Here is a 72,089-nt window from a genome sequence, read left to right on the forward strand (position 1 = left end):
TTTGCAGGGTGAGTTCCCTATGAAAAATGACTCGACCATATTCAGAGATTGACGAGGAGTGATATACACTGGGATGTTGCCAAGACTATCACAGGCACGAAGAGCTGTGGATTGGGTGGCAGAAGAAGCTTTGATCAACAGGGAGACCGACTGCATCTTACTAATAGACTCCACTTTGCGACCCTTCTGCACACATCGAACAAAATGAACGCCACGCCGCTCCAGATTAGCTCTGAGTGCCTTATCAGTTTGCAGGGTGAGTTCCCTATGAAAAATGACTCTACCATATTCAGAGATTGACGAGGAGTGATATACACTGGGATGTTGCCAAGACTATCACAGGCACGAAGAGCTGTGGATTGGGTGGCAGAAGAAGCTTTGATCAACAGGGAGACCGACTGCATCTTACTAATAGACTCCACTTCACCAAACTTGTCCTCGATATTTTCAATGAAAAATAATGGCTTTGTGGCGGTGAATGTGTCCCCATCCATCCTAACACAGACGAGGTAACGGGAAAAAGGTTGCAGCCCAAGACGGCGAGTCTGGCCCTTCCCATGAGGCATCCAGGGAAGGGAAGGCTGCCTGGTCATACAAGACAGCATTTAAGGATCGATCATTCAAAGAGACCGCCGTGTGAGAACAGCCAGATTTTTGTAGCTTGGTACACTTCAAGTGCCAAGCATCTTCTCTGATACCACCCACTCCGACCAGGGGCTCTCCCCATGGGCACAACCCAGCCACAGCAAGTGCCTTCTGGCACAGAGGCCATTGCCAGGAGTTCCAATGCTCCAAGAAGACAAGCAACCACTCCTTGGCACACACAGGGAGGGAACAGCTCAGGTTATCAGTAGTATGATCCCAGTGTTGTCAGGGGGCTCAGCCATATGGGTACGTAACAGCCCCACCACACGGGCTGGCTACACACCCTGGTTACCTAGCAGGGTGGAAGGGGGCTACAGTGGGGAAGGGGGAGGGGAATCCACACCATAGATGCTAGGGACGGAGTTCTTCCCCATATGCCTCACACTAAAAACAGGAAATTTTGAAGTGGAGGTCAAACCTCAAGTGGGGATTGAAACACCAAAAGTGTGAAAGAACCAAAAGTGCAACCAATACAGGAAACCAGGGGTATAGCCAGGTCGACAAAGCAGAACACAGAGAGAGGGGAAGGTGGCCACAGGGAAGGAGTGGGGATAGGGATGGTGGGGGCAGAGAGAAGGAAAAGCAGCTAGGGAATGAAGAGCTGCAAAAGCTTGCGGCCCTGTGTGCGCCACACAAACTCACAAAAGAACCGCGAGCCCCCTAGGAGAGAGAATTAGAATGGGAAGCTTTAATTCAAATGCAACTTCTGAATGTTTGCTACCAAGCAGAATTAGACACTGACAAGGTAATCCAATAATTCTGACAATATCACATTTAATAAACAGCTAATGCACATTTCAGTACATTAGGTCCTGCAATTGAAACCTGACAAGCCTTAGCACCAAGAGACAAGTGACTGTATGTGAACTACGCATGTATTTTTTCCTACAAATGAAGAGTAACTTTCAAATGGTTTATAATCTGTAAGAAATCTTTCAATGTACCCGCCTGCTGATCAATGCCTCCTCTACATGGTTATAATATTGATAGAATTAGGCATCAAACCACAGCTTCTTATATCCTGTATGGGAATGCCTCTCCTCCATAAGAGCCCAAGACCAAGTATAAACTATACCTAATATTTCACAACTACAAACACGCACTTCTGATTTCAAGAACTAGATTCCTCTATGTAAATGAGCAAGCAAATATTACTGCATACAAAAACAATGTGTGTGTTTTAGCCAAGTGGAGTTATATTCTTGCTCTACCTACTGCTTCAGATTTGGTTTTTCTGTGAAAATACCTTTACCATTAACTGCTATCAATGGCAGACACTTCCCCAAAATATGCTACTTCACAAGAGCAACATTCAAAGATATTAATTTACATATTTTCAGGAATGTAGGAAATTTTTCACGTGGCCGATAGATGCGCAATTGGCATGGCAAGTGTGGGTAAAGCGATAGTGTTGGGGGTGCCAGCAGACACTAGAAGAAATGCTGAGCACTGTTCTAAACTGAATCCTATGCTCGCAGTTTTTGTAAGCATTTAGTGCAGCCCCTCCACAACCACACCTGCACGGTACCCATTCAAAAAGATCTAGTCACCTCTGCTTTGTTAGTATACAGAAAGAATTCCACTGAAAATTCAACAATTTATTTTTTCTTGACTTTTTAAATCATTTGTAACTTTCAGAGAAGCAACAGGAGTGGCAAATTTTGAGTAAAATCTACATTTCTTACTGCCATGTTAAAATTTGCTTCTCTTGCCAAAAACACAGCGTAGTTTACACAATGTCGTTTCACTACAACGGGCAAACAGAATTGCAAGATACACCTGAAACAGGTTTCTTAAGTGAGGGACTGAGGAAAAGTTAAGATCAATAGATTATGAAACAGCACATGCTCAGTACAAAAATGTGTAATGTCTTCACACTAACGCTGTTAGAAATACCCACAACATATTTCATTTCACCAGATATCGATGGCCCTCAAAAAATAAATTCCTTCAAGAAAGTTTGTTATTCCATTAACATTGTAGATAATCAAGTTATGCATAATAACTGTAATGCAAATACCTTCCTCTTTGTGTACTATCATTTGCCAAAATCTCATTTCAACATCTCAAAGCCTTTATGAAATATGAGGAATGTTGTGGATATTTCATTTTATCACTGATGCACGTGACTGCAAATGAGCATGCTACATCATATCAACTTTCTAAACTTGTTACCAGTAGGATCTCCAGCCAAGTCTATACTGCACATCAACCCCTGCACCTTGCACAGACTCTACAATGAAGGCCAATGTTTATATTTAGTGCCCCTCCCCCCCAACTGAACTTTAACCTTTGTATGTATTTCCTGCTCAATATGTATGAAATCTAATGGATTTTTATCACATTTGATTACATCTTGCTTGGTTACAATAAAATTGAACATAACAGAAAGATACCATCACAAATTTTCATTTCACACAGCCAAAATGTCTATGCATGTTGTGGCTCCACAACTTTTACAGGCTGAAGTATTCCAGTATAAATAGAATTGTGAACACTGCAGAAAACTAAAAAAACAATTAGGACAAAGAATAACATTTAATTTTGAAGCAGGAAAGTTTAGCATCCATCAAATTTTATATAAAGAGGGAATGAATGAAAGTGCCGGGGACCTTCCAGAAAACTTCAAAGCATCTTCTTTCAGCAATTTAGGAAATCCGCAAATCCAGATAACTGGTGAAGAAATTAATTTGTTATTTATAAGAATACAAGTCCACAATCTTGGTCTTTCACGAAGAGGGAAGTTACTATGTGTGAATGGATATGTTGGTAATAAAAATTCTGATGTATGTCTGATGCAGTGTTTGGTACCTTTTTTTGCACGATCTTTAGCAGTTTTGTACTATTTCCCCTTTGCAGAGAGGATATATTCTCTAATACCAACTGGCAAGTTTTCTGTGTTATCTACACCACATGTTACATTAGTAATTCAGTCCAATGCACCACTTTCATTACAATTTACACAGAGTAAATTCACGTTATCCAATCTGTAGGTTGGCACTTAAAATTTATCAAAGTTTGCTTGGAACAAATATGGGTACAAAATTAAAAGGACAGGCAAATGAAAGAAAAATGCAATTATAGCAGAAAATGTAATTTTATTCCATCACTGACCTGTAAAGGAAAGAAAAATACATGAAAGATACAATGGTACTGAAGAAATAAATATATATATATGGGTGTACATGACAAGTTATTAAAAGGTTAAGTTAATGTGATTTGTTATTGGGGTTGTCTCCCCAATGGCAGTTGGTACCCACATTATGTCTCTCTTAATATGCCAGAACATTTCTAAGAAAGCTCCAAATTATCAGCTTTTCCAACAAGTGTGTGCAGTACGAGAATGCACTCTAAGAACAAATCTTGAAGCTGTTTTCTAATTATTCACTGCTCTACTCAAGTCTGAGTGTCTGAACAGTCACCAGCTGCTACAGACTGTAACAGTAAGCATATTACTTCTTTCTGAAGGAAAATGTAGCTCCATTACTTTAATGTTTTCACATTGGTGTACAGCACAAAAATAAACACAAACTATCAAGAGACAAAGTGGGAGGATGGGATGCCAACCCCGACCTTGTGTTAGCTGCTGAGTACAGAGCTCTGGAAAATATATATGAACTGTAAACTTAAAATATAACAAGACAAAATATAACTATTCAAAACAGATCCATTTTCCAATCATATTTTCACATCCACAATTACATAAGTAACAACACTTTTTTCATGTTTGGTAATTAACTGAAAGGTATAGCAGGAAAAACAATCAAAGTCCATCTTTGGTGAAATTTGAAATTCTTGTACCAATGGATTCTATGTAAATATTACTACATACCAACAGATAAATGGAAAAAAACAGTATGTAGGCCATAAGTAATCAACATAGAGAAAAGTTTCCAGGACAAAAATGCATCTGTATGAAAAAAAAGACCACATTTATTTTAATGAGAGTAATTTTTTACTACTTCAGGAAAATTTATTTTAAATGTGGGTTTGCTTGGGTTTTTTTAAATTTGTGGCAACCAATGCATTGTTTGGGCTTACATTTTTTCAAAATTGTTGAGGCTTTCGTGGCCACTTGTTGACAAACTGCCTATTGGCTTCTGTCTCGGGTTCTTCGGCCGACGTTCATCTAATGATTTTTCTGACGTTTCGCCAGCACGAGTGGCTGGCATTGTCAAAGCTTCACCCTCCATTGCCGGTGGTGAAATGGAGGGTGAAGCTTTGACAATGCCAGCCACTCGTGCTGGCGAAACGTCAGAAAAATCATTAGATGAACGTCGGCCGAAGAACCCGAGACAGAAGCCAATAGGCAGTTTGCCTTACATTTTTTATTGATAGCAAACTGCACTGTTGTTCAATGAAGTTTATTTGACTGATGTGTACTGGAGCAATTTACATTTTGGCATGGAATCAAGTGATGAAAATGTTACATCAGTTCAATAACGTGGAGCAAAGGAAAAACCAAAACATATGACTTCATGATGCAAGTACATGCATAAGAACACAGTCATGTTCCTGGTGAAGACTGGAAATGGAGAAACAGAGCTTCACAAAAATTTCAAAACATGATTTGGTTGTGTTGGGGAAGGAGACCAGACAGCGAGGTCATCGGTCTCATCGGATTAGGGAAGGACAGGGAAGGAAGTCGGCCGTGCCCTTTGAAAGGAACCATCCCGGCATTTGCCTGGAGCGATTTAGGGAAATCACGGAAAACCTAAATCAGGATGGTCGGACGCGGGATTGAACCGTCGTCCTCCCGAATGCGAGTCCAGTGTCTAACTTCAAAACATGAATCCAATTTAATTTACTTGGAAATAATATTCAGAATGCACACTTTTATTCACTAATTTTAGTTTTACCTGTGAAATGAAGACTACAGAAACCAGAGGCTAGTAATCTTCTACTATAGCCTTTATGATGCATCTTAACTATATTTGCCTAAAGAATTAATCATTAAAATACTGCATAAAATGTACAGACATTTCCAAAGTTTCCCAATTTGTATAAATTTTTTGTGAACATATATCCAACTTAATATAATATTGCTTTTGGGTACCGCATATCAGACAACTGTGGGTGCCCCATATCAGACAATTGCTCTGCATGTGATGAATTCAAAGCAAAAAAGCCATCTCTTCTGGCAAGGAAACAATGATAGGTGCAGTGCAGAAGTAGGCAAAGAAATTAAGCAGCTAGAAGTTCTATTATGTAAGAAGAAGGCTGAAGTCTTCTATCAACAAAAATGTGGAGACAAAATTAAAACTAGACAAAGGAAACATGCAGAGATTTCACTGAAAATCTTGCAGTGCTTAATATTAGCCCTAATGATCTGCACTACAAGCAACAACTGTCTTTACACGTTTGATGTTCATGTTCTCACCTCCAGAGAAGTGTAATTTTTTACATATGATGAGAACATACCCAAAATGGGAACCGATGAAAAAAGTTGCATCAATGTTGTTTCACTTGACCCAGCCAGAATGTAAAAAAAGTCATTCACATCATCCATACTATGATTCGTAGAAACAACAATGTGAATCAAAGTGAACAGTGCTAATAAAGGGCACAGTTACATGCAATTTGACAAAGCTTTGGGTTTAATAAATCAAGAAGTTTACTTTGAAACAACCAGAAATTGGAATGGGCGCATCAAAAGGTGCCACACAAAACCTAGGCCTTTTTCAAAGTTAGTGTTCAAGAAAAGTTCAAATTGTGGTCTTCATTTCTTGGTAAAGAAAACAAAGACCAATTGAAACTGTGCAAGTAACTGCAGTTATTGTGCCACATAAATTGGTCCTTGGGAGTCCTATGTTGTTAAAGTGCAGGCAGTGACTGGCCAAAACCTTCATATTAAAGTTTAATTCCACTCTCCATGAGAAAATAAGATGACCTACAATCCTTTAAGAAATTCTTTTCTCAAGAGCTCTAGTCAAGATTACCCACACTGACGAGTAATTTGATGTAGAATTTATATTAACTTCTTGCCTCTCATTGGTATTACTGAATAATATCCCACAAATATTGCTTACATTTTTCTGGGGCAAGCAGTTATTATATATAATACATTCTAGGAAGGTTGTCTATTTTTGTGAACATGTGTACTTTCACTTTCATTGTTAATAAACAAAGACTAACTCGCACTACTAATTTCAAAAGAAGGATCTGTTAAAAAGAACCTTGAGAACTGTTTTAGGAAAAAAAGTGTTTTTGTATGTCTCACACACTTAACCTTCTGTTTTTCTTTAAACTTCAAATTAAATTACTGCAAAATATTAAGAAGTGGACTTTGGATTGTTTTCACTTGTTCTCTTCAACTTTAATACACAATCACCACAATTACACACCAAGATTTTTAGAAGATTCTGTTCGTGATAAATTTTTGAGAGTCGATAATGGCAGGCTACTGAAATATTACTACCAGTTACAATCAATCGTGAAGACATTCATGTACGGTGTTAATGAACTGATCATCACCACACACACACACACACACACACACACACACACACTTTTTCTTTTCAGCTTCTGGCCACATAACCTAGTGCTCCTTGCCTTGATACAAAAATAGACACTACGAAGATTTCACTGCTTAAATGGTAAGTGTACCAAATAATTTGTACAAAAATCTAATTCGTGGAACAGCGACCATGTCCAATAAGTTGCACAATTGAATATGAAGACAAAAAGCTCTATTATCTTCACTAAAGCGTACCACAATGTATATACGCACTAATCTAATAGCCACAGAGGGAACTTCACTTTTCAGAAAATCTGTAATAACTACCTTAACTGCATCAATTACACTTGCCAATGCTACTTAATGAATGACTATGGCTGCTAAGGTGTTAACACTGCAAGTGTATCTCTCAAAATATGCTTAGAAATCACGCTGTCAGTCTATCCAATGACTGGAAAAGGATTCTTGTTTTCTTCCAAAGGATATTTATTGTTCGAAATTTCATCAAACAATACTGATGTATAACTACTGTCCTAGATTAAGTAATGTAGTAAATTTCTACAAGTGCACCCTGTATAATCACGAGAAACTTCGGTGACAGAAGATATTTTATTAACAAAAAACATCTTTTCATTAGCACATATTTCTACTAGTGCTTTTCCAGAACTCTGATCTCAACAGCATACTTACTCATTTCAATCATCTGGAACTTCCAATTCACCAGCATTTATCTGATCAATTAAATCATGTGGTGGTTTCCCTTCAACAGTACATCCCACAGACTGTAACAGAAACAAAGCAATAATAACACACTTGACTTCCAAAGCATCATAATATGAAACAGCCATTAAAAAACTTACCTGGCAAGTCCCAAGGATTTCTTTCACCGTTCCTTCAAGTTTTCTCGACATGGATCTGTCCCTCATTTGTTTGGCAATATTTACAATTTCATCAAATGACAAATTTCCACTGTGTTTTACTGTAAATGAAAGAACACAGGGATGTCACTATTTACTAGCAGATCAACCATATATAAAATAATTGCTAAATTAGGACCAGAATGGAGATTACAGGAAGTACAAGACAATATTTATTCTGTCAACTACACTATAAGACTGTTCCAGGCTGTTACAGCCAGGAACTCAAAGGCAAACAACTTATGCAAGGACAGTCAAGGTTGTAACCTCCGTCAAGTTCCTGTCAGCAAGGGTGACCTAGTGGTTTGCAAATGCACAGAGAACACATTCAACATGACTGCCTGGCAATAACCTTTACTACTTACACCTACGTAGTACGGGCACATGAACTCCATTCAGCACCACCAGAACAGCCTGCACTGCAGAGATTATCACTGTTACTATTGTCTGTGGTTTCACAACAACATTTCAGTAGCCAACCAAATTCCAAGGGCACATCTGTTAATAAAGGCTGAGATCAACAAATACTGGATAATTTTCCCTAGCCTGTAGTTGTAGCCAACACTTCCTTTCACATTTACAATGTACCATTTAGAAAATAAAGGGCTCAATTTCTCAAAGGTACTCACTGAAAGATCAGTTCACATGCTCAAATCAAGCAAATAACCAGGAATTACAAGCATACCCTGAAATTATACTTCACTATTAAATGAATTATCTAGATGAGGCATTCTACACTGTTAAAGCACAATCAAAATAGTTCTATCTAATGTTCTCAGCCTTGTTGTCACACAAAATTAGAGTAAAGACTCATGCTTTTAATGACTGCCTCAAATGCCTGCCAAAGACAGCACTGAATTCTGAAAAGATGAGGCATTATTGTACCAGTTTGATCAACTCTGTAGTGTTTGAACAGTGTGTTGGCTTCCACTACACTATAGCCAATGTCCAAATTCTTGCTGCATTGATCTCTAGGGCCTCTTTCATGATACTCCCAGTATGCTCAGATGATGGACAGTACTAAGGATGCTTAGGTGAGAGGACAGGATACGTATTCCACTGAATGTGATTTTGTAAGTTTTTACTCAGTAATAACAGGTTTTTCCAAATCTCCATTGTTAACTGGCTATGTGACAAATCATTCATTCAGAACTACATGAATGACATACTACTTGCTTCTGCATTCACAAGGACAGTTTGAATTCTAGGGACCCCAAAGCCAACACTGAACTGGGCACAGAATAGCCTTTTTTTTGGGTCTTATGCCTTGCCTGTACAGAAAACTAACCATCTTTGTATGTACAATACTAGAGAGAGGAAACAAAGTGAAAGAATCATTCTCCAATTGTTGAGCAATGTGTCTTTTTGGAAAGCACTAGCTCTGTGTCATGATTTTCGTTCTGTTTTTCCAGAACATGAGTTCGAGGTATTTAATTTCTGAATACAAGAAGTCCTTGTCAGAAATCGTTGCAGCTCTCCAATTAAAGTATGTATGTCTACACGTCATACATACAGTCAAAGAGCTGCTAATCTTATGCCGGCTTTAATAAAACTGTACAAAACAACTTTCCTCCTACCCCTCCCACAACAATGAATGTTAGAGAGTTTGCTATTTGTATGACCAAGAAACTGCTGAACAGCTATGAAAGCAAATGGTCAGTTCATCAAACAAATGTGACAACTTTGATTAGGGTAAATCTACAGTTTGAGGAGAGCGAGCCAGATAAAATTATATTACATCAAAGTGTCATCAAGGAAGGAACAGAAGACAGGATGCACAACTACAGCTTTTACCTGGGCAGCAACTACCATCTTAACAGCAGGACTCTCAACAGGATAAACTAGAGAGAAATTCACCGAGATGTTAATATTCACGTGGTAGGGCTGTTTAAGACCTGAGGGTGACAGTGCCCTACAACTAATCACAGGCCATTTATATACCTGATTAAAGAACATCACAAACCTGTTTTCTCCAGAAATATTAATCCATTGATGCCACCCATCTGCTATGATCCTTGATATCAAGACTGCTGACAACCAAAACACAGAAACCCCATACACTAAAATATACACCATAAGAATTATGGATATTCTCATAACACAATTATTGACTCAGCCAAACACTGGCATTTAAACATAACCTAGACCACCTTGGGACAAAGCTGGGCTGATAAAGCATGTACCATACAGAGAACACGTAAAAGAAAACTGCCAATACATATACTGAAGATTTTTCTGTGATTATCCATGAATGATTAGCACATAACATTTAAATTACATACACAGTGTACATTTGTACAACATATGTAATTTTCTTGAACTATTTTAGAGTGGTAAAGTGTGCTTTACACAGACTGCCACAGTGCTAGTGCAGATCAGGAAGCTACCATCTTTCCATACACTGCAGCTACAAAATTTAACATGATTTCTGAGCTTTGTACAAAAATCTACAGAGGTAATTAAAAAAAACCACAGCAGCACTTAAGTTACTACATGGTCAAATAATTGTATTACTTAATTTGTACCTCTCAGTTCAACAATACAGTACTATTTGATCACAAAATATGCAGTAACCAGTGAGGGGGAACATCTTGTTCAAGGATAACCAGGAAGCAGAACAGTGCGCAGCCTACCTTTTCCTTCCAGTTTCAATGACAGGAGAGAGCAAACTACTGAAATTTTCCCCACTTCTAAATTTTACAGAAATTAACTTACAAATATTGACTACTTACTATTTTTCTGCTTCTTTCTGTCTCGAGGGGGCTCCTTCAAAGCCTTTATAATAAGAGAAGCTGCAGATGGGCAGACTGAAATTGCTGCCTGCCTGTTCTGTATAGTTAACTTCACTGTTATCTTCAAGCCTTTCCAGTCAGCTGTTGCTTTGGCAATGTCATCACCAACCTTTTTAGGTGACTGTAAAAAGCATGTATTCACTTAGTAAATCTTATTTATGAATTCAAACAGTAATACATAAGAAAGCAAGTGCCTGAAATGCATTTCAAAGCAAAAACCATTCAATAACATGTCACAAGGGGAAGACAATACAGCATCTATAAATTATGACTATCACCTAACAGTAAAATGGCGGAACAGAACATTTTGACATGACTAACACATTGATAATGGTTAATACAGTAATGCAAAGTCTCTAAAGGATGTGAAAAAATTAGAAATGAAGTTAGGACCTCACCAAAATAGTGCCGTTGGGTATTTCTACTGTTTAGTGGGCTGTTACCTCCATTCCCAAATTGTGACAATACAGCAATATGCTTTAGATTGGGTTATTACGCCAATATTTCATGTGAAGTTACTTAATACAAACACCCACTAAATGTGATCCTCTTTGAGTCCAAAACTTATGGTAAGTTATGCGAGTGTCAAGTGAAAAAACTGAGTTTGATTTCATGTGATCATGTTTTCAGAATGAACGCTGATTGGCACCGAGGTCATTCTGTTCAAGACACCTTTATGTATGAGCCCAGAATATGTTCTAAGATTCTACAACAAATCAATGTTATGGATACTGAACACTTTTGTGGATCACTTCTCTCCTCCTTGTAGATGAGTGTGACCTGAGTCTTTTTCAAGAACAGGGCAGTTTTTTGTTCAATGTATTTACAAACATTATAGTTTGAACACGGACTAACTCAGCTGCAACATCAGTATAGAATCTGACAGATTACATTGGGCCTTGGAGCTTTGTTCAATTTTAATGATTTCAGCTGTTGACACATACTTATTCATCTTTTCAGTGGTACGAGGACTAAAATGGGGCAATTCTCCTGTGTTTTCCTTTGTAAAGGAACATTTGAAATTTGAGTTAAGCATTTCAGCTATTGCTTTGCTACCCCCAATTTCAGTTCTTGTCTTCTTCACAAGGCAGTGCACACTAACCTTGGTACCACTAATGGCTTTTACATGTGACCCAAATTTCTTTGGGTTCTGTGAAATCACTTGACAATATCCTGCTACAGTAGTCACTGAAGATGACACAAATTGATCTTGACAGCCAAACATTTCATTCAGCACCTCTACAGCCCTATGCTTTGTTTTACACCTATTACACAGTGATCTGTTTCTTTGCAGTGGCTATTAGCCATAAAGGTTCCCGAGCCATAGTTCCCCTACTGTGCTGAAAGTTTCAAGTTCCTTGTTGAGGTATGACACTACTGATTTTTTATCTAGTTTACTGATATATATCTTTCTGGTTGCCTGAGATGTCCTTTGTACTTGGGTAATCACTGTTGCCACAACAACGTCATGGCCACTGCTATCGGTTTCGATGTGGACATCCTTAAAAAGGTCAGATCTATTTGGTGCCATTAAATCCAACATATTTCCACCATGAGTGGCATTCCTGTCTATTCTAGGTAGTTTTCAGATGAGGCATTTAGTAAAGTTTCAAACGATGCCTTATCAAGCCCACCACTAACAAAACTAATTTTCCATATTGATTGTCGGATGGTTAAAGTCTTCACGAATGATTACAGTATGATTGGGGAATTTATGTACAAGTGAACTGAGGTTTATTCTAAAATTTTCAGTTACATCAAGAAATCAGTCCAGTGAGTGATAAAAGGATTCAATTATTTTATGAACACCCCTGTTACTGAATCTTGCCCAATCAATCTCACATGCAGCTTCAATTTCCACCTCTATGGACTAGTTTGTCTACTGTGACAAATACACCACCTCTATTTCCCATTAGCCTATCCTTTTGATATATACTTAAAATTTCCCCAGAAGTCATTTTGGGTGTGCCCCACGTGTTTTGGGACTCTTACAGTTTGTGAATCATATTAATGACCTTGCAGACAATATTAATAGTAAAAATCAGTATTTTTGCAGATGATGCAGTTATCTGTCATTAAGTACTCTTAAAGAAGTTGCATAACTCTTCCATCAAATCTTGGGTAGATTTCAAAGCAGTGCAGAGATTGGAAGATTGGCAACTTGCTTTAAATGTTCAAAAATGTAAAAATGTGCACTTTACAAAACAAAAAACTTAATACTCTATAAATATAATATCAGTCACTGTTGGAACTGGCCAACTAATGCAAATACCTGGGTGTAATACTTTGTCAGAATATGAAATGGAATATCACATAGGTTCAGTCATGGGTAAAGTAGGTGGTACTGTGGTTTATTGGTAGAATACTGGGCAAGTGCAATCCACAAAGGATATTACTTACAAATTCCTTGCACAATTGGTTCAAGATTATTGCCGAAATGTGTTACACCTGTGCCAAATGGAAATAACAAAATACTGAACATATACAGAGGCAAGTGGTATAAATGGTCACAGGTTTGTCTAATCTATGGGAGAATGTCACAGATACTGAACTGGGAGAATCTTTAAGACAGACATAAGCTATCTCGATAAAGTATAACTGGTACATTGGCACGTACCCTCTGCCATGCACCTCAGTGTGGTTTGCAGAGTCTAGAGTAGAAAGGGCTAATAATGTATGCTTTTACGTACCTAGAAATTTCTAATGCCATGATAAATTTCTACTAGCAAAGGGTCACATTTTCTACCGCAACCTGTCTTCCAAGATTGCAATAGGCTATTCTTTAGTTGGAAGCACAGAGAAGGGTTACCAAATAACCATACAGCCAATCAACAATATGCTTAATACAGCCAAGTTGTCAAATCTGCAGCCATTTCCAATCCACACGGGCATCAACTTGTGCGTGCGCACCCAAGACTGACATTTGAGCAATTTTACTCAAGCTTGCAAATTTATGTCCTGACCTTGTGCAAAATTGAAGGCCACAATGTATGATCTGTTTCTGCGAGTTAAGTCTACAGACTGTCTACAGCCAACTGTGGCACAGAAAGCATAATGATGACCCGCCCCATGCAGTGCTATTCATAAAATAATTGTAGCTGTTAGTTTGTACACACCACAGTACCGGCATGTGGATGCTGGCTTTAAACTAAGCCATAGACAGAAGTGATTTACTTTGTTTTTAGTAAACAGAACCATGGATAACAGGGATGCATTCAACAACGCACTCAAGAGAGTAAATTCCATTTGAAGGACCTATTTGATTACCAACACGTCTTGTCAAATTTAAGACTTCTTTATAGATTTAATATTTTCTGTGGAAAGTGGTTAATGTTTCTATGAATTTGCCTGCCTCTTATAAGTACTGCTTCCTCCATTGTGGAAGGGCATAGGTTCAATTCATAGTACCACAGATTATTTTTTTTTTCCTAAGGTATGGAGGTCCGTTAACAGGGTATTCTCAGTCTTGGGGATCAAAATGAGAAGCTGCTTGAAACAAGGAAGCACTGGCATCAGGATTAATCTACTTGCATGACAGCTGGAGGGACTGGCGACACACTGATCCCATGTCCTACAAAGATAAGATCAGTCCTCGTCCTGCCTCGTACGCAGATGCCTGCCAACCGAAACTGCTAATCTTTCAATGGTGTTTTACCAGGCATATCAACACTTTTACTGAGTGGCAAAATACATACAAAAAGAAATCACAGCTGTGCTTATCACTATATGTAGAAATAAATCTTTCTATGCACTGTACCTGTTAGTATTTCCGACTGGTACTATGACAAAAATGCAAATTTTACAACTGGCCAATGGGTGTACGATAGGATTTCATTCGCCGACAGTACGAGTCGTTTTAAATCTATGTCATTATGTACTAACAATTACACGGAGCAAAAACATAAATCGACTAAATTATTTATGCTCTACGGACTCAGATACATGCAGATCGACAAACATTATTTCGACAGGCTCTACATATGGGTGGAATTACAACAGAAAACGCAACATGGCACACACGTGTGCAAATTATTAGTTTTTAAAAAAAGGAAGCTTACCAGACCGAGGGGGCCAATTTTTGGTGCAAGGGATGAGGTAGCACCCACTTCTCCACCAACGCACCTCAAGAACACTGAAATAAATGTGCCAAATCAGTATAATTTCATCAACGACAGGCATGTGCAGTGCAACAATAAATTCTAATTCACTTACCAACTTTAATTTCATTTGGATCAAACTTTGGAGGCATTTTGATACAAATACGTGTAACGATATAAAATACAACGCACTTACTACTTTGATTACAACCGATCACTACACATTCAACATGCACAGCCACACAAGCTTCACACGCTAGCGGAAGCCGAAAGACCACGTTCGTTCAAAGATATTCCGATGTACCCAATACAGAGATGAGAGACGTTTCACTCTGCAAGTTTCACAGGAAAATCCTTGGCGTGTGTCTGCAATATCTCTGAAGCTGTTCCGAATTTTATATGTCGATTGTTAAATTCTAGTGAGTCGAGACTCAAAAGACATGGCTGGGTTAACAGCGCTGCGAAATGTTGCTACGAAGCGTTCAACTGTATTAAATGGGTAAATCAGCGAATATAACTTCCAAATTTGGCGCAGCTCAATTGTCTCCGATGTTTTATAATTGCTTTGAGGGCATATCGTATTAAAGTTAAATTTTGGAACAAAAAAAACAAAACATTGAAATCCGATCTAAAAAATTGGTGTTTGACTGATCATAGACGTATAAATATAGCGATAAAATAAATGTGTTAAATTATTTTAACTTCTGCTTGTGGTATACCATTACAATGAGGTTTTTGAAACCTTCGGACAAGTCACTGTGAAGTTGTAGAAACAGCGACCCAGTAATAACAAAATATTTCATTTAGCCCAAAGTTACAGTGAACTACCAGTAATTGTATCGTAAACCACTCCAATTTTGTTTTTGTGATTGGCGATTTATTGATATTTAACTTAGTCTCTCTCAACTCGTGCCTCCCCTCGTCAGTTGTAATTGACGGCAGGGAATATGATGATTTACGCCTTTGCGAATGAATGAAGGTTGCTACCCTTCATATCTGATTGTTTTGAATATTGAAGATTGCTGCCGTACATATCTAACCATTTTGAATACTAGATATAGTGAATAACACTAATGCCCCATTTTAAGTTTTCTTCCCGAAGTCTATTTGTGAAAAATGTAACATCAGATCCACCGCATTTGCACTGTGTAACAGACCTGTCATGACTGAACATAAGTTTAGATGAGACTTCCACAGTCAACACCTTCTGTACTAACGGTTTTTCATTTGTCCACTTTTGATGGGGCTACTAATGGTAGCTCAAGATTCATTCATTTGTGGTGTTCTGTAGATGCCATCAAGTAGAAGAACATTTAGTGACGTGAAGCTACTCGTGGTATACATTAATGTGATGCCAAGATATCATAGAAACTTAATCTGTCTACTGTAGTAACAATAAGCTGGACATGTCACCGTAAGTTTAATGCTGTAAGAAAAACCATGGGCCTCAATGTGTCCACTTTAGTCATTAAATGTCGTGTGGGTATCACAGTGTACCTTGCTTGTCCCTCTAATCAATGAAGTTACTCATTTCTTAATATGTGGAGTCACCAGTGTGACTCTTTCTGTATCCCTAGCCCGTTGCATAACGAGTAATGTAACATAGTTATGCTTCTCCCTCTGTGAAAGTTGTGTTGTAATGTTTTGCTGGATCAGTGCGTATATGAAATTCCGTCTGACATTTTAGACTAAAAAATGTCAGTTTTTAAAAAATTGAAATAAATTTTATTTAGGCTTATGTCAGTTCCTATGTAGACCGGCCATTCAATTGTGTGGAATTTTGAGAACATTCTCATATTAATATATTTCCGCATAGTTTACTTATTTTCGTTTGTGATTTTGACATTACACATCAAAATTGATTCCAGTAAGCTCATTTACATATGTCCCTATACTTTGAAAGCCACTATACAGTCAGAGCATGCACAGTGAGATTACTGTTTTCCAGTTCATTTTTCTATGTTGTGCAACTAATGATAGATTCGCAGTGGAATTTGTTTTATATTTCATTCCTTAAGACAGTCTTATATCTTCTTGAATATGTTTCTACGTTTCATTTTGAAATATTAATTTTGTATGAGACTTCATTATTTTACCTAGTTTTAAGTAAACAAAAAAAGTATTGTACAGTATGATGATGTGTGCATCAGTGCTGTTGTCAGTGGTAATGTTGGTGACCAATCAATTCTAGCATTAAAAATTTTTGAAAGTACTCCATGTATGATTTGACAAGAGTTTCAAAGTATCAACATTCACAGGGAGACTTTGGCTCACTTGTTATTAATAACCGTCATCCATTCTTGAGATTGTATAGTAGGTAGTGTGTCTGCAAGAATTATGTTTTTGCAACTTAAATTACCATGTGTATGTTAACGCGAAAAGAGCTAATCGGTTGACTTACAAATGAAATAATGTATTCACATTACCTATGTGCCAATAAAAAAACAAAAAAAATGTTTATACCTAATCACTAATGAAATGATAAACACTGAATGTAAAATATGAGTGTTGGAACTCGCAATATATTAAATTGAAAATGTGAATCTTATTTAAACATTTTTCAGTATGGGGATAATTTAAAAAAAAAAAATAATAAACTTTATAAATTTTATGAAGATATATTAAAGCAAGCATGATAAGAATGTCAGTGAACAGTGTACTGAAATTCAGCCACTGTCTATGCCATTGTCGAAGACATGGAATGTAATGTATATGCTCTAGCTAATAGGGCACTTAGTATCATCAGCAACTGATTGTTAGAGAAGAGTGACCAAACACGCTGCAATCAGTTTCTCGCTTGTGACTGTTGTATAAATGAAATTTTGTTACCCCAAAGTAATCAAAAAGTCGGTGAAATCAGCAATTACATTCTAAGGACTGAGGGTAGATGAAAGGCTTTCTTAGAAGTATTACATTCAATGTCTAGAGCAGAAACTGAATGCTGCTATCTTCACTACCAGAATAAACTCCATTGCCCCTGACAATGAATTTCAAAGGCTTGTGTACTGTACTTGCTTTCACTCTTCTTGTGTTTCATATTTTGGGGTAACTGTGCACCACGAAAGAATATTTGGGTCAATGAAAGCATCTGATTGTACCCGTCTGCTTTGACCCGTGACGTAATGGTAGTGGTGTGTGTGATGTCACTATGGCCCGGAGTTTTTGAGTTGGTTGTGTTTGTAGATATAGTGTTATTGTATTTGATGGTCTCCTTTGGTGGTGGATATGGACGTTCTGTGTTTAACACATGCTGTTGAGTTCATTTGAGTTTTGGTTGTCATGCTAATGTAGTTTTCAGTTTAGGTGGGTGGTACAATAACATGGGCTGTGGAATTGTTTTCGGTGAGTTGTTAAAGTTTTTTGTTAGATCTGATTAGTTTGGTGTTTGTTGTGTGGAAAGAAGCCTATTTTTTTAATTGCTTATTTGTTAGGGATGGATATGACATTTACGAGTGTATCATTATGTTTTGAGATGATTGATGATATGATGTCTGTCATACAGTTTCTGCAGATGTTTGGTCTTATTGCTGAATATGTTAGGTGTCACATTTGTGACAACAACAGGACGTTGACAACAGCTATATAGGTCAAGGGAAATGTCCATTTCCCCATTTCTGGCTTGTAGGTGTTGGTTTTTTGATATTGGTAGCTGCAGTTGAGCTACATAGGTTAAGTGAAATGGCAGATTCCTGTGGTTTTGTTCACGTAATAGAATGCTATAATTTAATTTTTTTTGTATTATTTGTTTTGGGAAGATGCATTGTTTTTTTATTGTTGTGTATTTAGCTTGTCCCAGCCCTAAACCCCCAATTTTCTGTGGCTGTCACACAAGTCTCATTTAATTTTTGGAGTGAGACATTATTGTGTCATTTTTATCTTAATTTGTATGTGTATTTCCGCCATTTTGATGACGACATGGGCCAAAGCAGACAGATGGAATCGGACACGTCTGTAATGCTGAAATGGTAATCAGGCAGATCTGCAATGCCAGTTTTCAAACTTCTTGTAGGCCATTGTTAAAGTTTTTTGGAGCTCTGACTTTACCATCCCCGTGTGTATATTCCATCATGGAGATTGTCGAAAATACTGACTCATTCAGAAGAAACTGCAACATTTATTCAGTGATCACTAGACTGAAAAACTATTTTAACTTGCATAAATTTTCTTAAGCATTGTACTGAAAGGTGTGCACTATTCAGCAGGTTTCATTTTTATAAGGAATCCAGGGAAAGTAAACTACAATTGAATGATAAACCCAAGTCTAAAAAATCTAAGACGAAAACTTTTTGTGGTGCCCTCCGATACTGCACAAGAGTTCCTCACTGTAGTTGAAAACTGTTCTCTGTAATGTGTTAATTTGTCATATACACTCTCATGCTTTATTAATTCTTTATATCTACATCTGCATCTACATATACATTCTACTAACCACCAAGTGGTATGTGGCAGAGGGCACTATTCCTGCCAAAGTCATATTCCCCCCCCTCCCCCCCACACCCCACTTCACCCCACCCCACTGCTCCACTTGCGGATTGTGCAAGGGAAAAACACCTCAGTATGAGCTCTAATTTCCCATATCTTTGGATGGTGATCACGGCAAGATTTGAAAGTTGGTGGTAATATATGCTCTACATCCTCGGCGAAGATCGGATTTTGGAATTTAGCGAGCAGCCCTTTCCATTTAGCGCGTCATCTGTCTGCAAGTGTGTCCCACTTTAAACTTTCTATGAGATTAGTAATGCTCTCGCGATGGCTAAATGTACCAGTCACACACCTTGCCGCTCTTCTTTGCACCTTCTCAATCTCTTGAATAGACCCAACTGGTAAGGGTCACATACAGATGAACAATACTCTAAGACTGGATGAACTAAAATATTGTAAGCAATTTTCTTTGTAGAAGGACTCCATTCTACCAATAAACCGCAATCTAGAGTCCGCTGTACTCGTTACTTGTGTAATTTGATCGTTCCATTTGAGATCATTTCGAATAGTCACACCCAGATACTTGATGGATGTTACAGCTTACGAAGTCTGAGCATTTATTTTGTACTTGTACATTAATGGAGATTTTCGCTTTGTTATATGCAGATTACACTTACTAATATTGAGAGGTAACTGCCAGTCCTTACACCACACATTTAATTTTCTGCAAATCCTCATTGATTTGTTCACAACTTTAGTGTGATGCTACTTTCCTGTAGACTACAGCATCATCGGGAAACAGTCTAATGCCACTGTCAGTACCATTAACAAGATTGTTTATGTATCATAAAAAGCAGTGGACCTATCACACTGCCCTTGGGCACACCTAATGTTACGCTTGTTTCTGTTGAAGTCTCCCCATTCAGGACGACATACTGCTCTCTGTCTGTTAGAAAACTTTCAATCCAACAACATATGTCATTGGATAGACTGTAAGTGCGCACGTTTTGGAGCAAGTGACAGTGTGGAACTGAGTCGAACGCCTTTCGAAAGTCAAGGAATATGGCAACAACCTGGGAGTCGGTATGTAGAGCCTGTTGTGTATCATGCACAAAGAGGGCCAGCTGTGTCTCGCATGACCACTGTTTCCTAAAACTGTGCTGGTTTCTGCAGATGAGCTTCTCAGAGTCTAGAAAGATCATTATGTCTGAACACAAAATATGTTCCATGATTCTCCAACAAATTGATGTCAGTGAAATTGGCTGGTAGTTCTGTGCATCCAATTTTCCACCCTTTTTATAGATTGCTATGACCTGGGCCTTCTTTCAGTAGCGTGGAACTTTCCACTGCTCTACTGATCTCTGATAGATTGTGGATAAGAATGACACTATATTTGTAGCATTGTTGTTGTGGTCTTCAGTCCAGAGACTGGTTTGATGCAGCTCTCCAAGCTACTCTATCCTGTGCAAGCTTCATCATCTCCCAGTACCTACTGCAACCTACATCCTTCTGAATCTGTTTAGTGTGTTCATCTCTTGGTCTCTCTCTATGATTTTTACCCTCCGAGCTGCCCTCCAATACTAAATTGGTGATCCCTTGATGTCTCAGAATATGTCCTACCAACCAATCCCTTCTTCTCGTCAAGTTTTGCCACATATTCCTCTTCTCCCCAACTCTATTCAATACCTCCTCATTAGTTATGTGATCTACCCATCTAATCTTCAGCATTCTTCTGTAGCACCACATTTTGAAAGCTTCTATTCTCTTCTTGTCCAAACTATTTATCATCCATGTTTCACTTCCATACGTGGCTATACTCCATACAAATACTTTCAGAAATGACTTCCTGACAGTTAAATCTATACTCAATATTAACAAATTTCTCTTCTTCAGAAATGCTTTCCTTGCCATTGCCGGTCTACATTTTATATCCTCTCTACTTCGACCATCATCAGTTATTTTGCTCCCCAAATAGCAAAACTTATTTACTACTTTAAGCGTCTCATTTCCTAATCTAATTCCCTTAGTATCAACCGACATAATACGACTGCATTGCATTATCCTCATTTTGCTTTTGTTGATGTTCATCTTATATCCTCCTTTCAAGACACTGTCCATTCCGTTCAACTACTCTTCCAAGTCCTTTGCTATCTCTGACAGAATTACAATGTCATCAGCGAACCTGAAAGTTTTTATTTCTTCTTCACGGATTTTAATACCTACGCCGAATTTTTCTTTAGTTTCCTTTACTGCTTGCTCAATATACAGATTGAATAACATCGGGGATAGGCTACACCCCTGTCTCACTCCCTTCCCAACCACTGCTTCTCTTTCATGTCCCTCGACTCTTATAACTGCCATCTGGTTTCCGTAAAAATTGTAAATAGCCTTTCGCCCCTTGTGTTTTACTCCTGCCACCTTCAGAATTTGAAAGAGGGTATTCCAGTCTACATTGTCAAAAGCTTTCTCTAAGTTTACAAATGCTAGAAACGTAGGTTTGCCTTTCCTTAATCTATTTTCTAAGATAAGTCATAGGGTCAGTATTGCCTTACATGTTCCTACATTTCTACGGAATCCAAACTGATCTTCCCCGAGGTCGGCTTCTACCGGTTTTTCTATTCGTCTGTAAAGAATTTGTGTTAGTATTTTGCAGCCATGGCTTATTAAACTGATAATTCGGTAATTTTCACATCTGTCAACACCTGCTTTATTTGGGATTGGAATTATTATATTCTTCTTGACGTCTGAGGGTATTTCGCCTGTCTCATACGTATTGCACACCAGATGGTAGAGTTTTGTCAGGGCTGGCTCTCCCGAGGCTACCAGTAGTTCTAATGGAATGTTGCCTTCTCTCGGGGCCTTGTTTTGACTTAGGTCTTTCAGTGCTCTGTCAAACTCTTCACGCAATATCATGTCTCCCATTTCATCTTCATCTACATCCTCTTCTATTTCCGTAATATTGTTCTCATATACTTCTTCCACCTTTCTGCCTTCCCTTCTTTGCTTAGAACTGGGTTTCCATCTGAGCTCTTGATATTCATGCAAGTGGTTCTCTTTTCTCCAAAGGTCTTCTTAATTTTCCTGTAGGCAGTAACTATCTTACCCCAAGTGATATACGCCTGTACATCCTTACATTTATCCTCTAGCCATCCCTGCTTAGCCATTTTGCACTTCCTCTGGATCTCATTTTTGAAACGTTTGTATTCATTTTCGACTGCTTCATTTACTGCAGTTTTGTATTTTCTCCTTTCATCAATTAAATTCAGTATCTCCTCTGTTACCCAAGGATTTCTATTAGCCCTTGTCTTTTTACCTACTTGATCCTCTGCTGCCTTCACTATTTCATCTCTCAAAGCCCCCCATTCTTCTTCTACTTTATTTCTTTCTCCCATTCGTGTCAATCATTCCCTAATGCACTCCCTGAAACTCTCTACAATCTCTGGTTCTGTCACTTTGTACAGGTCCCATCTCCTTAAATTCTCACCTTTTTGCAGTTTCTTCAGTTTTAATCTACAGTTCATAACCAGTAGATTGTGGTCAGAGTCCACATCTGCCCATGGAAATGTCTTACAATTTCAAACCAATCTCTGTCTCACCATTATATAGTATATCTGAAACCTTTCAGTATCTTCGCGTATACAACCTTCTTTTATGATTCTTGAACCAAGTGTTAGCTATGATTAAGTCATGCTCTGTGTAAAATTCTACCAGGCAGCTTTCTCTTTCATTCCTTACCCCCATTCGATATTCACCTACTACATTTCCTTCTCTTCCTCTTCTTACTATCGAATTCCAGTCACCCATGACTATTAAATTTTCGTCTCCCTTCACAATCTGAATAATTTATTTTATCTCATTATACATGTCATCAATCTCTTCGCCATCTGCGGAGCTTGTTAGCATATAAACTTGTACTACTGTGGTAGGAGTGGGCTTTGTATCTATCTTGGCCATAATAATGCATTCACTATGTTGTTTGTAGTAGCTTAACCACATTCCTATTCATTATTAAACGTTACCCCTATTTGATATTGTATTTATATCCCTGTATTCACCTGACCAGAAGTTTTGTTCCTCCTGCCACCGAACTTCACTAATTCCCACTAACCTATCTATTTCCCTTTTTAAATTTTCTAACTTACCTGTCCAGATAAGGGATCTGACATTCCACAATCCGACCTGTAGAATGCCAGTTTTCTGTCTCCTGATAACGACATCCTCTTGTAGTCCCCGCCCGGAGATCCGAATGGTGGACTATTTTACCTCCGGAATATTTTACCCAAGAGGACACCATCATTTTACCATACAGTAAAGCTGCATGCCCTCTGAAAAAATTACGGCTGTGTTTTCCCCTTGCTTTCAGTTGTTTGCGGTACCAGCACAGCAAGGCCGTTTTGGTTAGTGTTACAAGGCCAGATCAGTCAATGATCCAGACTGTTGCACCTGCCACTACTGAAAAGGCTGCTGCCCCTCTTCAGGTACCACACGCTTGTCTGGCCTCTCAACAGGTACCCCTCTGTTGTGGTTGCACCTATGGTATGGCTATCTGTATCACTGAGGCATAGTCAACATAAAATCGAACGGGGATACTGTTTGGGCCAGATGCCTTCCTGGCGTGTAAGGATCTTAACTGTTTTACAATTCCAGATACACTAAACACGATGTCAGCCATCCTTGTGTTTGTTCAGTAATTGAAAGGGGGAATGGTGCTGCAGTCCTCTACCGTAAATGAGTTTTTGAAAGCTAGGTTTAGAATTTCGGTCTTCTGTTTATCATCTTCCGTTACATTGCCTGTACTGTCTGCAAGAGAAGGTATTGAATCATTTGTTGCATTTGTAGATTTACATACCACCAAATTTTTTGGGGGTTATTTTTAGAATCTGCAGATGAAATATTGCTTTCAAATTTGTTAAAAGGATTTCTCATTGAAATTTAGACAGCTGCTTTCATTTCGCATAATTTCTGTTTGTCAGCAGGGCAGCGACTACGTTTAAAACGACTGTGCAAAATTCTCTGTTTTCTCAGCAACTTCTTAATATATTTGTTGAGCTGAGGTTGATCCTTTCCCTCCCCTAAATTTTTGCTAGGTCCACATGTCTCTAGCACATGGTGGACAATATCTTTAAATTCTGACCAAAGGTGCTCAATATCTGTGTGTCCTGGGGTGAATTCTTGGAGCTGACTATGAAGATATTCATTAATGACACTTTTGTTTTCTCAAACAAGAAAACTCTACACTGTATATATATAAATGTCCATCATTTAAACCTTACGATATTAAAGGAATTAAATAAGACATCAAAATCGGGTTCCAGCAAAACTGACATGCACAGAATAGAAAGACATTAAGTGAACAGCCATGTTACTTATCTTAGTAGAGCTGTGATAACTAGTCATACTGTGGGGTTTAAGATTTTTCAGAAGCTAGTACACTAAATAAAGGATTGCAGTATGGCAAAGCTGCTGAACCTCTGTGCAAAGCAAGAGTGCTTTTGTATGTGGATGCCACTTAAGGAGATGACCTGCTATCTTTAGGTTTCTTAGAATTTTCATGATTGTGTCAGACAAGCAAATGTCAAGATGGTTTCTTGGTGGAAAAATCCTGTGTTATCCCAGAGAGGGAGAGAGAGAGAGAGAGAGAGAGAGAGAGAGAGAGAGAGAGAGAGGGGGGGGGGATGGTTTAGGAAGAGGCTGATGACATCTACTGATTTGATTTTTTTAAATTGATCCCAGAAATCATTGTGTATAATACTGACAAGTGAAGATTAAGATTTTGCTTGTTTTGTTGGTACAAATACTTTCAATATCTCGAGTAATGTTATGCAATGCCAAACTTAACAGGTCTTTTAATAGAAGTGAGGAAATTGACAATGTTAAAGTTTTATTTGTAGAAGTGTTGGTCATTGTAAAAGTTGCAGATGATTGTATACAGGAAAGAACTCATGTAGAGAAAGATATGCTCATGTAAAAAAGTATAGGATAATCTTTAAACACAGTGAAGCTTAGGTCATAGGATATGGAATGTTGTTAATATGGAGCAGTCAGTAACAGTAATGGAAGAGTGTCTTAAGAAATAATTGTGATGATGGAAGCAACTCAGGAAATTGTAGTAGGTAGCTGATAATACAAGTAGTCAAGAAGTGTCAGTTGAAAGAGAGAGAGGTCAGGAATAAACGAACCATGTAATTCATTTGAGCTGTAGGAATTAGTTCACAGTGAAATAACATGCTGATTGACTGTTGATATTATTTAAATGACGGACATTCAAGCCTTAAGAAACAATGAATGGTAGAAATCACTAACGACATGAAAATGTTAGAAAAATAAAATCTGAGAAACTAATGAGACCTCCTTGGCAATAATGTGCTTTTTGCTGGGAATATCAGATCATAGTGATAAAATAGAATGTGTTTTTTTTTTTTTTTAATCAGGGATGTCAATGTAACTATGGAGTGTACGATGTAGGTTGAAGAAAGGTTGTTATTCACTAGCTTTGCCCACTCTCAACAAAACTATCATCTTCCAACGTAACCTGCATGTTAGGCAACACAATAGTGCTGTCACTAATTCCTCATTAAAACACAGTCCAAAATACCATTCCCCTCAGCTGATCCAAATCTCTACTAGACCTATATAGGTCTAAGCCACCACCTACAAATTACATATTATAAACAAAACAAGACTGACATCTGAAATGGAAACATCCCAGACCCCACTAACATGTCATATGACATCAAAATTCAAAGTAAATAATGGAAAGTCTAATATGGAATAACAACAGTATTGCCAAAGGGTAATTGCTATTCACCACAGAGGAGGCGTTAAGTTGCAAACAGGCACAAGGCACAGTGAAAAGACTTGTGAACATTTAACTTTTTGGGCATGAGAGTTGTTCTTTGGAAGTAGGAAACACATTCACACAAGCGCAACTCCACGCACATGGCCACTGTCTCTGGCTACTGTGGCATTTAGGCAACAGCTAGATCTGAAAAAAACTAAAGTAAATCCATTGAAATAACACTGTTTTAACATTAAAAAATGATAACCAAAAGGAAATGTATGCAAAAAGCACAAAAAAGAAAGTATAATGTGAAGCATATTGTATACTGTTGTACAGTTACAGAGTGTGAGTGAGTTGGAGTCCATTTCCAACACTAACAAAAATTTCTTTAGTTTGGGATTCTCCAGAGTATACTGTTGTGAAAGTAACAAACAAACATCATGATATTGGAAGCTGTATGAATTTGGAGGTGGGAGGGGAGATCCCATGAACGGTGGATGTTGTTGAGGTGGGGTGGCTTTTATCCATCAGCTACACGGATTGCAGTGCTGCAGGTGCAACCGCAGTACTCCACTCTCCCAGCTGTTGTCAGGTTTTGTGACTGGTGCCACTATTTCTCAAACGAGTAGCTCCTCATTTGGCCTCAGAAGCTGCCAATAGCACTTGGCAGATCCATATGGTGACCCATCCAAGTTGTAGCCAAGCCCGGCAGTGCTCAACTTCAGTGATCTGACAGAAACCAGTGTTACCTCTGCGGCAAGGCCGTTGACCGAAATGGAATACAGACGTCTAAAATTTGTAAGTAACAGAGAGAACAAAATGGTTAAGCAGGAATGGCTAGAGGAGAAGTGAATGGCTGTAGGGAAAAGAAAGAGCTTGCCCATGGTAAAATTAGAAAGACGTTTGGAGAAAAGAGAAGCAGCTGTATGAATATCAAGAGCTTTGGTGGCAAGCCATTATTAAGCAAGGGAAGGGAAAGAATGTAGAGAGGAGCTTTATTAGGGAAATGAACTTGAGGACGATATTACAGAAAGAGAAGAGAAAGTAAGTGGAGATGAGATGGGAGATATGATATTGTGGTTCTGGAGAAATATAGGAACATGCAACACTGCACTGATCTGATGACTTACCCTACAAATAAATTAAAGAAAGGCAAACCTATGTTATAGCTTTTGTAGATTTGGAGACAGCTGTTGATTGGAATACACATTTTAAAATTTTGAAGTTGTCAGGGAGCAAAAGTTTACTTACAACTCGTACAGAAACCAGAATGCAGTTGTAATTTTAGCCTATTCTAGATGTTATTTAATCTGTATATTGAGCAGACTATGAAGGAAACCAAGGAGAAATTTGAAAAGAGGTTTAAAGTTCAAAAAGAAGAAATAAAAGCTCTCATTTCTGCCAGTGACACTGTAATTCTGTTAGAGTTGCAAAGGACTTGGAAGAGCAGTTGAACAGAATTGAAAGTGTCCTGAACGGTTGTTATAAGATGAATACCATCAAGAAGTAGTTGCATTAAATCAGGCAATGCTTAGGAAATTAGATTAGGAAATGAGACATTAGAAGAAGTGGATGAATTTTGTTATTTGGTCAGCAAAATAACTGATGTTGGCTGAAGTGAAGTGTAGAGCATATAAAATGCAGACAGACAATAGCAAGAAAAACATTTCCAAAAAAGAGCAATCTGTTAACATCTGATATAAATTTAAGTGTTCGGAAGTCTTTTCTCCAGGTATTGTGTGAAACATGGACGATAAAAAGGATTTCAGACAGGAAGAAAATAGAAACTTAAAATAGAAACTTTTGAAATGTTGTGCTGTAGAAGGTTGTTGAAGATGAGATGGGTAGATCAAATAACAAATGAGGAGGTACTGAATCAAATTAGAGGAAAAAAGAAGCTTATCACACAAGTTTATTAAAAGAAGGGATAGGTATCCGTGTACTATCCCATGAAGGTGTTGTCAGTTTGGTAATGTGTGGCGGGTAAAAATTGTAGTGAGACCAAGGCTTGAATAAAGTAAGCAGGCTCAAATGGATGTCATGGAGATGAGATTTGCACATTATAGACTAGCATGGAAAACTGCAAAAAGATTAGCCTATGGACTTAAGAACCCCTATGACAACAATGAGGAAAAGCTGCTTTCCAAATAGATACCTTTGTTGTCTTCTTCTGTGGAGCATAACCAGTTTAGCACTTGTAGTCCTATTGTTAAAGCATCCTTCAGTTTAATGTACTCAGTGGATGTTTGCATATTTTATAATACAGATTTTCTGAATTTACCTTGAAGATCTAGTTACATATAATAAAATGTGTGTGATATATGGCCCAAACGTAGACCTCAGGATACAGATAAACTTGAGATGACATTAATTTTTATTAATATTTTAATAACTCACAACAGATTTTCACTTTCTAGCGTAAACTAGACCTTGGGCTACATTATTGACAAGACTGTTACCACAATGAAGATTTTGAGTGGGGATGCCATCACACTAAAAACTTCACACCATGATTTTCACTATGTGAACAGAACCATCAAAATCTAGTTTGTTCAGCCAGGTGACATGTATTTCTACATAGAATTATATGTTCTTAAACAGGTTATGCTCTAACAGGTGAGACAGTAAGGATACCTGATTAGAAAATAGTTTTTTTCCATATACCCTCACAGAGAGAATAGTGTAAATTGTAGTTGGAACAGTGTAACTTATTGTCTCAAGCACGTGCTGCTAATTATATGTTGTGGCAGTGTTTCAGACAAAACACATTTATATTCATATACGTGCCATCAGATTTGTCCTATAGAAGTTTATAGGTGTTATGGAATTCATGTTATTGCAAATGAGACAGTGCAATTGGAATGTTGTAATTGGAATTCTGACTAAGCAAATTAAAATTATTGATTTAACAAAATTGATTTATTTTTCCCTGCAAGCTCTGTCTTATTTACAACAATTTCAAATTACTTGCGGTTAAACTGTAAAATTGCTACTGCATGTCCTAGACATACTGTGTGTCAGAGTAAGAGGTGAGATGTGTGTTTAAGTTTCTTGTCCAAACAGTGCAAAGACTAACATTAATCAGTTACGAAATAATGAAGAAATCCATATATCAGTGTTCTTGTAATAGAATGAAGTAAAGAAAGAAATGCATTTTTTTTGGTGACTGGATTTCTTTTATCTGAAGATACATTTTTCTTAAACTTTTTTTCCCATTACAGATGTAAATATGCCTTCTCAACATGTTCTGTGCGATATGGTGAGGACATTGATACTGCTTTGAAGATAAAAGAAGCTCCCCAAGTTGACAGTAAACGTGCCTTAATGAAACCAGAAGAAGTAGCGGCCCGAAAACACCTCGAAGGTTACATCACTGTTGACCAACCGGTAAGAGCTGGTGACTGAAGAGTTACTGATATGTAAGTGTTCTCAGTAGCCAATTTCTAATATTTTCAGTACAATCAAATGGGGTGTAGTTGACTGAAAAGGTTAGAAAAAAACATTTTATGTTAAATAACTACATATTAAAGATAATTTGTAGTTATTATATTTACAGTTTGAAGTTTCATAATTTGCGACAGCAACTAAATATACGTCATTCTGAATCTCTGTCTGGGTACTGATTGTTTTCAGGAGGACTGGATTTTATTTTTAAAAATGAGCTAAAACTTTTATTCATGTGACTGGCATAAAACAACTCGTGTGTGTGGGTCTTACGTATGTTGTGCATTGACCCTTCACAGCGACAAGTTAATTTTATACTTAACTATTTATAGACACATGAATAAAACTTTCCAAATTCTGGGTGGAATTGGGGTGAAGCTGACTGTCTTTTCTCAAGCAGTTGTTCAGAATTTCATAAAGCGAATTTATGATCACATATTTTAAAACTTTCTTTGTATGTTTCTCTCAAATAAGTTCTAAAATTTAATTATCGTGCCATATATATTTTTCAACTATTGATGAAGTTTCAGTAAAGTTAAAGTAACCCAAGAGTCATGAACAAGCCACAATTACCACATAACAGATAATCAGTCAACGTCACCCCCCCTGTGCAGTGAAGTTGACCAACACAGGCTATTTTGGGATCTGTTAGAGCAAAAGGTAAAAAAGACCATTTTATTAGTGCAGTTCAGTACCCATGCTCTGAAAGAGAAACCAATATATTAATGTTATTGGTTTCAGAAATACGTAAGTTTAAAGTTCAAAATTGGTCAGTTTCACCTGATTTGACGTATTTTAGAAGTTTATTTGGCATCCTTTACTGAAGATAATATATGTTCACTTTCTTATGACTTAAATTTCATATAGATATTTGCTAGGATTAAAGTTTTATATCAAGCTGGAAAGCATCATATCACAGCTCAAGTGAATGAACTTAAGAGGCCCCATGAAGCAGCCTGAAGAATACATAAATAAATAATTATATCTAAAAACAAAGATGATGTGACTTACCGAACGAAAGCGCTGGCAGGTCGATAGACACACAAACAAACACAAACACACACACAAAATTCAAGCTTTCGCAACAAACTGTTGCCTCATCAGGAAAGAGGGAAGGAGAGGGAAAGACGAAAGGATATGGGTTTTAGGGGAGAGGGTAAGGAGTCATTCCAATCCCGAGAGCGGAAAGACTTACCTTAGGGGGAAAAAAGGACGTGTATACACTCGTACACACACACACATATCCATCCACACATATACAGACACAAGCAGACATCTCACAAGCAGACATATTTAAATATGTCTGCTTGTGAGATGTCTGCTTGTGTCTGTATATGTGTGGATGGATATGTGTGTGTGTGCGAGTGTATACCCGTCCTTTTTTCCCCCTAAGGTAAGTCTTTCCGCTCCCGGGATTGGAATGACTCCTTACCCTCTCCCCTAAAACCCATATCCTTTCGTCTTTCCCTCTCCTTCCCTCTTTCCTGATGAGGCAACAGTTTGTTGCGAAAGCTTGAATTTTGTGTGTGTGTTTGTGTTTGTTTGTGTGTCTATCGACCTGCCAGCGCTTTCGTTCGGTAAGTCACATCATCTTTGTTTTTAGATATATATATATTTTTCCCATGTGGAATGTTTCCCTCTATTATATTAAATAAATAATTATAAATATAACAATATAGCAGAGATGATGAGCGGTGATAGGCACAATAAAAAGATTCACACAATCGTAGGCACAATAAAAAGATTCACACAATCGTAGCTTTCGGCAGTGTAGTTTCAGCTCTCTGAGACTGCAGATGTGTGTACTAGGTGCGTTTGCGCTTGCGCGCGCATGTGTGTGTATGTGTGTCTACTGCTGACAAAGGCATTAATGGTCGAAAGCTATGATTGTGTGAATCTTTTTATTGTGCCTATTGTGGCTCAGTATCTCCGCTATATGGTGAGTAGCAACTTTCATTCTCTTGTGTAATTATAAATATAAATTGTTTTGAGGTTGTGTATGGCTGTCCTTTCTACTGCTGAAAGGTTGGTGTTGAGGAGGGAACCTGGGGAAGGATGGTGAGGCCAAGTTGGAGGTAAGGAATTCCTGGAAGGTGAGAAGTGGGTGGGTTGGGGGGGGGGGGGGTTAGGTCATGGTTGAATGGTGGTATGGATTGGCAGAGGCAGGGGGTATTAGATTGCCATTGCTTGGATGGATTGGTGTCGAAGAAGTGTGTCCATTGCAGGGAACAGGAGAAGGAGAGCAGGTCTTTGACAAATCCAGCCTATTTAGGTGTGGGTGTGGGGCTAAAGGTGAGGCCTTTGGATAGGACTGAAACTCCTGTCAGGCTGAAAGTTCTGGTGAACAGGTTAACAACAGTGTTACGAGAATGTTTCCACTCTTGATTTTGTGGAGTGTTGGTAGGGAGTTTTTGGGGATATGGCAAGTTGAAGAGGTCAGCTAGGCAGGATTTGGGTGCTATGAGGAGGAACGCTGTCGGTAGGATAGGGGTTGGATGGTGGTGCTTTGCAAAGGGAGTACAGATGGTGCCATGAAGTGACTTTTTTTTTTTTTTTTTTTTTTTTTTTGCTGCACCAGATTTGTAAAGGCCAAGGACTGGCGGAATGCGAAAAGGTGAAGGTCATTGAGAAAAGAGGATTGTGATCCAATGAAAGGAATTTTTATGGATAGGCCTTCTGGGAGGGATTCCATGGTTTAGGCAGCATTTAAGAAACATGATGTGAGACTGGGTTTTAGCCAGGAAATGGGATACTTCTTTGAACCGGTACATAAAGAGGGAGCAAGGGATGGCATAGGGGGAACAGGAGTGACATAGAGGTGGGGTTGGTCAAAATAAGGTGTTAGATTGTTGTGAGGGGAGCTGGATAAAAGAAAAATCATGTAAAAAATTTATAAAGACAGGCAAACACACACACTCTTTCTGAATTGTCTCCACACTAGGTTCAGCCTTGCCTGTTCTAGGAAGATCACAGATGCTTCCTGTTTCCCTAAACTTCGCATACAGTGTCCTGATGCTTTTAAAATTTGGCGACTGTCTATGGTATGCTATCTGGAATTTTCACTTGGCTGTTTTTGGTGACTGTGGATTGTGATACCAGAGGACACTTGTGGCTTTCTTGTGTTTCAAGTACAAGTTTGTTTGCAAATGGTGCCCGAGCCCTCTGTTGTTAATGTCACTTAGCCCTGAAACAAGCACACTGGACTCGCATTCGGGAGGATGACGGTTCAATCCCGTCTCCAGCCATCCTGATTTAGGTTTTCCGTGATTTCCCTAAATCGTTTCAGGCAAATGCCGGGATGGTTCCTTTGAAAGGGCACGGCCGATTTCCTTCCCAATCCTTCCCTAACCCGAGCTTGCGCTCCGTCTCTAATGACCTCGTAGTCGACGGGACGTTAAACACTAACCACCACCACCACCACCCTGAAACAAACAAAGTAATAATAAGTACATATGTACGCAAAAACTTAATATATCACATGCAATTCAAGATAAGAAGTATTTGTCTGTGTGTCATATTTTATGCCTTATGAATGTTTGTGATCAGGGAAAAGCATCTGGGAACCCATTATAAACAACATAATAGATAACATCAGAAGTTTTATGAGGCTTTATGTGGATGTGCTGTTGTATGCAGAGAAATTGTAGCAAAATGCAGGAAGACATGCAGAGCATCGATGCTTGATCCTGGAAGCAGCAATTGGTCTGCAACATAAACAAATATAAAATATTGTGAATAAATACATAGAAAGACCATTTATTGTATGATTACACAATTGCAGAACAATTACAGGAAGCAGTTACTTCCATAAAAGATCTAGTAGTATGGAATGATTAGAAGTGGAACGGCCACATAAAATTACTCAAGATTAAGGTTTATGACACACTGAGAGTCACTGGAAGAATCTTCGAGAAATATAGTCCATGAACAAAGGAAGTAGCTTACATTACACACATTCGACCAGTAAGTGAATATTGCTCGTCAGTATGGGGTCTGTACCAGATAGGACAAATAGAACACACAGAGAAGATTGGAAAAAGATGAGCATGTTTCATTACAGGTTTATGTAGCAGGTGTGAAAGTGTCACATAGATGCTCAGCTAACTCCAGTGGCAGATGCTGCAAGTCAGGCATTCTGTATCACAATATTGTTTACTGTTAAAGTTCAGAACACATCCTTTCCTAGAAGAGTTAACCAGTATATTAATTCCTCCTATACATATCTTGCGAAATGACCATTAAGATAAAATTAGAGAGAGGAGTTAACCTGCTATCATTCCATGAACTTATACACAACTGGAACAGGTGAAGGGGAAATGACACTGGTACACAAAGTATCCTCTTCCAAAACTTTAATGTTGTTTGTGGAGTATGTGTGTAGATGTAAAATATTGTATTTTCTTGTCAGTAGAGAAGCAGCAACACCTGAATGGATCAGTCAGGAGAGCTCAGTGGCTTAAAATGTGGGCAGGTCATTGGATGTCACCTGAGTAATAGATCTATCAGGGACATTTCAATCCTCATGAAGCTGCCCAAATTGTCTGTTGGTGATGTAATTCTGAAGCGGAAGCATGATGGAATAACCACATTGAAACCAAGACCAGACAGAGCTCATGTACTGGCGGACAGGAACATTGAGCTTTGCGATGGGTCTATGTAAAAAAAGGCATAAAATCAGCAGAAGGAATTACTCATGAGTTCCAAAACGCTACCAGCAGATCCGTTAGCACAGTAACTGTGCGTAGGAAGATAAAAGGAATGAGGTGTAATGCTCGAGCAGTTCCTTATAATTCACACATTTCTGTAGTCTGTAGTCAAGCTAAGTGACACTGGTGGTGTAGAAGCGATGCCACCGGACAGTGGACAAAAGGAAGGGATTTTGTTTGATAAATTCCTGGAGAATATTTGATGCCATCGTGAATGCTGCCAACAGTGAAGTACAGAGGTCTTATGGGATGATGGTGTTTTTTGTGGTTAAGGTTCCCTTATTGAACTTAAGAAAACACTGAATGCAGAAAGGTAGGAACACATTTTACAGCCATTGTATACTGCATACAGTAGAGAAAGAGTTCGGAGATAATGCAACCTGTCATCAAGCAGCATCTGTGAGGCAGTGGTTTGTAGGCAGTAACATTGCTGAATTGGAATGGCCTGCTCAACGGCCTCAACCTGAACTGAACGAAACAGTTTAGATGAGTTAAAATGTTGACTTACTCCAGAACCCAGCATCCAGCATAATTTCTTTTACTACTTTCAACTCTGAGGAAAATTGGGCTTTCTTTCTTCCACAGACATCCAGAACCCTCACTGAAAGTGTCTGCATCAGAGTTCAAGCTATCATAAAGCCGAACGATGGATACACCCCACATTAATCTCCACTAATAGTTGTCCATACGCTTTTGATCAGATAGTGTGTGTGTCTCAACAACCTTCGGGAGTAACTGTGATATACAGTATGCTGAATGTTACATCCAATTAATGTGGCTTGGATGGTGTACATCCTTCTTAGTATTTCAGTTTTAATACTTAGCACTTTACCTAGCAGAACATCTTTCAGCACACCAAATGACATACAGGAAATGAATCTTCGTTTTCCAAGGTTACAACAATGCAAATATGTAAACTGGATAAATGATTACTAAAGCAAGTATGAACAGAAGTTCATAGCATATGAACAGAAGTTCATACCAAGTAAATAGTGTTGATGACTTTATAATTTAATAGAGGGAAACATTCCACGTGGGAAAAATATATCTAAAAACAAATATGATGTGACTTACCAAACGAAAGTGCTGGCACGTCGATAGACACACAAACAAACACAAACATACACACAAAATTCAAGCTTTCGCAACAAACTGTTGCCTCATCAGGAAAGAGGGAAGGAGAGGGAAAGATGAAAGGATGTGGGTTTTAAGGGAGAGGGTAAGGAGTCATTCCAATCCCGGGAGCGGAAAGACTTACCTTAGGGGGAAAAAAGTGTATATGTGTGGATGGATATGTGTGTGTGTGCGAGTGTATACCCGTCCTTTTTTCCCCCTAAGGTAAGTCTTTCCGCTCCCAGGATTGGAATGACTCCTTACCCTCTCCCTTAAAACCCATATCCTTTCGTCTTTCCCTCTCCTTCCCTCTTTCCTGATGAGGCAACAGTTTGTTGCGAAAGCTTGAATTTTGTGTGTATGTGTGTGTTTGTTTGTGTGTCTATCGACGTGCCAGCGCTTTCGTTTGGTAAGTCACATCATCTTTGTTTTTAGATATATGACTTTATAATTTATCATTTATGGATAATTTGTTATGTTTTACATGATACTATACTCATTTTGCCTGGTTTCACATATTTGGAGGGAGGTAACATTGTCGTTTGTGTCATAGTGGAAATACTTTTATGTGAACCAACTTTTTGTCTTCTAATGCTTATTTGTTAATGAGTTATGATCGCCTCAGAGAGAGTGACATCTGGTCATAGAGCAGCTTTTGTGTGTGTGTGTGTGTGTGTGTGTGTGTGTGTGTGTGTGAGAGAGAGAGAGAGAGAGGGGGAGAGGCTGTTAAAAACTCATACACATTAATTACAACACTCAGATCCTTCACCCTATTCTTCTGCTTAGAGGCATTAACAAGCACTTCATTTCTGTTGAACTTGTCCAGATGAGTGTGGCTCCGTCTTGTGCACCTGTAATTTTCATAACATCATGTTGGAGTGAGACTGAACTCACAAATAGAAATAACTCATCTCCCAGTTGTTTTAGTTGACTGGCAGGAGCATCAATACCCAAAAATCTAAGTGTGTCAGGGCATCTAGTGCTCCTGATTGTATTGTATCTGGTTTAAAAGAAAATAGTAGTAACAGAACATGTCCTTTGAAACATAAAGTGCGTATCACCGTAAATAAAATGGAGGGAACATTTGAAAAGCCATCGCCAATTTATATTTATAAAGCAATAGATTGGTTAGCTGGAACGTTGAAATCTGTGTAAGGGCTGTGAAATGGCATTTTACTAGTTGAAGCAGTGACAGCTAATCAAGCAGTGCAGTTTCTGTGTGCCAGTACTCTACATTAATATGTGTGATTCCTGAAATATGTAACAAATCGAATTACTGTGGTGGTGTCATCAGCTGCTGTTATGTGTCTGCCAACATTAACAAATTAAAAAAGTAATTACGGAATAACTGAATGATGGAAGTAAGACACAATGAGATGCTGGAATGGAGAAGTGAGAAAGATTGCCTTTTTTATGTTCGCATTCAGTTCTCCAGTACCACAAAGTTTTTGCAGGTGAGAGTGTGATCATCTTGCCGCCATGAAAAACACCAATGTTTGAATGATTACCAGCCCAGCTCAAGTATCATATCCACGAATCAGTGTCCTCTGTTTCGCGAAAATACAAAACTAGTTTTGCTTCTTTGAACTTTTTAAATATCCTATGTCAATTCCATTTGGTAAGGACCCCATACCGAGCAGCAATACCCTAGCAGAGGACAGACAAGCATGCTGTAGGCACTCTCTTTAGTAGAATTGTTGCACATTTGGAGTATTCCTCCAGTAAAAAGGTCTTTGGTTCACCTTCCCTGCAACATTTTGCTCATGATGGTTCCAATTTAATTTGTTCATAATTGTAATCCCTTGGCATTTAGTTAAATGACAATCTCTAAATTTGTATTTGTTGTGACTCGCTGATCTTTCAAAGTGCCGCCGTGCAGTTGCGCGCATCCTCTACATGCGGCGCTGTCTGCCAGCCATGCAGGAGCAGTGCCACCTAAGCGGCCAGCCAGCCAGTGGCCTCTAGACTTGGACTCAGTTATGATTTGACTGTTAAAGTGTACACACATCTTACTCTGTTTACTTGATCTGTGACTTTCATGTATTGTGTCTTCCTTGAAATATATTTGTTCAACTTGAAGTTATTACAGTATTATTTATCATTTAACCAAAATTAAAGACATTATTTTTAGTACTCATGAGGAGGATCTAGTACTTCTTAATGTCCAGGGTCAGTTGCTGCTGTTGCACCATATGTGTGTATTGGTCCCCTGATGACTTTCTAGATTATAAACAATAGCATCTTGTGTAAACAATCTGAAAAGATATTCACATTGTCTCCCAAGTAGTTTATATTATTCAGAACAGGAGGCGGCCTATGACACTTCCTTGAGGAACACCAGATATTACTTTTGTTTCACTCTGTGACTTCCTGTCAATCAGTATGAACTTTCTTATGGAATGGGATCATGAATCCAGTCACACAACTGAGACAATACTCCATAGGCATGCAATTTGATTAGAAGCTGCTTGTGACTAATGGTGTCAAAAGCCTTCTGGAAATCCAGAAATATTCAATCAACTTAAGATTCATCATTGATAGCATTTGTTACGTTCTTCAATAAAGGACCAGTTGTGTTTCTCAAGAAGAATATTTTCTGAATCCATGTTGACTGCATGTCAATGGATTGTTTTATTTGAGATATTTCATAATGTTTGAACACCGTTAATGTTCCAGAATCTTACTGCAAATTAATGTCAGTGATATGGATCTATAATTCAGTGGGTTATTTCTACTTATTTCTTGTGTATTTGTGTGACATGTGCAACTTTCCAGTCATTAGATATGGTTCTTTTGTCAAGTGAATGGTTGTAGATGTTTGTAAAATATGGAGCTATTTCATCAGCATACTCTGAAAGGAAGATTATTGGTTTACGATCTAGACCGGAAGACTCTCCTATGTTAGTGATGTAAGTTACTTCGCTACACCAGATATATCTATTTCTAAGTTACTTATGCTGGCTGCTGTTTTTTCATTAAAGCTCTGGAATAAACGCTGCATCTTCTTCAGTGAAGGGATTTTTGGAAACCATGTTCAGCAACTGTGTCTTAGTGGCACTGTCATAGGTAACATTACCATTGCTATCATACAGTGAAGGCAATGATTGTGTCTTGCTTCTGGTGTAGTTTGCAGTTGACTGGAATATTTCATAATTTTCTGCCTGATTTCAGGTCAGGACTTAAAAGCATTTCGCTTTGAAGTCGACACTAAATTTTGAGGTCATGTAGAACCTTCCCAATCTTGGAGATTTCACTTCTTTTAAGTCTGGCGTGTGTTGTTGTTGATTTTTTTTTAATTGCATCTATTTTTAATTTTACTTGGTATGAATCTCTCAGTTGCCATCAAAACTATTTCTTCATATTTAAGCCACATCTGTTCTATGGTTACATAGTGTGGAAGGAATGGAGAGAGTCTCATAGGAAGCTGCCAACCAAATATATTATTTATTTTGGTGTACACGCATGTTGCGCTGTTCAGTCTCACTACAACCACATTAAGATCACTCATCCCTATATCTGCCATGGTGCTTTCTATTTGCTCAGGATTGTTTGTTGCCAAGAGGTCTAGTAAAATGGTTTAAATGGCTCTGAGCACTATGGGACTTAACTTCTAAGGTCATTAGTCCCCTAGAACTTAGAACTACTTAAACCTAACTAACCTAAGGACATCACACACATCCATGCCCGAGGCTGGATTCGAACCTGCGACCGTAGCAGGCGCGCGGTTTCAGACTGCAGCGCCTTTAACCGCTCGGCCCCCCCGGCCGGCAGAGGTCTAGTATGTTATCACAAACATTTACACTTCATGTGCTTTCATGAGCTAATTGCTCAAAATAATTTTTGGAAAATGCATTTAGTATAATCTCAGACAATGTTTTGTGCATACCACTGACACTAAAAATGTATTTTCATCAACATATCGAGGGTAGAACGAGATCACCTCTAACTGTAATTGTATGAATCATATACCTATTCGAAATGACTCAAATTTTCCTTGAATCCTTCAGCAATGCATCATCTGAGTTACCGAGTGTCAGTAAAAGGAAACAATTATCAAACAATGGAAAATCCAGGATGGAAAAACTACAATATTATGAAAATTTAGCAGAGATGTTGAGTCGCAGATAGGTACAACAAAAGACTGTTAACAAGTCTGGCCTCAGGAGCCAGACATTAGTCGCGTGTAGCCGAGATACATTTGTATGAGTTTGTGTGGTCTAATTCGGAAGAAGGCCTTTTGGCCGAAAGCATACTTGTTAACAGTCTTCTTGTTATGCCTGTCTGTGACTCAACATCTCTGTTAAATGATGATTAGCAGTCTAGCCTTTTTATAATATTGTCATTTTCTCTTGTTCTTTCCCATCGCAGCTATGGCAGTTTACAGCTCTAACACCAGTATTTCATAGATCTACCCTTGTCCTCTGTGTTCAACCTGCAGCCTTTGATACAGGACTCTGGATCTTACACTATGGCAATCTTCTAATCTAAGTATAACTGTTGCACTATCATCATAGTAAGTTCATTTTATCATTATTATTTGATTTACAGAATGCACAGTTGCCATAATTTATAGGTTTTCATGTTGTTGCATGCTACAATGTTAAAATACCAAGGTCAGTCTGTTGAATATTATTGACAATCTTTGTTGATTCATCTGATCTTGAAAAGTGCGCTCATATCACAGTGTGTTGCTTTATGAGTGGTTCAAGAATACTTTCCTTCTCAATGATATGTTTGCAGTCCAATTGGGATATGCAAATATATTCCCATATATGTGGAAACATCATATATGATATAATAAACGTTCATTGGCCATCTATTTGTCTTTTGTTTATGGGTATAAATACTTCTTAGATGATTGTGATAACAGCGCATTTACTTTTGTTAGAATAAAATTTTAACTTTTATTTTGAAATTGATACAGTTGACCACATTGGCATAATATCTGAAGTAAAATGGTGTACTATGAACTTCTCTGTTTGTTGTTTCTTTTGGAAGTTGTTGTTCTGGAAGTTCTTGTTCCGAATATCATCAGTATCCTTTTTAGCAGCAACTGTCCTGGATTTTAAGAAGTATAAAAGTTGTTACAAGTTACATTCTGACTGCTTAGTTTCCTTATCTGTCAAGCTTTTCATAGACTTGCCTTGTGATTGTTATATGTCAGCATGAAACAAGAAACAGAGATATGCTCAAAACAAAAAGAACACTGCCAGTACAGGGCTATTACAAATGATTGAAGCGATTTCATAAATTCACTGTAGCTCCATTCATTGACATATGGTCACGACACACTACAGATACATAGAAAAACTCATAAAGTTTTGTTCGGCTAAAGCCGCACTTCAGGTTTCTGCAGCCAGAGCGTTCGAGAGCGCAGTGAGACAAAATGGAGACAGGAGCCGAGAAAGCGTATGTCGTGCTTGAAATGCACTCACATCAGTCAGTCATAACAGTGCAACGACACTTCAGGACGAAGTTCAACAAAGATCCACCAACTGCTAACTCCATTCGGCGATGGTATGCGCAGTTTAAAGCTTCTGGATGCCTCTGTAAGGGGAAATCAACGGGTCGGCCTGCAGTGAGCGAAGAAACGGTTGAACGCGTGCGGGCAAGTTTCACGCGTAGCCCGCGGAAGTCAACAAATAAAGCAAGCAGGGAGCTAAACGTACCACAGCCGACGGTTTGGAAAATCTTACGGAAAAGGCTAAAGCAGAAGCCTTACCGTTTACAATTGCTACAAGCCCTGACACCCGATGACAAAGTCAAACGCTTTGATATTTCAGCGCGGTTGCAACAGCTCATGGAAGAGGATGCATTCAGTGCGAAACTTGTTTTCAGTGATGAAGCAACATTTTTTCTTAATGGTGAAGTGAACAGACACAATGTGCGAATCTGGGCGGTAGAGAACCCTCTCACGCATTCGTGCAGCAAATTCGCAATTCACCAAAAGTTAACGTGTTTTGTGCAATCTCACGGTTTAAAGTTTACAGCCCCTTTGTCTTCTGCGAAAAAAACATTACAGGACACGTGTATCTGGACATGCTGGAAAATTGGCTCATGCCACAACTGGAGACCGACAGCGCCGACTTCATCTTTCAACAGGATGGTGCTCCACCGCACTTTCATCATGATGTTCGGCATTTCTTAAACAGGAGATTGGAAAACCGATGGATCGGTCATGGTGGAGATCATGATCAGCAATTCATGTCATGGCCTCCACGCTCTCCTGACTTAACCCCATGCGATTTCTTTCTGTGGGGTTATGTGAAAGATTCAGTGTTTAAACCTCCTCTACCAAGAAACGTGCCAGAACTGTGAGCTCGCATCAACGATGCTTTCGAACTCATTGATGGGGACATGCTGAGCCGAGTGTGGGAGGAACTTGATTATCGGCTTGACGTCTGCCGAATCGCTAAAGGGGCACATATCGAACATTTGTGAATGCCTAAAAAAACTTTTTGAGTTTTTGTATGTGTGTGCAAAGCATTGTGAAAATATCTCAAATGATAAAGTTATTGTAGAGCTGTGAAATCGCTTCAATCATTTGTAATAACCCTGTATTTATCCATAGCAGGCCAGAAACTCACCACTGATGTTTGTCATTTCAATAACTCTGTTTTTATTTATTGCCTAAAATGTAACTTCACATTAATTTTTTATTTTTGTTTTGGTGGCTACATTCCATTTAATTCTAGGTGTGCTCTTCACGGTGTTGGATGCATAAAACCAGGTGTGTTGCAGAAGGTGCCAATTTAGAGCATGATTTCTTGAACTCTACTTGCTCAGGGGGTCGAGTTGTCAAGAACTACATATGCTATGCTGTGTCAGCACACTTCAGTAATGTCACGGGTTGATACTCTGCCATTACCCTCTATGAGCACCTGCTCTCACTAACAGTGCTCAGTGAGAAGAAATTGATGATTTGCACTCAACTGACCACTTTTCAATCTGGGTACACCAAACAGATAAAACAGTGCCACCTAAATAGATGCACAGCAAGGCTAGCTGGGCAATGTACTGCCGACTGGCTGTGTTACAACATTCGAACAGTGTCTAGGAATGGGTGTGTCACATTACATTGGCAACTCACTAAGCCTTTGGTGATGCATTATTAAAGTGGGGTGTGCTGCTCTGTAGTCAGGAGTAGGTGTACTGCTAAGTACAAGCTCAAATGCCGACCAAGTGCAGAGTACCATGGAAAGTTTTGTGCAGGGGGTGTTAAATACTGTCAAATTGTGAAAGAGAGCAGGAAGAGGTGGAGACGAGTTCTTTAACATGACAAACAATCCTGCAAAATCCATAGTGATGTAGGAGACTATCAGGAGGATGGGAGATGCACAGTTACTGATTTAATGTGGAACAGTGATCTCCAGACAATCGTGAGAGGCACTTCACAGAAAATAATGAAAAATTTTCCCCCAATTTTTGCCAACGTCAGCCAAGTTACAGCAGTCAGCGCAAACAGTTTCTGGGAAAGGGGCTCAAGCTGAGGACTAAAGCAGCCCATTTTCCATATGGTTACTAATTTTGGCATTGTCTGTGGCTCCTGGTGCAGCATCTGATCATGATAAGGTGTAACACATTGCTGCAACTAACTTGGGCTTCAAAGGAAATCATCCTCTTCCTGTTCAGCCAAATTTGGGAGACACTTCTCTGACTCGTGGGAGGGATACCATCTTAGTCTCTCTTTTTAAACCCAACATAAACCATAAGGGCCCAAGTGGTTATTGTACGGTTGTATTCTTAAGGTGCCTAGGAAAGACTTTGAACCATATAGACAACAGACATCTTGTCTGTGTTCTCAAAGGCTTATGGATCATGGACTCAGAAGATATCATTCCATGTTGTTGCCTAAATATGCTTAAGTCAGCTGTGTAAAAGGGGTGTTGCTCACAAATATTTTTTTTCTGTCTTTTGAGGGCCTACAGTGGTACTCTGATAGCTCCATCAGTGGTTTTTCTGAAGAACCTTTCCATCTTTGTGTGGTTCCTTCTTCCTAGACACTATTTGCACTGATGGAGTTAAGGAAGTCTTATCTCCAGAATGAGATTTTCACTCTGCAGCGGAGTGTGCGCTGATATGAAACTTCCTGGCAGATTAAAACTGAGTGCCCGACCGAGACTCGAACTCGGGACCTTTGCCTTATCTGATTTCATTTGAGTGATTGGTAGATCAGTATAGCTCAAGGAAGTGTAGTGAGCAGTACCTTGTTTTCTGCTACTATTAACAACATAATTTTCAGTATAAAGACGAACATTCAGACCTCACAGTTTGTGGGCAGTGATGTGACATTTTACTCCACCTCTAACTCTGGAAAAGCAGCATGCCAGCTGCAGCATTAAGATCTGCTTACCAAACAAATTCTGCATTTTTGATCCAGAGATAAACATGCTTTTGAGGACACTGGAGCAAATAAGGAATATTCCAGGTATGAAATTTCTCGTCTGCTTTGATTCCCTGAGTATCCAGCGTAAAAATTGTTCCAGGTCAACCTTCTTTAATTAGACAAGGAAATATTGCATGTTCTGTTAGGTACAGACAAAATAAATTAAGATACAGGTGCTGCTCACAATGTAGAGGAAGCTTTGAGGAAGCAAGAGGCTAGCCTCCTACCCCAAATAGTAGTGTGTTGCTTGACATGCTTTAAGCTCACTCTTGCTTGTGCCCATATGACAATCAGAAGAGAAATTGGTGCAAGTGAGGGACAACAGACTATGATTAGTGAAACAGCATCCAGCTATTCCGTACTTCCTTCTAGACACTGAAGCAGCATGACAGCTTATTAACACACCTCAAGATTGGACAGTATCTCTGATATATCATTCACTTTCTGGCAGTGTGTGGTGCTTGTGAAGTACGAACTTCTGTATTTTCCATTTTTAATGAGTGCACCTAATTCACACATGAGAAAGTACTTCATTGTTTGGCTAAATACCTGACCTCAAAGCTAATGAGAACAAACAATCGTTGAGCATATATTAAATTTTTCAACCTTTTAGGTTTTTGATGGTTTTGGGAAGGAACACTTTGTTTGGTTGTCAACTTAATTTAACCAACCAGCCTGATGATATTAAACATCTTGTGGATTATGAGGTGTGATCAGAAAGTAATGGGGAATTTTTGATTTTCTGAAAAATCTTTATTTATTCATCAACATCCACTTTATCCCCTTCAAAGTAGTTCCCTTCATCATTCCCTTGTGCCAGAACTTTTTCTGATGTTGGAAGCACTTCCGGAACTCATTTTTCATTATGGTGTTCAACTCCTTCAGTGAATATATTTTTATATTATGAATGGTAGCACAGTGGCATCCTGCAGTTGTTTTCTTCATCCTCGGGAATAGAAAGAAGTTGCAGGGGGCAACATGTGGTGCATACTGTGGCTGAGGCAACAACAGTTTTCTTCAGATTGCTTCACAAAAATGACATATAACTTCCAGAAAGAATCCCTTATTGACCGTATGACCGTAATGCAGGAACTCATGATACACCATGCTGGGCCGTGGTTTCAATGTCATACCCGTATACCCATGTTTTGTCACATTTTACAACCCTCCTTAGAAGTTCTGGATCGTTGTTGACTTCATTCACCAATTTCTGAGTGATGTGTACACTACATCACTTTCAGTTGAAATTCAACAATTTCAGAACAAACTTCTCTGCTCAGAGTTTCATACCCAAAACTCTGAAAAAAAAATTGCTTGGCATGAGCCAAAGGATATGTTGACATCATCAGCAATGTTGCTGATAGTGATTTGGTGATTTTTCAAAACCATTTTCATTACCATTCATCATTGTCATCAGTAATTGATGTGCTAGGGCATCCAGGGCAGTTGTCATCTTCAACGTCTTCTTGACCATCTTTCAAATATTTATACCACTCTTAAACTCTTGTCTTACTAATAGTAGATTCACCAAAAGCCAAAGTAAACATTTCAAATGTGTTGTTGCACTTTACTCCAGTTTTCAAGCAAAATGTGCTGCAAATTCTTTGATTCATCTTTTTTGTAGGTGAAAATTCGCTGACCACTCAAAAGCACATATAACATTTTTGACTCTCAATAATAAACTAAATATTCAAAAACCAAAATTAAAAGATTCCCATTATGTTTTGATCATACCTTATATATAGATAATTTTTGTGCATTTCCCTTCTATGATGCTTTTATTAATTTATTGCTTTTTTAGATTAATTGTCAAACACTGGCCCTGTATTGACTCAGATGAGACATTAATAACAATGATGTGCATTTTTTACCCAAACAATAATAATAGCAGCAACAAAAACAATGGTTTGAATGAAGGCCACCACACTCTGTGTAGAGGAAGAATTGTGTTGTAAGCACGTACATACACAGTCAAACTTTCGTTCTTTATCAGCATGTGTTGTAGCTCAGTGTTGATTGTTAGTGACTTTTCTCCAGACAGATAAACTCTACTTTACTGGAAAGCCAGTGGATTTTTTTGCTGTCATGTTATTGGATTGGTGCATAAGTTTGTGGAATTTTTACATGAGTTTAATAAACACTACAGACACACATAACGGAGACTTTAGTCATCCGTAATGTATTATCCTTCACTATTTGCAACCGTCTGTCAATGTGACTGTAGATTCTGTGACTGTAGAAATCATGTGGTTTTGAGGGAAGAACTTGTCGAGCCATGTTTGGGGCACATTGAAGGTTGTTCAATAGGGAGTGGAAAAGGTGAAAATCTGAGGGTGCAAGATCGGGTGAATAAGGTGGGTGGGTAATGACTTCCCAACCCAACTCCTGTTGGTGTCTAACAAAATGCCGGCAGGTGTTATCGTGGAGCAGTATTGCTTCAAGCAGTCTTCCTGGCCATTGTTCTTGTATTGTCTCTGCAAGATGTCTCAGTTGTTGACAGTAAATGTCAGCAGTGATTGTTACACCTCGGGGAAGCAATTCGTAGCACACCACACTGAAGCTGTTCCACCAGATGCGTAAATTATCTATTTTGGCTGTGTGTAGGTCATGTTTTCCTCATGTTAGGATAAAGACACCATTTCTCTCCACCAGTAACGATACAGGGTAGGTAGGAATGGTTGGTGTTGTTCATGAGCTAGTTGAAAGTGAGCAAGCAGAGATGGACTTATGGCAGTGTACTAATTTTCGTGATTTTGGCTTAGAGAATGCAGTACCCATACACCTGATTTTTGAACATTTCTCATTGCATGCAAATATCACATGATGGTGGAATGAGTACAGCTCATCACATTTGCCAGTTCTTAAGTAGACTGGCTTGAATAATCATTCATTAATGTGTTTAAATGATTTTCCTCAAATCCCGAAGGTCTGCCTGGACTTTTTGAGAGTCACTAATGTCAAAATGGTCCTCCTTAAAACATGAAAACCATTTTTTTTCTGTGCTGTGTCCTGTGGCATTATCCCCATACACGGCACAAATGTTTCTGGCTGCCTCCCCTCACCCAACTATTGAACTTAAACAGAAGAATGTCGGAAATGCTCTGATTTCTTCACTTTGCACTTAATTTTCTGTTGTATGTAGGTGTACCCGCTGTCTCCAAATGACGATATGTAAACTTAAATAGCAATGGTGAACTACAAGTAAAAAATGACAATCAATAAAAAAGCCCATAGCAACTGTAATACCAACATGCAAAACAAAAACACTACGAACTTGTGCAACTACCTAATATATGGTGCAACTGTTTGCCATCGCATGTTATGACCGTTACGCAAAAAACATGAGGTATGCTGCCAGTCTAACGGGTATGCACATTTATGTAAGTCCACTTTTCATCAGATTTGAGACTATTTGATGCACACATTGCAGATGGTTTACAAAAGAGTAAACATTCATTAATTGATTGTGTGCATACTATCAACACTGACATGTACTTCCTCTGCTCTATCATATATATTGTTTTCATTACCATATATTGTTAATGATTTTTTCCATGGCAAGTACAGTATTGACTTCCTATATGGTTCCATTTTCTCTCAAACTATCACCCTGTAAAAAAATGTTTGTTATTCATGCCTGTAACAAAATTATCCAATATTCATGAAGTTTATTTTCTGTGTTTTGCAGCTGCAGGAAACTGCGCATTGTCCTTTTTATTTACAATGACGCAGATGTAGGATGCATATTGAGGGAGTGGAAAGTAACTCATGACAGATGTAGAACTGGCAGTTTTATTTTACTACATTGGCACCAGAGTTTTTTGTCTGAAAGTCTTGACCAGCTCTATCTGAAAGTTTTACTTGCCTTTATATGTGACTTGAAACTACTACGTGTTTTTCCATTCATAATTACAGAACACTGATAATATGTTTAGGCTGACATTTCTGTCATCACTGGGGTCCCTGAAGAGCACATCAAGACCCGATTAGTGAGGATTTACATGCCTGCAAAAAATGCAATGCAGTCTGGCACAGATAATACCCACCGTTGGGAGATGGAGTTTGAAACACGGGAGAGATGGGAAAACCCTCTTATGGGTTGGGCATCTACGTAAGTATTGTTAAATGTAGTTCTTTGCATTAGATCTTTCCTAATTTCCTTTTCCAAAATGTGCAGTTACCAGACCCTCTTCCATGTGGAACCTGTGCATGGAAGCTGCATTTGTCAAAATGTAAATCAACCCTCAGACATTATTTTGTCAGTGCTAAGAGATCTTGAGATTTATATTCAAAATGTGGTTTTGTGTTTCTATACTAAGAGGAAATGAGAGATTTTGTTTCACATGTATCTGTTTACATATACTTTACCTTAACTAATTGGAAAAATAGGAAGTGGAAGTGGAGAAACATTCTTTGTATGCAGCAACTATTAATTTTGTGGCAAACAGGACTGACAAAAAAGATATAGCAATGTATATTCTGGAGAAGTATAACAGGAAAGGAAAAGAAAAGAACTATAAAGAAGATTAATAGATGTCACATAATCAATAAAAGTAGCAATGGAGATACAGTGGAATCACAAATATGAAGAGTCATTACTGTTGGGTAATTTCTTCTTTTTTATTTCACAGCAGCCATAACTGTGCACACTAAACTTCACAGAAAATCTACTGCACACCTTGTGTGATTAGCACTCCTGGAAGAAAGGCTAATGCGGAGACATGGGTTAGCCTCAACCTAGGAGACTGGTTCCAGGGTGAAGTTTCGTTCCGCAGTGTCATGTGGAAACAATCCCCTAGGTTATAGCTAAGCCATTTCTTAACAATGTGCCTTATATTGAGGTTTATTCATACAAAGTGTGCAGAAGAACTTGAGTGAACTTTGGAAGATGGGACATGAGGCATTGGAAGAAGTAAAGCTATGAGAGCTGGTCATGAGTTGTCCTTAGATCAGTCAGTAGGGCACTTTCCCACAGAAGGGAAAGATCCCAGGTTAGAAATCCTCACAGTTATAATCTGGCAGAGAGTTTCAAAATTGTACACACTCTGCTGCAGAGTGAAATTTCAGTCTGGACCATTGTCTGTTCTTCCAAATTCTTTGCTATCTCCAATAAAATTACAGTATCATCAGGAAACCTGAAAGTTTTTACTTCCTCTCTCTGAACTTTAATTCCCTTTTCATATTTCTACTTGGCTTCATTCACAACTTGGTCAACATACAGATTGAATAACATCGGGGAAATGTTTGAACGCTGTCTTACTCTCAACTACTGCTTCCCTTTCATGTCTTTTGAGTTTTATAACTGCCGTCTGGTCCCTGAGGAAACTGTATATAACATGAATACTCTGCAAACCAGTATGAAGTGTTTGTAAGAGATTACTTCCCTTTGTACCATGTATTAGGATATCTACCTGCTCTATTCTTGGATGGAGTGCAGGAAGAAAGATTGCATAAATAAATATCTCAGTGCTCACTGTACTTAGTCTAATCTTGCCTTTGTGATCCCTATAACAATGATACGTAGCAATTTGTAGAGTATTCCTAGATTCCTCACATAATACTGGTTCCTGGAACTTTGTAAGTATGCTTTTTCAGGATTCTTGCTGCCTGTTAACAAGCATCTGCCACTTCAGATCTGAGTATCTCAGTTCAGTTCCAATCTTACCCTCTTTTTGAAATCTTACCAGTATTTGACTGATTAATGTACAATTTTTTGCAGAGAGTACTTCATTATAAATAACTTCAGCAGCTGCAAAAAGTCTGAAGCTATTTTAATATTGTATAACAAGTTGTTAAACGTAATATGAACAGCAAGAGTTTTGACATACTTCCCTGGGGGGAATTTTCACTCTGCAGTGGATTGTACGCTGGTATGAAACATCCTGGCGGATTAGAACTGTGTGCCAGACCAAGACTCAAACTCGGGGCATTTTCTAGGTATGCTAGTCGTGCAAGTTTTTCACAAGAGCTTTGATGAAGTTTGGAAGGTAGGAGATGAGGTACCAGTGGAAGTAAACCGCTGAGGATGGGTCATCAGTCGTGCTTGGGTAGCTCAGCTGATAGAGCAATTTCCCTCACAAGACCTTGAGTTCAAGTCTCCATCTGGCACACAGTTTTAGTTTGCCATGAAATTTCTACCTGAAATTAATTCTACATCTGTTGACAACTCTTCATCCAAGATAACATGCTGCTTCCTCCCTACCAAAAAATCCTTCACTCAGTCACATATATCATTTGATACCTCATATAATTTTAGTTTTGTTAATAAGCATTTGTGTGGTAATGAAACAAATGCTTTTTGAAAGTCAAGAAATGCTACGTGTAGCTGACTACCTAGCACTTTGATGATGTCATATGTAAAAGCCCAAATGTGGTTACACATGAGCAGTGTTTGTGGAATCCATGACTTTTGGCATTGATGTCGCCGTTTTTCCGTATTGTCTTCCAGCACACTGCTCGGTATTTACAGCCAAGCTCTTCGCTCTGTATCAGGCCACGGAGTATATCTGGCAACACAAGCATTTCAGTTGTGTCCTTTGCTCCAACTCTCTGTGTCCTTCAAAGTCTCTGTGCGTTGTCATCCGCCCATCCCTTAGTGCAATGGGTCCAGGGAAACTGTCACTTTCTCACTCTTGATGGAGCCACTGTGAGTTTATGTGAGTTTCTGATCATGTTGGTATGCCAGGAAATGAGGCTGCTGATGCTGCTGCCAAGGCTGCAGTCCTCATACCTTAGCCCACTAGTTCCTATATTCTCTCCGATGATACCTTTGTCACTGTCTGTCAACAGGTGGTGTCACTCTTGCATCGCCATTGGTCCTCCCTTTATGGGAATAAACTCCACATTATTAAGCCTCTCCCAGTGGCTTGGATGACCCCCTCTTGGCCCTCTCATCGGGAGGAGGTTTTTTTAACTAGGTTGTGTATTGGCCATCGTCATTGGTTAAGTGGTGCTCCCCCAACACTTTGTGCACATTGCACCAAGTTTTAACTGTCCACCATTTCCAGACAGAATGGCCACTTTTTTTTTTTTTTGACAGTTTACGTTCCTGCTTGGGTTTGCCGTCTGAGTTATCGGCCGTTTTAGCAAACGGCGCACTGGCTGTCATTCACATCATTGAAAATATTTGTTGTTTGGGTATTGGAGCATGGCCTAATGCCCATAAAACAAAAATCGCTGAGGATGTAAATTTAACAGTTTCATCTCCCGTTTTACCATAAAGAAATGAACACAGTGAAATGATGCATGAAGTCCAACAAAGGCATCAACAGTGTTCCTGTACATAGTGATATTTGATTTGTCTGCCTGATATTTATTGAACATGTAATACGGGTGGTCCAGAGTCTTCAGGCATTTCTATATTCAGAACTAGAGGTCATACATGCCAAGAAAAAATTACCCATATGTACAATTGTCCATGCATAATTACTCCTTTGTTTCCTCAAACAAAATATTTAAATATTTGTTAGTAATGGCAACCTCCATCACTAACACAATACACCGAGTGTCCCCTCCCTCCCTCCCCCCTCTCAAAGATGACAACATTGCATTTTTCCACATGCAGTTCCTTTCAGACCGAAATGAGGTGCAACCATCTGTTCAGCTCTTGCATACATGATAGTGTGTTAATCACCTACAGGGTGACACAGGAAGAATGGTCAATCTTCAGGTATAGGACAGGAATGATCATTCAAAGCAGAGATGTCTAGTAAACATGGGCCCTAAAATGCATACCTTAAGAGCTGTGAGCACTTCATCTTCACTAGTGTGAAAGTGTGAAAGGCATTTCTTCTATTGAACAAGTGCTTGTAGCTTGTAAGGTATGCAATTCAGAGCCCATGCTTAACTAGACTTTTTTCTTGCTTTGGCCCATACTGCTTTTTGTAAACCCTTGTTGCCAGTTTTGTAAACCCTTGTCTCAGTTTTGTAAAAGCCTCGTTGCTACTGCTGTGGGGGCCGAGTTGTCACTGTTGTTACGGTAGGCTGAGTTTGTGAGTTTGTGAAATGGCTTCTAGTGCAGTATACCGTTAAGACAATTCCTCCCTGCCACTATTACACAGCTATGCCCCAGGGTCAGGTAACAGGATAGAAGATAGATTCTACAACACTCCAACAAATTACTAACAAAGACACACAAATGAGTTAAAAAGGTTTCTTACCTTTGTGACTTGTCGAATAGTGAAGTCTGCAACACTGCAAGTAATACAGCACAAAAAAGGGTCTCAATGGCCAAGTGCTAATAATCATAGCTAAACTTCACAATACATATCAAATGCAATTTATAACAACTGTCTATTCACTTCTAAGAGTTCACTAAACAATGTTCCCTGTCTGAGTCAACTGTGAACAATGATTTATAACCAAATAGGTGAGAGTTACTCTTCTATCTTCCAAGTAGGTTTCTGTCTGTTTGTCGTCAGGTCATTGGCGTATTGAACTTGGCCGGCAATTGGCCGAGGCAAAGTTGATATCTTCATTCTCAGCGCTGGCCATGATGCTGGTGGAATTTGCACAAGTGGCGAGTCTCTATGGAACCGGCACCAGCTCACATCTTTGCGCCTTTGGTGCTTTTGCTCTGGCTGTGTCTTGTTTGGATGACACAGCACTACCTCCTCCCAGTATATGAAAAGCAAAGAGCTTGCAGTAGAAGAGATTTTTTCACTGTATTGAAGATGTGGTGCTCATAGGTCTTAAAGAAATACAGTTTAGAGCCCATGTTTACTAGATTTTTTGCTTCAATTGATCATTCCTGTCATATCCCTGAATCTTCACCACTCTCTTGGGACACCTTTTACATTGGAGAGCATTTTTTTTCCTGTTGTGCATATAGTATCCACACTGAAGTTCTTTGTGGACTACCAGTATCAGTAATGTCCGCAGTGAACCATGCCCTAAGAAGAAGTCATAAATCATAACGATTTCAGTTATCATAAATATTCATCCCAGTTGTCATTTCACATAATATATTTTATTGGGATATTTTTCTGAGTTATAGATAGCCTTAACTGATAGCTGTTTCGCAACAAAGAGAGTGAGATGATGCGATGGTTCAGATACTAGGCTCACATTTGGGAAGAATGGGGTTGGAATCTCTATCTGACCATGTAGATTTAAGATGTCTGTGGTTTCCCTATACAAATTAATATAAATGTTGGGATGGTTCTGTTTTAAAGGGCACAGTTAATTTTCCTTCTCCATCCAAGCCTTTGCTCTGTTTCTTTTGGTGGTATCATCAACAGGAAGTTAAATCTTAATACTTTCTCTTACTAATGGGACTCAATTCCTTGTCCAGCCTACTAGTTTTTGATTGATGCTGTCCCTAAATTAGGTTAATGATTGTTTTTTCAGAGGACAAGGCCCCTTCCTATTCCTTTCAAATCTGAACTTGCATCCTGTCTCTAATGACATCATCACTGATGGAGACTATATACATGTATTGTTTTGCTCATGGATGGTAACTAATTTAGATTTAATTCTGTATTTTCTCAGATACTCTATTAATATATTTTTTCCATCTCTAGTGGTGACCCATTATCAAACATGAAGATTGACTTCCAATCCAAGGATGATGCAATAAGTTTCTGTGAAAAGAATGGTTGGCGTTGGTTTGTTGAGGAACCAAAACCAAAACAAGCGAAGGTAAAAAATTATGGTTTCAATTTCTCATGGAACAAGCGGACAAGGGTTTCAACAAAGTAAATTATTAAAACTGTTAACTGATGCACAGATGCATGTAGCTGAAAAATTATATGGTATTAAATTAAATAGATGATAATGTACTTCGTGTGATTTCTGTAAAATATAGAAACTGTTGCATATATCATCAGTTCAGACCATGTATTCCAGTGTCAAAAACCAGATGTCAGTGTATTGAGTGTGTAAAATAAAAATTGTTTTGAACTTTATTGCTGTCTTGCCTTATTTTTTGTCAGTTTATGCAGTATCCAGTGTGCCAAAGCAAATGTGATGGAACAGACATGTCATTGGAGAGAATCAAGCAGCAGAATTCAAATAATAAAAATGGTCGAGTCTCTCAAAGAGAAATTCAGTTGGGAAAACTAATAAATTGAGGCTGAGTTGCTGGCCATTACTTACTTTCAGGAGATGAAATGTATAGTAACGTTGATAAACACACAGACGTGATACACTATCTTAACTTGTGGAACTAATACAGTGGAACCTTACCATTGCAGACTAATTGTGTAGAGTCCAGGTCTTCAGATAACTGCAAAATATGACATGTCGCCAATGTCAGAACAGTTTCTCCACTGTCTTTTTTTTCCCACTCCTATTCCGCCTCCACTTTGGTGTTTGAGGTTCTTCTTCTTCTTATTCCTCCTCCTCCCTGTGCACTCCTGAAGATCAGCCCACGCGTCTGAAGCGTAACAGGTGACTGTATAATGCGTGATTCCCAGCACCGGGTTGACAAGTAGGGTTCACACGCACCCCTTGGTAAAGGCCAGGCCCAGGGAGAGATGATTGCCTGAGCTGCTACCTTCCTAAATTGCCAATTGGCCCCTCTGTCATGTGTTTGGGAGATGTGACCTGAGGTGTGGGGAAACGGAATGAGGCTAACGATTTGAAGACCCTCCCAGCTGCACCACGGTTCCTTGTGGTTTCACATACTGAAGACACAGTCCTTCCCTACTGTCAATCCATTTATTATTCAGAAAGGTGTTGATGCTATTGCTGCCCTGTGAAATTCTGCTGTTTTTGACACAACGGCACTTCGCTTTTGGAGACTACTTCTGACTCTCAAACACAACAACTGCTTGCAGCTTCGGTCCCCCATGGCTATCCTGTTCATGTCGCGGCCCATCGAATGCCAAATTCTTCCCATGGTATAATTTACACTAGGCTGAGTGATGTTCTGCCAGAGGCTGAAATCCAAATGTACCTCTCTGATCAGGATGTAATTGCAGTTCTTTGGGTGATGAAAAAAGTAGATGCTTCCTTAGTGCCTATATACACTCTTTTTCTCACTTATGATAGAGTGCTGATTCCGTCAAAGATCAAAGCAGGCTTTGAAGTTATCACAGTATGACCATGCATTCCAAACCTGATGCGCTGCTACCAGTGTCATTGTTATAACCACACTCCAGGGTCCTTTCGACATCCGGCCAGATGTGTAACCTATGGTAGGGATGCTCATGGAGGCAATTGTCTGCCTCCTCCTCCCCACAATATCAACTGCAATAGGGACCAATCTGCGTCCTCTCAAGACTGTCCCATGTATCTCAATGAGCGGGCTGCCCAGAAGACCCGAGTGAAGGAAAAAGTGCCTTACCCTGACTCTCACAAGTGTTGGCTAGTTGGAAACCCTGCATTCTACCGTCTGGCACCTACAGTACTGTTCTTGCTACATCTCGCTCCACGAAGGACATGGCCACGTAGACATGTGACCTCAAATTTTGCACCACAGTTGTAAAACCACCCAGTATCATGGCAGTGTCCCCATCTCCTCCTTCAGCTGTGTAACAAGTCACCAAACTTCCGCCTCACGAGGCAAAGTCCCCTTATACGCAACCAGGATGCTGGAAGGAACAGAAGGAATACTCCTCCGAAAACTTCCTATGTCTCTACAGGCAGCAAACATCTGAGTCTTCCTCTGCCAATCAGAAAGCCTCCAAGAAATCAAACAGAGGGAAACGGTCTTCTCCTTTGCCATCTCAGAGATCCTTTTCAATGGTGTTGCCACATGATACCCTTGACTAGCCAACCTTCATGTTGCCGGTCCGCACCACCAACCATTTTTCTGCCCTGGATTCTCCAGACTGACAGAAGGAGAATGCCGATGCCTCTGTAGATCTCGTGGAGCAGGATCCTCCAATCTCTTTGCCCTGTAGCAGTGAGCCTTTGAAGGCAGGCAATAGGCAGCCACTGAGGTGACACCCCTTCATTTTTTTTCCTCCTCATGACTCTCCTCGAATAGAATGTTAGCGGCCTTTGACCCAATAAAGAGGATTTATGGTTGCTCTTAGAATCACAGCATCCCCTTGTTCTCTGCCTCCAGGAAACAAAATTGCGTTCTCATGATTGCTATGAGCTCTTTCATTTCTTCCCAGTCTGCATTGACCTTTGCCTGATGACAGTGTTCCATGTCATGGGGAAGTCATGCTGCTCATCTGAGATTATGTTCATAGTCAATGCAGCTCCCTGACTACCTGTCTTCAAGCTGTTGCAGTTCACCTTTTCCTTCTTCATGTGACCTTTTCCCTTTGTACCATTTACATCCCTCTATCATTTGATGTCACCAGGGCAGACTTCCTCCAGATTATTGGGCAGTTTCCTTACCCCTTTCTGCTGCTCGGTGACTTTAATGCGCACTGTTCCTTTTGGGGTTCTCCCAGAACCTGTCAGAGAGTGCCATCTTGACTGACCTTTTCAATCAAGTTAATCTCATCCACCTTAACACTGGAGCACCCACATTCCTTTCAGACTCCATGCACACCTGTTCCCATTTGAACTATCCTGCTGCACTGCCTAGCTTGCCCATCGTCTTGAGTGGTGGATTCTCTCTGACACATACTCGAGTGACCATTTCCCATGTGCTATCCGTTTGCTGACTCTTACCCTATCTCTGTGCACACCCAAATGGCAGCTTTCGAAGGCTGACTGGAGGCTTTACTTCTCCCTGGTGATCTTCGATGAACAACACCTCTGCAGTTGTGATGAACAGGTAGAATATCTTACAAACATTATCCTTACCGCTGCAGAACATGCCATTCCTCACACTTCCTCTTTAGCACACCGTGTCCTGGCCCCCTGGTGGACTGAGGCGTGCTGCGATGCAATTTGTGTGTGGACACTTGTTCTCCATGTTTCAATCATCATCCTACAATTGCAAACTGCATTCATTATAGACAGTTGTGTGCACAGTGTTGTCACTTTCTTTGGGATAGCTAAAAAGCTAGCTGGATTTCATTTACTAGTTCTTTTAACAATTCTACTCCCTCTTCCGTTGTGTGGACCAACCGCCGACAGCTCTTGGGACCAAGGTCCATTCCCCAATTTCCGGCCTGACAGTAGCAGACGTGTCTTAGTGGACCCTATTGCTACCTCCAACACCTTGGACCCCCATTCTGCAGAGATTTTGAGCTCCTTCCACTATTGGCGTCCCTTCCTCCATCGGTTACCTTTCACTTCTCAAAAAAGTGAGTGCTACAATGCCGCCTTTACCATGAGAGAGCTAGATCATGCTCTCGCTTCATCCTGATCCTCCGCCCCAGGGCCAGATGATGTTCACATTCAGATGTTGCAGCAAGCACTCTCTCCTCCTTCATACATACAACTGCATCTGGGCAGAGGGTATGTTTCCCAGATGCTGGCATGAAGCCACTGTCATACCCATCCTTAAGCCTGGTAAGGAAAAACAACTTCCTTCTAGCTACTGCCCCATTTTTCTCACCAGCTGTGTTTGCATGGTGATGGAACATATGATTTATGCATGGCTGGTATGGTGGCTAGAGTCTCGCAATTTACTAACCACTGTGCTCTTCTGCGATTGACTATCTCGTCACTTGGTCCACCCACGTCATGAATGGTTTTCCGCAGAAATCCCAGACTGGCCATGTTTTTCGATTTGGAGAAAGCCTAAGAAACCTGCTGGAGGACTGGTATCCTCCGTACTCTCTGTGGGGCTTCCATGGCTGCATGCCCCATTTCTTTCAGGAATTTTTAAAAGACCAAGTTTTCAAGGTACATGTGGGTTCTGCCTTGTCGGGCACCTTTACGCAGGAAAACAGTGTGCTTTAGGGTTCCGTCCTGACCGTTGTCCTCTTTGATATTGCCATTAACCCTATAGTGGCCTGTCTCCCACTGGGTATCTCCGGCTCCCTTTTCGTTGACGATTTCGCTGTCTGTTGTAGTTCTCCACGACTTACCTCATCGAGCAGCGTCTTCAGCGATGTCTTGATCATCTTTACTTGTGGAGCATTGACAATAGCTTTCGTTTTTCCATTGACAAAACCGTTTGTATGAATTTCTATTGGCACAATTCGATTCTTCCACTGTCTTTACATCTTGATCCTGTTGCTCTTCCATTCATTGAAACTACAAAGTTCCTGAGGCTCATGCTTGATAGGAAACTTTCTTGGTCCTCCCACATGTCTTACCTGGCAGCCCACTGTGTGTGGTCCCTCACTGTCCTACATGTCCTCAGTGGTACTTCCAGGGAGCAAATCGAGTCACCCTCCTCCCTTTGTACCGGTCCCTTGTCTGTTTGAAACTAGACTATGGGTGTTTCGTTTATGCATCTGCATGTCCATCCCTCTTACGCCGTCTCAATACTATCCACCATTGTGGTATCTGTTTGGCCACTGGTGCCTTTTATAGTAGCTCAGTTTAGAGTCTACATGTAGAAGCTGCTGTACTACCGCTGTCCTACACCCATGACTTTCTCCTCTACAGATATGTTGCCGTTTGTCTGTAATGCATGGTCACCCATCCAATGCCTCCTTCTTCAATGACTCCTTTAATCACCAGTTGGGATGTGTCCCTCTTCTCTGTTACTTCCTGTAGTTTGCTTTTGGCTCTTGCTCCAGCAGCTTAACTTCATGCTACCTGCAACTTTCCCAGTGGATGTAAACCCTTCACCACCTTGGCTTCGTGTGCCAGTCTGTGTTCATCTCGGCCTTCATTCTCTTCTTAAGGACACTACTCCAGCCTCACTCTGTCGCATTCAGTTTCACGAACTTCACATGGAACTTCATGACTGTACCTTTGTGTACACTGATGGCTCTCAAACTGTCTTTGGTGGTGGGCATCGGCACTGACATTTTTTGGTATCGGCTTCGGGAACACCGCTCAGTATATACAGCAGAGCTCTTCACCCTGTACCAGCCCGCACAGTATATCCGGCAACACAGATTCTTCAATTGTGTCATCTTTTCTGACTCTCTCAGTGCCCTTCAAAGCCTCTGTGTGCTGTACACTGTCCATCACTTAGTGCAATGTGCCCACAAAAGCTGTCACTTGCTCACTGTTGATAGAGCCACTGTGAATGGTTGTGTGGGTTCCTGGTCACATCGGCCTGACAGGAAACGAGACTGCTTATGCTGCTGCCAAGGCTGCAGTTCTCCTTCCACAGCCCACCAGTTCTTGCATTCTCTCCGATGATATCTGTGTTGCCTTCTGTCAGCAGGTAGTGTCACTTGGCCACCACCACTGCTCCTCACTTCATGGGAACAAGCTCCAGGTTATTAAGCCTCTCCCAGCAGCTTGGATGACCACCTCTCGCCCTGAGATCATGTTAGCTATGTTGGGTACCAGGCACTGTCGTTTTAGCCATCACCATTTGTTAAGTGGTGGTCCCCATCACGTCGTGCACATTGCACCCAACAAATGACAGTCCCCCATTTCCTGACGGAATGCCATTTTTTTAACTGCTTACATTCTCGTGTGTGTTTGCCATCTGAGTTGTTGGCCGTTTTAGTGAATGACATGCGGGATGTCAACTGCGTTTTACATTTTGTCTGTTGTAGCAATATGACAAAGGACATTTAATTTTTAGTTCAGAACCTCTGTTCATCTATGGCGTATTTTATAGACCTTTTTCCACGTCGCTGTTTTCAGCTGTCTTCTGTCAATTGGGATTAACATGTAGTCATTTTCAACTCCTCTCTTTGTCTTTGTCTTCGTCTTCATCTTCTACAGTTCTCGCATGGGTGTGTATGAACCTAATTGGTTTTGCATTGTAAAACAAAACAAAACCAACAGAGGACATTTTTAGAAATATCGAAACCTAGATCAAGGGTAAAGAAACCTGTGGTTGCAACTGGTTGGCTGTTTCCCCCACCCCCCTCAGATTCATACAGTTGCTGATTTGCAGCCATGTTTAAGATTTTCATAGTATTGTCATTTTTTATGCCTCTCTCACGCTTGGCCCACCACCACCCTGTTTGGTCCCTAAACTGTGTTTTTTTTTAAAATCTAAGTGGTTTTCTATTGTTTCCCTCCCACCCCTCTGTCCCCATGTATATCACATACCTGCCTTCCACCCCCCCCCCCTTTTTCCTTCCTCCTCCTCCTCCTCCTCCTCCTCCTCTTTATTTTCCTTCCCTCGCCCTTGCCCCTCTCCCCGACTTTTTCCCTTCTCCATCCCTATTTTACAAGTTTCGTTTCCTTTTGTTTTTTCCATTCCTTTCTATTCCTTTGTTTGCACATTTTATTACCAGTTTCCTAATTGTTATTTTATTGTTATTCATATCTTACCTATCATTGTTCTCACTGTCACTCACATTTATCACTCATATTATTCTTAATTTCTTACTTACGTAATGGGAACAGTTTTTGCAGCTCACTGCTTCTCTTCTCGATATTATCATTTCCTGTTGTGTATTTTATTATTTGAATTTTATCAGCTTACATAAATTGTTTAATTCATCTTACCCTCATTGCTAGCAGCACCACTCAACACTTCCTATCTACTTCTGCTTTTACTGAACTCGACTCCGCGTCCTACATACCTCGGCACACTTCATTGGCGACAGTATTTGTTTAGTAGTGAGACACATGCCAGAGAATGCCAGTTTATGCTGATTGGCGAGTCCATTTCTTCCTTTATTCTGAATACTTGGCTATTTTTATCTTCCATTTGACGATTGTATTTTTCAGTTCAGCCGACTTTTCTTTGGTTTTACTGATGACAAGGATGATAGCTGCTATGACTGTTAATTCTGACTATAGGTGGCATGCACTGACCTTTTGAGGTATGTTTGCATTCTTGCACCATTGGTTTATTCTGCTACTTAATGATTTGGATATGTTAGCAAATCAAAACTTTCCTATAATCATTACTTTATCACGGATTGCAATTAATCTGATAATGTGCTAAGAGTGTGAAACACGTTATTTATTGATAAATATTCCAACAGGGATTTGTCTTTTATTCGGAATATGGAATCCCTGTTATTGCACCAGGCCAGAGTAGAATGGAGCAATTTGTACTAGACATGTTTTATAAAATAGTTATTTGAAACTGTAATTAGGAGTATGGAATACAGAATATGTAGTGATTAAATAAAAATTAAATAAACTCTGATATTATTTGAAATACTGTACAATATATTCAGTTTAAAGTGATTAACAATATAATTATACAAATTGAAGTACTAGTACGTATTCAAAGGTTATATTGTATAAACTTGATATAATGGGTGTATCAAAAATAACTTTACAGATTTGGAAACCCATAATGATGTGTTTGTTGAACTTAGAGACCTTGTTCTGGTGTTTCATATATAAATACATCAAGTTTCTTACATTTTATCTAAACAGGTTCAATGTGACTTCCATTGGTTATGCAGGACACATTCCATCTGAAGTCAACTTCTTGCCAAACTTCCTGCAGCATGTCGGGCATGTCATGTTTGATTGTGATGTAGATTTAAGCTTTGTGTGCTGGTGGAGAAGCCAGTAAGATTGGAACAAATGTGGTATCCTTTATGAACCCCCCCCCCCCCCCCCCCAAAAAAAAAAATCCAGACTGTGTGGGTCATACAATTGGTGAATTTCAGCCCATCTGCTTACCTGGGAAGTGGAAATATAGGAAATACTGGGTATTTCCTTAATACATACCAAACAGTCGTACACGGGATGCCAAGCTCTTAAGAAACACAGTGGCTCAATTTTGTAGGAATGTTCGCAAAGCTTTGTCTCTACCATACTCTGTATGAAAATTACATTGTGTAAACTCAGCCATCTATGCTGCAACTGCCGCTAGCATTTGTGGTCGTGCGATTCTGTACTAGTTTAGCATGTGAGTGAAAACTTAATACATTTCTATGTAAGATGACACCAAGACTAAGTATTGTAAGTTGTAAGAATGAATTCTCAGAGTTGCAAAAAGTCCTTTTGAGACACCCTGTATAAATTGCTGCACATAAAAATTACCGTATATATTAAAAAATAAAAGTTTGCAGTGTAATTGAAATTTACGTATATGCTACATTTACTGTAGAAAGGTATATACTTTACCAGTAATTTGCTGCTTTTATCTGGATTTACAATGATAAGACCACAGCAACCAAATAGTTACTACTACCCAATGTTGTTGTCATAGTAATATTTCCATCTCCAGTGTGTGTTGATAATAGCTTAAAGAGGGAACTTACTTTTGACTAAGACTCTTTCCTGCGCTGTTCCTTTATAGCTTATTGTTGCATATCTTTTAGTGCAAATTAATACTTTCGATAATATTGATTAATGTCAATAAAATTCATACTTGCCTCTACATTTTCCCTTGTATTAGACAGTCTGTGTTGATCTAGTACCTGCACATTCACTTGTGTCAACTTCCTTTTCTTTGCTGGAAACTCCTTTTGTATGATCCGTTATCTCATCCTCTGTCAGGGTTTGGTTGCCAAAATTGTCATATTTATCCTGCCCGTCATGAACATCCTCCATGCTTGTAGCCCCAAATGAACTCTGGATATCTGGATCTTCTATTCCTTCAAGACTAGACTCACTTTCTTTGTTGCCCGAAAGATTATTACACGGGGTTTGAAGATCTGTAGTTCTAACTTCACTCCAGCTGCTGACCCAGTCGAAATTCCACTCTTCATATTATAAGCTTTCAGTTTCGTTTGAGTCACCTATATTGTCATCACCATTGTCTACAGCACTGAAGAACAGCTTACAATCATTAAATTGTCCTTGTCGATAAAGGCATTACAAATAAGGGTCAGTTCCTGATCCAAAGGCTGGATCAGCGAAGAAGTGTTTGGAGGTAGAAATATACACTTAATCAATCCATCATCATATGACAGATCAAAGGGATGAGCAAGAGCATAGTATAAAACCAATAACGCGTTCACATCTTCAGGTTTCAATTTTAACTTTTCAATTTGGAATTTTCTAATTTCAGGGATGTACCCATTCTTCAACCAAAGAATAAATCTGTGGTAACCCAAGTCTTTTTCTAGCTTTCTAGACTACTGGGAGATGCTGCATAATACATTGATGGGAAAAAATCAAAATACCAAAAAATAATTAACGTGCAGTTATGAAATTTTGGGAATACGCTTGTCTAGGTAACATATTTAAGTGATTAACATTGCAAGATCACAGGCTGTGTAAGTGCAAAATAAGCCATTGCAAATGTGAAGTGCTGGTACATTAATAATTGGTGTAACTGCCAGAATGTTGAGTGCAAGCATTGTGTTGTACAGGTGCTGGATGTCAGTTTGTTGCATGGAGTTCCATGCCTGTTGCACTTGGTCAGTCAATACAGGGATGTTTAATACTGTCTGCGGATGACGCTGGAGTTGTTTTCCAGTGATTTCCCATATGTGCTCGATTGGAAACAGATCTTTTGATTGAGCAGGCCAAGGCAACATGTTGACACTCTATAGATCATGTTGGTCTACAACAGTGATACGTGGGTGAGTGTTATATTGTTGGAAAATTCCCCTGAAATGCTGTTCATGAATGGCAGCACAACAGGTTGAATCACCAGATCGATGTACAAATGTGCAGTTAGGGTGCGTCCGGTAACCACGAGAGTGCTCGTGCTTTCATACAAATCGTACCCCAGGCCATAACTCTAGGTATGAGTCCATTGTGGCTAGTACACAGACAGGTTGGTTGCTGGCCCTCAGCTGGCCTCCTTCTAACCAACACACAGCCATCACACACCAAGGCAGAACTGATGTTCATCAAAAAACACAACAGACCTCTACTCTGCCCCCCCCCCCCCCCATGAGTTCTTGCTTGATACCACTGAATACACTAATTATGGTGGTTTGGGGTCAGCGGAATGCAAGCTACAGGGTGTTTGTGTCGGAGCTGCCCTTGCAATAACCAGTTTGTAACAGTTTGTTGTGTCACTGTGGTGCCAAGTGCTGCTGAAATTACTGCTGCAGATGCAGTACAGTGCGCCAGAACCACGCATTTCCCTCTCAGTAATGCCACATGGCCGTCCAGAGCCCAGTCTTCTTGTGGCTACACATTCTTGTGATCACTGCTGCCAGCAATCATGTACAGTGGCTACATTCCTGCCAAATCTTTCTGCAGTATTGCAGAAAGAGCAACCAGCTCTCATAGCCCTCTTACACAACCTCATTCAAACTCAATGTGTTGTTGATAATGGTGTCTTTGTCACCTTAAAGGCATTATTGACTAACATCAACTCACCACATACAATCTCAAAGGTAACTAATGCTCATGACCTTAACAGTATGTATTTAAAGCAAACTTAAATTGTATCCTCATAGTGGCACTACTAGTGCCACTCTTAAGCGACTGGGGTCAAATTTGAATGGACATCATCATTCAGATGTAGAAACAGGCGTACCAACTTTCATTTATGTCACACGACTCCTTGGTGTTGCTTTTTTGCATTAGTGTATTTTTAATTGGTGTAGGTTTTGCAGATTTCCGTATTACATGTGAACAATGTGAACTGTCAGCAGCATTAGCATTAGTGATTTGTTCCTCACTCACTTTACTTCTGTTTGTTATACTGTCTTCCTTGGTATCTGTATATTGTAAGTAATGGAGTTCCAAGACAAGCCAGTTTCAACTGTGTTGTTGACTTTGGCCAGAGACAAATTTTACGTATCTGGAACAGTCTTCATTTCTGTACAAAACACTTGTAACGTCTGCACTAAAAATTTCTCCACACAAAATTTCCTATTAGAGAAATTGTACCACTTAAAAAATCTGAACAGCCTTGAAACATGTTTGTGCCAATTTTTAGCAGATCTTTTGATGTAGTCTGCTATTTGACTCCTCTGGTGTGATCTGTGATAGAGTGCTGTCAAAGTTCAAAATTGTATTGTAGTTTTTTGTTAATACTGTAAAGTCAGCAATCTTAAAATTTGTTAAAATTAAAATTTAAAACAGTCTTGATCGCAATCTTGTTAAAAAGAAAAAAAAAATTAACAAGATTGCGATCAAGACTGTTTTAAATTTTAATTTTAATTAATTCCATGAGACAGTTGTGAGTGGAAATATGAATATGAGGTCAACATGAAGAGATGGTTGTAAGGATGAAGGATGCTGAACTGAATTTCATGATTACTTTATCTATGTGATGACTCCTATTTTAATGTATTGTCCATTTGGGCAACAAGGAATTTTATATGTGATGTTTCATTTAGTCTTATTGCTTGTCTGAAATAGCATAATATAAGTCTTTGTGAGACTGAGACTTAATCTGTTAACTCTGAACCAGCTATAAGCCTATTCAGCTATTATCTCATCTTTTTATTTTTTGTTTATTTGTTTACTTATTTTTATTAATGCAAGGATCATCTCAAAATGATATAGGGATAGTGATGGTAATACAATGAAAACTGGTTGCTCATAATATAGATATACACAGAATGCATAAGTTTGCTCTGTGGGGATAGGACAGGTGGTTGTGGCCTTGATGGAGTGACCATCCTGACATCTACCTGAAGTGATTTAGGAAAACGATGGGAAACCAAAATCAGAATTGCCGGGCAGAACGAACTCATCCATTCACCCAAATATTTTGTCATTGTATCAACAACTTAACTGTCTCATTCAGTTGGTCCCTATTGTGAAATGTCATTTGATTTAAACTCAATTTTTCCTTTCCTCTATCCATCTGGAAAACTTAGTCAGCACCTTCCCATGATGAGTGAGATACCGAAGTCAGGAGAGTGACAAGACATTACAATCATGCACTTGCATCTAGAGGTATGATTTTCTTGTAGAAGCAGTAAACCATGATCATGTATTGAAATGCAATAGTGTGTTGTAGTTATTCACATTGATTATCAAAAAATTACTCTTGATTAGTCTTTAATTGTGTGGTATGCATTACTTATAAAAATGTTTTAGCTGTCTTTTTGGCAGATGTATTTTAGTAATCTCTTTCATTTCCTTGGGCAACATATTACACATTTTTATTCCTAGACAGAAATTGTTGTTTTGAGTTTTTTGACTCTTCTTTCTTGGTAAATGTAAGTCCAAACTAACTTCCATGATTATGTATAGGACTATAGTGCAATAATTAGTAATGTTTTCCGTGATGTGCATGACAGATTGGTAGATGTACTTACTTGATAGCAGTAAGAATGCCCAGTTTTTTAAATAGCAGTCGTGTGTGCAGTTGTGTGATTTACATTTGTGTGTGTGTGTGTGTGTGTGTGTGTGTGTGTGTGTGTGTGAGCATGCACTCGTTGTCTATTTTTGACAAAGGCCTTTTTGTCCAAAAGCTTATTTTGTGACAGTCCTTTTTTTGTGGCTATCTCTGATTCAGCATCTCCGCTATATTGTGAGTAGCAACTTTCCTTTTCATAGTAGTACATAACAGATATTTAATGTTAACTTTTGCAAACTGATCAAGGCATTCCATCTCATTAAACTTACCAGTGCTATTCATACAAACAGTGGGTTTTTTATCGTCATCTGAGGGCAGAAGGATGGCAAAGTAGTAGGATATCATAAAAAAAAGTACTGAAAAGAAGAGCTTTAGCTGGAGATTTTTCTGTATCTGCACCAATGACAAATGTTTGACTCCAAATTCCAGAAGCTTCATGTATGTTGATGACTTAGCCCTTGCAGTATGTAACACAATCTTTGTATCTCTGGTGCGTTTGTGTCTTATATTTACAAAACAAAAAAACTCTCCAAACTCCAAAACCTGGAAGTAATGTTTAGCACCACTATTATTTTCAAGAACCACTGTAAAACTAATTAAAATTTCTGTATGAAATTATTCAATTCTCAGGATAGCTTCATCACAATGGGGCTTTGACTTTCAAACATTCCTTGCTTCAACAATGTTATGATGTATTTTTACTGCTGAAAATGCTCCCCTAGTCTTATACAAGCTTTCTCATGCTTGTTATGGATGTAAATTTAGTTAATTACTTGTTGTTTCATATGAACAACAACATGGACTACCTGCCTGTTCACAAAAACTGTACTGGATTGTAGGAGTAGGGTAAACATAGTATGTTTGTCACTCATTATAATGTGGGAAAGTGAAGTATGTGACCAGCCAAGGTTCTCTTTCTATGAGGGACATCAGCATGCAGTAACGACGACACATTAGTTTCTATTTCCAGAGCCTCTGCATCTACATCCATACTCTGCAAACCATCGTGAAGTGTATGGCGAAGGTTACATCCCATTGTAGCAGTTATTAGGATTTCTTCCTGTTCCATTTACATATGAAATGTGGCAAGAATGGTTGTTTGAATGCCCCTGTTTGTGCTGTAATTATTCTAATCTTATCCTCATGATTCCTATAGGAGTGATTTGTAGGAGGTTGTTGTGTATTCCTAGAGTTATCAGTGAAAGCCAGTTCTTGAAACTTTGTTAATAACTTTCTCGAGATAGATTTAAATTATCTTCAAAAGTTTGCCAGATCAGTTCCTTCAGTATGTCTGAACCTACAGACATATTCCAGTATATTTAAGCTTGACCTTCTGTTTGATGGAAAGTATTCTTTTATCTGTGACAGTATGAACATTTGCTGTTAGAAATGAACACACAATTGAACATAAAGGCAGAAAGGAGATCAGAAGGACAGCAACACTTTTAAGAATGTTTCATCAGCATGGGTCCAGTATAGGATGAACATCCAAATGCTACTGTTAATAAATAGAAGTCCAAGGTTCAAGAACTGCTAAGGTTAATAATAGTAATAGGTAAACCATACCATGTTTCTAAAATCTTGTTTTTTTTTTTCCTAAACTAACTGACACACTTAATCCTGCAACTGATATAAGATTTTACAGTGCTGGTAAGACTAGTAGTGAGGAAGATCTAGTTGTCTCTATACAGAGTATCTGAGCAAGTGGGATAAGTCCTTTTCTGAATGTGTTGTAAAAGCATACACATAGTGGCCAGACTGAAGAAACAGGTGAAGATTGCACTGTCTCACCTGTTATAGATTACAATTCTGAGACTCTTGGGAACATGGAGGTAATAATAGCCATTATCTTTGATCTCAGTAGAAATTGTTCTCATAACTATTTGAAAAATACTTAAAAACATAATTCATGAAAAAACACAATTCATGAAATGAAGAAGAAGAGCTTTTGGCAGTAAATCAGACATGTACACTCCATGAGTGGTACAAAGTGAAACACAATAGTGGAAAATGCTTGACAAGAGAAGTGTTTCGTCAGTTAAAGAAACAGATTACAACCTCCTAGAGTGAAATACTTTGATTAATAAATTCATTCCAAGTAAATGCATTTTTCCATTGCTTTATCATCTTTTTGACTCCTCACCCACATCCTCAGTAGTTGTGCAAGTTGTTCTATTTCTTACTTCCATTTAAATCTACCAGAGGATTGACTGACTGACTGACTGAATGATTGATTGATTTATGTGTTCATTCATATACTTGCCTTTCACACTGCCAAAAACAATGCAACACTCTCAAGGACAAGGTCATTTTATTGACAAGTGATGTGACGGGTAGTTCATCACTGTAGGTGTATATGATACCAAATTCAGACCAGATGAAACACTCATTACTGTAAAGGGTGCTCAAACAGTTCCATCAGGACACAGTGTATCGCTCTCCACTCTCTGGCAACAATGCAGGTAGGTGCTCTCAGAAGCAAATGATCATAAAGGTGCCAAATGGCATCCTGTGATAGATTGTTCCAAGCCTCTAACTAGTTTTTATTTCATTTTGGCAATGGTTCTTGGAGGCTCTGGAGAATAAGTTCCAGTTTTATCAAATCACATATGTTTACAACTGACAAGAGATCTGTTGATCTTGTGAGCCAGGGCAGTTGTCATACACCACAAAGAGCCTATTGTGTCTCATTAGCCATGTATGGACATGCATTGCTACACTGAAAAAGCACATTACCTTCCTGTCAAAGAAGTGTCAGTAACACAGGGATAACAATGTGTGCAATGTAGTGGGCACTGGTTATTTTATGTTACATTAATACCAAATGTGATTTGCGTGATGTGGGTGAGTGTATAGGCTGTTAACCAGGTCTGTGCCATACATATGTATGTCCATCATTCACATGAAGGTAGAACTTACATCCAACACTGAAGACAAAAGAGTGCCATTCCATTCTCCACTTGACTTTTTTTATGACACCAGAGCAGCTGTAATTGGCGGTGTTGTGGACTCAGTCGTAGCCTGGGCAGAGGCACATATGATCAAAGTTTTGCTGCAGGCAGATATTTCTCAATGGTCCTTGGTGACAAAGCAGATGTAACATATGCCCCAATTTCTTCCTCAGATGATGATCGGTGGGCTACCATTGCTTACACTATGTGTTGATCTTGACATGGGTCTGTACCACTTGGGCATTGAGAACCTGGTATGCAGGTGTGGGAAAGTTGCACAGACCACTGTGGAAAGCAGCAACATACCACTGATACATTGTACCCAGTAGCAACTGTTGATATGTCCATTCTGCTTTCCACAACCCCCACAAAGTGACCCCCATTCAAATGGCTGAAGTTGTTTAACAAGGGTACAGACTTGTCAGTGTGGCATGATTGTACCAAAGAATGAATATCACACACACACACACACACACACACACACACACACACACACGCGCAAAAACACACCTCTAAACTCAGCACAGTTACTACCTGCAGAGTCAAAACAAAAGGTACATAGACATGCCTCCTGAGTGCCATCTAATCACAGATGACTCTGACAAATGAATCACTAGTACTACAATGTTCAGAATACACATAGTATACCCTGCTGTTACTGGAGCAAGTTTCTTTTTTTTCTGGTAGTGTACTCATATAAATCAATCTCTCTCTCTCTCTCTCTCTCTCTCTCTCTCTCGGACCTTTTTCCAGGAATGAGTTAGGGTGAATCTATCTTTGTTCAAAATTGTTGCACTCTTAAGGGGTGGACGCCTAGAATGCTGTCTGGTTCTGTCACTATTGGGTATGTCTTGGCAGAATTGTACAAGAGCATTGTTCTTCATGTGTTTGAGTTCTCTAATGAGTGATATTTCTTGTCACAGATGGGGAGGATCTGTATTGCTTAATGCAGAAAGCCAATAGGTTGGGGTCACCTTTCTTGTGCCTGTTGTAAGGCACTTGTTTGATTTAGCTGGGCATCAGTGTGACTAATGTGAGTAATGTTGAGCCAGACTGGTGCACAACATTGTGCTACTGGATAGATTAGTCCTTAAACTAAAGTCCGTAGCATGGCACCTGGACCCCCCTCATGAAGTTCTGGTAAGTTCCTGCAAGATATTGTTGTGAGTTCTAAGTTTAGCAGCTGTGTTACACAGATGGTACTTGAAGCTCAGTGTTCTCTACAGAGTGACATCTAGATAGTTTGGGAATAGTAGTTTGTACTCAAAGAAAATACTGGAGTCTCCGTTGGCTAACTTGTTGTTGAGATAGAATATAGGGACTTCTGTCTATGTCACAATGAGTTGCAGTCTCCAATGGCTAGAGTATTTCCCAATAACCTGTAGGTCCTTCATCAAGCTCTCCTTACTGGCTGCTATATCTTTACAAAATATTGCCAGAGTCCAATCATCGGTATATCCAAACTTCTGTGAGGTGGATTTGGGCATATCAGCTACATAAAGGCTGAGGAACAGGGAAATCAAAGCAGATCTCTGTGGAAGACCGTTGATCAGCTTCATTTGCGTGCTCAGTCTGTTGTCCACAATCACTTGGAAGCATCTATTAGAAAGCATGGCACTGACGATGTTGATCGTAGTTTTGCAGTTTAATACCATGTCCTGTATCTGAACTGTTTTGTATGCCACTGTAAGATTGATAAACATTGCTGAGCTTTCCATCTGTATTTGGTACCCTGCTTCTACGGTTGTTGTTACTGAGAGAACTTAATCTGAGCACCTTCGATGATGCTGAAATCCTTCCTTTTCAACTGCGATATGTTTCAGTACCTCTGGGCTGACTCTGTTAGAGTAATTTTTCCAGAAGTTTGTAAATCATGCTGAACTGTGACATTGGTTTATAGTTTTTTGGGGAATTATTTGTTTTTCTGGTTTTAGAGTGCTGATGATAGCTCTCTCGAGTTGATGAGAAGTATTCCCTGTCTGCAAGATGTCAGTGAAAAACCTGGCAAGACACTTTCTTGTATAGTTACCTAAATGTATGAGGAACTCTGTATAGATGCTATCAAAACCAGAGGCTTGTCCTAATTTAATTTCCTGAACACATGCTGTGATTTGTTGCACACTGAAGGGGGATGAGTAGTTGGTTTCTATGTTGCAGGCTGTCTAGATGTCCTTGAGCTCTTTTTTTTTAACCTTAATTACCGTACTTACTCGAATGTAAGCCGCACTTTTTTTCCGATTTTTGTAATCCAAAACACCGCCTGCGGCTTAGAATCGAGTGCAAAGTAAGCGGAAGTTCTGAAAAATGTTGGTGGGTGCCACCACAACTAACTTCTGCCGTCGAATATATGTAGCGCTACACAGGCATGCTTTGTAGGCACAAAGATAAATACTGGCACCAAATCCTCTGCGTCAGTAAATAAATTAAAAAAAAAGGTGGAAGACGAAGTTTTTTTCTCTGCATTTTCATACATTATCCAACGAAGTAAATATAAAATCCGTATTGTTCATCTTCGAATGTAGCAGCATTTCAGTGTACTACGAAAATCCGACTGGCAAGACTGTTTGGGATGTTTGTCAATATGGCCAACTCCACGTTCTGATTTTTTTCCTACCTGTGAGAAGAGATGGTTGCTAATAGGAACTTATATGAATCGTGAATCACATGCAGTATTCTCTTCACCATAAGAGTAATACGAATATAAACATTTTGCCATGTATTGTTACGTGTTTGCTGCTATCTCATTTAAATCCTGTCTGCCTAATAAACTACGAAGCTGGAGGGAGACAGCAGCAAATGCGGAAGAATATACATATGTCATGTTTATATTCGTATTATTCTTATGCCTAATAGTGATACAGTCAGAAATGAAGCACAGCAATTGACTAAATTTTTAAATGTAAGATGACTCTAATTTCTGTGCAGAATGTAATGTACTAAAGAGGCGCCTGCAAAGATTTTCAAACGGAGAAAAATTTTCGCTAAACTCTCGTTCACAACATCTTCTATCATACGCAGTGTATTATTTGGTTCTTGTTGATCTTATCAAAGAAAGCAGCAGTGTAAGTAACAACAAATAGCAGTCTCTTGCCATTGATTCGCTAATGAGACGATTCTTCTCTTTTTTTCCTTAATTGTAAGCGGCGGTAGTGCGCACAAAAGCAAGCCATGCCGCGAGCGGCGACAGGCTGTAAACACGCACTATCAGAATGCGACAAACAATGCATGACACAGTACAGTAATGCATTTTCAGCTTAAGAGTGACGTAAACACCTATAACAAAGAAAATGGCGTTTATCAGATCAA

At 39.2% G+C, this 72,089-nt stretch overlaps 2 protein-coding genes across 2 annotated transcripts; one reads left to right on the top strand and one right to left on the bottom strand.

Moving 5' to 3' along the window:
- Positions 1-3,723: 3,723 nt before the first annotated feature.
- On the bottom strand, positions 3,724-15,191 carry LOC126263633 (60S ribosomal protein L12). Its single transcript, XM_049960726.1, has 6 exons — positions 15,024-15,191; positions 14,870-14,943; positions 10,752-10,932; positions 7,963-8,081; positions 7,793-7,884; positions 3,724-3,759 (listed from the first exon to the last, which is right to left on the bottom strand). The coding sequence occupies exons 1-5, from the start codon at positions 15,058-15,060 to the stop codon at positions 7,798-7,800; spliced, it is 498 nt and encodes a 165-aa protein (XP_049816683.1). The 5' UTR covers positions 15,061-15,191; the 3' UTR covers positions 3,724-3,759; positions 7,793-7,797.
- Positions 15,192-15,261: 70 nt separating this feature from the next.
- Positions 15,262-53,665, top strand: LOC126263632 (NADH dehydrogenase [ubiquinone] iron-sulfur protein 4, mitochondrial). The gene is made up of 4 exons (XM_049960725.1): positions 15,262-15,407; positions 29,333-29,498; positions 47,696-47,871; positions 53,282-53,665. The coding sequence occupies exons 1-4, from the start codon at positions 15,349-15,351 to the stop codon at positions 53,457-53,459; spliced, it is 579 nt and encodes a 192-aa protein (XP_049816682.1). The 5' UTR covers positions 15,262-15,348; the 3' UTR covers positions 53,460-53,665.
- Positions 53,666-72,089: the final 18,424 nt, after the last annotated feature.

The sequence above is a fragment of the Schistocerca nitens genome, chromosome 6 (assembly GCF_023898315.1).
Source record: "Schistocerca nitens isolate TAMUIC-IGC-003100 chromosome 6, iqSchNite1.1, whole genome shotgun sequence".
Taxonomy (NCBI): Eukaryota; Metazoa; Arthropoda; class Insecta; order Orthoptera; family Acrididae; genus Schistocerca; species Schistocerca nitens.

What these genes read in the sequence shown, in the direction of transcription:
- LOC126263633 (XM_049960726.1), bottom strand. Translation starts at nt 15,060, where the DNA reads ATGCCTCCAAAGTTTGATCCAAATGAAATTAAAGTTG. An exon ending in CAGAAAGAAGCAGAAAAATA is followed by an intron (nt 8,082 to 10,751) that starts GTAAGTAGTCAA and finishes TTTCATTTACAG; the next exon opens with TAAAACACAGTGGAAATTTG. An exon ending in AAATCCTTGGGACTTGCCAG is followed by an intron (nt 7,885 to 7,962) that starts GTAAGTTTTTTA and finishes TTTCTGTTACAG; the next exon opens with TCTGTGGGATGTACTGTTGA.
- LOC126263632 (XM_049960725.1), top strand. Translation starts at nt 15,349, where the DNA reads ATGGCTGGGTTAACAGCGCTGCGAAATGTTGCTACGAAGCGTTCAACT. An exon ending in CGTTCAACTGTATTAAATGG is followed by an intron (nt 15,408 to 29,332) that starts GTAAATCAGCGA and finishes TTCCCATTACAG; the next exon opens with ATGTAAATATGCCTTCTCAA. An exon ending in CTTATGGGTTGGGCATCTAC is followed by an intron (nt 47,872 to 53,281) that starts GTAAGTATTGTT and finishes TTCCATCTCTAG; the next exon opens with TGGTGACCCATTATCAAACA.